General features: G+C 39.1%; 1 protein-coding gene across 1 annotated transcript; it reads left to right on the forward strand.

Moving 5' to 3' along the window:
• Positions 1–13,816: 13,816 nt before the first annotated feature.
• DYNC1LI1 (dynein cytoplasmic 1 light intermediate chain 1) lies at positions 13,817–57,739 on the forward strand. The gene is made up of 13 exons (XM_030328883.2): positions 13,817–14,049; positions 14,254–14,327; positions 35,888–36,004; positions 36,730–36,960; positions 39,299–39,468; positions 40,453–40,546; positions 42,931–43,066; positions 43,668–43,779; positions 45,747–45,806; positions 45,971–46,015; positions 46,688–46,808; positions 47,759–47,914; positions 50,539–57,739. The coding sequence occupies exons 1-13, from the start codon at positions 13,904–13,906 to the stop codon at positions 50,649–50,651; spliced, it is 1,575 nt and encodes a 524-aa protein (XP_030184743.1). The 5' UTR covers positions 13,817–13,903; the 3' UTR covers positions 50,652–57,739.
• The last annotated feature ends 3,209 nt before the right edge of the window (positions 57,740–60,948 follow it).

Below are 60,948 nucleotides of genomic sequence, written 5' to 3' on the forward strand. Positions count from 1 at the left end.
TGGATTAAATTCTCCTTGTGGAGGCTGGGCAGTCCTTCTCCAGGATTTCAGGTTCCACCTCCTCATGCTTGTTTGGATCTTGGCTCAGTGGTTGTAAGGCAGCTTCAGCCCTATCATCCCTGCATCATGTCTACATATAAAACACCACTTCTTTAGAAGTTCCCGCAAAAATATCAATGAGACCAAGCACGTGATTGTTTCATTTTTACTAAAAGCATGTTAAGACACAGAGAAAGTGGGGGGTGCCTGGCTGGCTCAGTCGGAAGAGCAGGTGACTCTTGATCTTGGGATTGTGAGTTCAAGCCCCACACTGGGTGTAGAGATTACTTAAATAAACTTAAAAAAAAAAAAAAAAGAGGGGCGCCTGGGTGGCTCAGTTGATTGAGCTTCCGACTTTGGCTCAGGTCATGATCTCGCAGTTCGTGAGTTCAAGCTCCACATCGTGTTCTGTACTGACAGCTCAGAGCCTGGAGCTTCAGATTCTGTTTCTCCCTCTCTTTCTGCCCTTCCCCCCACTCATGCTGTGTGTGTGTGTGTGTGTGTGTGTGTGTGTGTGTGTGTGCGTGTCTCTCTCTCAAAAATAAACATTAAAATTAAAAAAAAAAAGACACAGAGGAAGGGATCATATCACAGATTACACAGCCATCTGTCATCTCATGAGGCCCCAACCAGTTCCGCAGGTCACACTTTTTTGAAAAATACTTACACCCTCTATGGGGGCTTTTGGTGGGCAGTCCCCCAGGTCTGGCTGCTTCTCTCAAATGAAAAAGCCACCAACCCATCTGTTCCTCTAGCTTTCAGCAAGTGTTTCCCCTAGAATTCTGATAAATCCAAAAATCTCTATCTTGTTACAGTAGAAAATATTAAGAAAAACAGTGAGCTAAAATAACCTGATCTCCCACAAGAAAATCTATAAGGTATTGGAATGAATAAAAGAGTAAATGAATAAAAGAGTAAATGAATAAAATTGGTAGATATAGGCTCAATACTTAAAGACCAATAGCATGCCCCCGCATATATACATAACCTTATTATTACACGAATAATCATAAATAAATGAATCAGCATATATTTACAAAGATGCCATTTAGCCTATTTGCAAAAACTATAGGGCATCTAGTGATAATTGTAACAGAAGATGTTTAATAGAACAACCTAACTATTCCTCTGAGGGATAGTGAGTTAATTAATAAAGTATGGTTTATTCAGACAGAATTCTATATCACAATTAAAATGAATGATCCAATGGCGCACCTGGGTGGCGCAGTCGGTTAAGCATCAGACTTCAGCTCAGGTCATGATCTCGCGGTTTGTGAGTTTGAGCCCCATGTCGGGCTCTGTACTGACAGCTCAGAGCCTGGAGCCTGCTTTGGGTTCTGTGTCTCCCTTTTTCTTTGTTCCTCCACACTCGCACTCTGTCTCTCTCTCAAAAATAAACAAACATTAAAAAATTAAAAAATAAATAAAGTGAATGATTCAAAACCCACCTATACATCTACATGGCTCCATCTTGAGAATATAACACTGAGTGAAAAAAGCGATTTGCAAAAGTTACACATTGTATAATTCATGTAAAAATTTAAAACACACAGAACAATTGACTGTATGAATAGATATCTGTATGAGAATTAAGTTCACCTATTTTTAAGACAAAAACCGATAAAGAAAGGATCGGAAAAGTATGGGAGTAGCGTGGGCTTTCTTTAAAAAATTCTAAGAGGATTGTATACCTTATATTTATACCATATGTCAAATATATTCAATGAAAGAAAATTCTAAGAGGTGAAAACTTTCTGTGGTGCTATTACATTACTTTTATATCACGTATATATTGTATTACTAATACATACTGATATGTTGCTAGATATATTTTATTTTTTGATACTTATATACTTGAAATATTTTATAATTAGAAATTAAAATGGAAATTTCATATGGGTTCAAGAAAGATTTCAATGAGATAACACTGAAAAGATGTTCATCTTCTTTAATTACTTTTACTCTTATCATGCATATTTTTAAATGCCCAAACCAAAAAAGAAAGAAGGTTTGGCCCTTAGCAGAAGTTAGAGAGACTAACCAAATGTTGTAAAATAAGAGATTAAATTCCTTGACTGAAATTTTATCACCATAGCAGATTAGATGTGCAATAACTTGCCTGTATTTTGAGAGGTTTTTAGGTAATCATGAGACAGGGCAAGTCCCTAATACCCCAGCCCCTGAGTTTTCATATCTAGTGGCTGAACTGTGAAGTCCCTTCCAGTTTTAAAGTTTTTGAGATCTTTGTGAGAGCCTTGACCTCAGACCAGCTTATCAGGAGTGCCCTGCTCCTGGCTACAGTGAAAAGCAGCGTCTCTCTCTCTCTCTCTTTCTCTCTCTGTCAGCTACAAAGAATTAAGCAAGAAAGCCTCAGAATACAGAGGACAATGTGGAGCAGAAATCAATACCTACACTTGGCAAACCAATTAGGACCCAGTGGGAGACCTGAGAGGAGGGCTACTGACTGAGAAGGTCAGTCCAGCAGGTAAGACAATGATTGTTCTGCCCCCTTTGACAATAGCAATGGTTAGGGAACAAGTGTATTTACTTTGTTCTTAAGTGTGGGGCTATGTATATCTTACTGCTTGTTGTAAAAATTGTATGGCAATTTAAATATAAATTTAATAGCTGCATTTTTGTTTGAAATGATTATTATAGTGAAACTATGGTTGTTGGGTTTTTTTTTTTAAGAAAAGAACCATTATTTTTTAAAGATATATATTGAAATATTTGTGGATGAAATAATGCCATGTCTTGGATTCCTTTAAAATAATTCAGAGACAGAGGAAGAGGGTGAGAGTCAAACTAAGACTGGCCATGTGCTGATAACTACTGAAGCTTAGAGATGGGTATGTGGGGTCCATTAAACATCTCTATTGTGATACATGTTTTTAATTTTCCATACTAAAAAAAGTAAAAGTCGCACTAGTAAGATCCAATGCTTCATGAGCTAGCTTCTTTTCTGAGTTACCTACACTTGCAGAAATTCTACTCACTGTGACTTTATTTTTTTATTTTTAAAGATTTTATTTTTGAGCAATCTCTACACCCAACATGGGGCTCAAACTCACAACTCCAAGAAGAGTTGCATGCTGAACCAGCTAGGCGTCCCCACCTCCTGTGAGGTTAGGCCCACTACTTGCCTGGGGCATTTTCCCAATCGGTTCCCACAACATCTGGTATGAATTGACTTGCTTGGCATACAATGACAAACTTTTAAAACAATGAAGTTGATTTCATAATAACAGAATTCTAATAAGTTTTTAAAGAAAATTGGAATTTTCAGCTCTTTCGGGGAGGGAAATGGTCAGTCGCCCATACTGGAGGGACCAAGAAAGCATTTTTCATTTTTTATGAACTGAATTTAGATTTGTGAAGTACCTGCAATATTTTGTACTTAATGAAAATTTATTTAATTAGAAATGCATATTATTATTTCCATGTCAGAGACAAGGAAGCTTGACCTTGCCAAGGTCATACTGCTAACATGTATGCAGCCAGGATTCCAGTCCATAACTGGATAAATCCAAAGCCTGTGTTCTTTCCACTGCATACCCTTGGTTTGTGGTCCAGCAGTACAGATACCAACCTGGAAGCTTGTTAGAGATGCAGACTCACAGGCGCCACCCCAGGCTTACTAAACCAGAATCTGCATTTTAACAAGGCTACTGGGGAAGTGGGGAACACTTAAACCATTTGAACACTGAGGAACTCTGTTCTACAGAACACCTTATAAATATGTCTCAAATAAGAGTAAATATTCCTGCTAACACATATAGAGTCCTCACTATATGTCAGATTTTATTTACTTTTTTGACAATTCTATTAGACTTGAGCAAACTAAGGCTTCAGCGTTTAAACAACTTCAAGGACACACAGTAAGTGGTAGAGTTGAGATCAGAACTGAAATTGGTCTGTTTCTGGTGCCTGGACTATAACCCATTTCACGTTTGCCTCACTCTAAACACAGAATCCAAATATTTTATTTCATCTAAATGATGCGAATTAGGTGTCTATATCACTCAGTTTATCATTAACATTGTTTAATCTACTACTTAGGTTCGATGATATGGACAGAGTCTAAAATGTCAGACTCAGTATGATATTGCTGCTATTTAAAATTTTAAACCATGGGCACCTGGGTGACTCGGTTAACTCTCCGACTTTGGCTCAGGTCATGATCTCACAGCTACATGAGTTCAAGCCCCACATCAGGGGCTCTCAGCACAGAGCCTTCTTTGGATCCTCTCTCTGTCCCTCCCTCGTTCGCACTCTCACTCTCTCTCTCAGAAAAATAAACATTTTTTAAAAATTAGAATTTTATTTTTTTAATGTTTATTTTTGAGAGAGCATGAGCGGGGGAAGGGCAGAGAGAGAGGGAGACACAGAATCTAAAGCAGGCTCCATCCTGGCTGTGAGCTGTCAGTACAGAGCACCACACGGGGCTCAAATTCACAAGCTGTGAGGTTATGACCTGAGCCAAAGTCGGACGTTTAACTGACTGAGCCACCCAGGCACCCCTCAAAAAATTAAAATTTTAAACCATGAGATCATATGGTTAATACATTTCCTAGTCTAGAGCTAGTATATGAAAAATAATATATGTGTGTTTATGTGTGTTTATATATATAAACACACATTAACACTATAAAAATATGCGTATAAACAAAGACACATAAACACACACATATATAGATATGTATCTATTTACATATATCAAGGTGCAAATTCCAGTGGGTTATCTGGCTATTCCTCATTTACCAATGGATGAACTGAAATATAAGATGAGGTTCACCTAAATTTACTGAGGAAAGATCAGAAAGGACATTCTGCTTCTTGATTTCACTTTTACATTACTAGGCAACTCTATCTTTTCCAGTAGTAAAAAGTTAAGGATCACTAGACTCTCCTTAAACAACTCTTTGATCTTATAAAGTGTCAAGTAACTGATTCATTTTGCTTAAAAGAAACTTCCCACTGGGCAATTCTTTGATCTTCTGCCATCTGAGGAAAAAAGAAACATATATAATGCTTTTGTTGGTACAGACTATAATAGGTTATATACTTTAGGGCTTACTTTTAGTAAAAGCACCAAGAAACTATAATTAGTTCTAGACTAAAGCAGACTAAATTGTTACAAATATGATACCACCTGCAGTTACAAAAGGCAGCATATTTCTTTTTCTTTTTTAAATTTTAACGTTTATTTATTTTTGAGACAGAGAGAGACAGAGCATGAACAGGGGAGGGGCAGAGAGAGAGGGAGACACAGAATCTGAAACAGGCTCCAGGCTCCGAGCTGTCAGCACAGAGCCCGACGCGGGGCTCAAACTCACGGACCGTGAGATCATGACATGAGCCAAAGTCGGCTGCTTAACCGACCGAGCCACCCAGGCGCCCCAAGGCAGCATATTTCTAAAAATACCAGGGAGTTTCATATTTTTTCCATTTTGTCTCATGTAGAGCACCAAAGCAGAAAAACTTAATGATCTTTATTGTCTCATGTTTGCAGATCTCAATCTATGAAATCAGTTACTAGATATCTTCTCCTGTAGGAAGTAAGGAGGGTGGCAGAGTGTAACACTGGAAACCTAAGAAGTGACATTAAAGTCACTATCCGAAGTTGGCCGCTTAACCGACTGAGCCACCCAGGCGCCCGAAAATCACTATTTTTTTAAAAAAAGGTAACGGAATTGAACTTCAGAGTATTAGAGTATTTAATCACAAGGAAATGCAATCTTCCAAAAATATATATAATAAATATCCAACTAACTATAATCAGTGAACCTCTCTTCTTCTCAGTGGTAAAGAACAGATTAAAACCACAATGGCAACTAAGCATTCTAAAAATCCTATCTATTATGTATTTTAAAATGTATAAGCAGTGAATTACAACATTTAGATGAAGAGTAAACATTCTTTTAGCCTAGAAGATAAGTCTCTTTGCTTTCCCTGTGCATTGCACTGACTATCCATGAATGTGAATTGATTTACACATTGTTCCCTTTCATTCATCACCATTTTCCAGAAATGGATAGGGATATCATAGCAAGGGGCTGAGTTTGAAATGAAAAGCCAACTTTAACTATCACCTCACCCTGGAATTTAAAACATATTCAGGAGGTATTCTTTTTCAATGATAAATTTCTAAGCAAATGAAAAATTTTTTCTCTATAAAATTTAATCCTAAAGTATGCTTGTACACAAACATTTGCATACACAGTATTTATTGTTTAAAGGGATGTGGGTTTCACTTGAGACCTAGAAATAGAGGAGATTCCCTTTCTAGTGTTTTCTATGAAGGAAAAACAAAAATGCCAAGAGAGTCTATTTCTCCTGTCAGGTATTTATTTCCCCAACCATTTCTTTATGAAGTTCTGTGAGGGCTGACCTGATAAAATCGTAGGTAGGAGGGAGGTTAGGTCTGTAATTCAAGGGACTGGTGACCAAAAAATGAATTAGATACCCATCATTTCATTCATTCTATGCAGGTACATAGAATGAGATAAACATGACTCAAAGAAAAGCAAAAATAAGCAACACTGGGCATCTGTTTTCCTCTAATTGGATCCCTGGATCCCCTACTGGGAGAGAGTGTAAGCAAGGGCTCTGCCAGTTCTAATATTACCATTTTGTTAATAAATAAATAAATAAATAAATAAATAAATAAATAAATATGTACAGAGAGAGAGAGAGAGAGAGATGGATGGGGACTATTTAATCCCTGAAGCTCTTTCCAACACTATTTTATTATTTGAGTTGCTGACAGAGTCAAACTTCAAGAGTCCACTCATCTTGCTTCTTTCTTTTTCTTTTTTTCTTTTCGCTTTTTAGCTGGCATTTCTATCAACTGTGATTACCAAGATTTGGCACAGCGGGTGAAGCCAGTCTTATTTGAAAAATCTGTTGAAGGCAGTCTGTGGGAGCTGGTACAGTAGGAAGCAACTCAAGGGGTAACTGCCTTGTCCCAGTTCTCAAACACAGAGGAAGGCATCCCCAACAAAAAGAGGAAGTGGCCTTTATCACCTCACCTCAGCCCCAGAGAAGGCTCCTCTCCCAAACTCCTTTTCTGCAGAGCTCTAGTGCCTGCCAAATGACCCTTTTTCTTGAGATAAAGAAATACCCAACTGTAGCCTCTAAGAAGCTGATGGGTGAGTGGGAGATGATGGTCAACAGAGAAAGAAGAGAGACATGTAGCTCCCAGGAGACAGAAAGTTGGAGAAAGGAAGAGCTGTCTCTCTTCTGGGTAGTGTTCCATTTCCCACTTCCAGACCCCAAGGCTCAGCTGAATTAGAAACCAGACTAAAGAAGACATTTGTGGTACACCTTGGGGCATCCCAGTAGGACTAAGCACTTCCTCATATAATAGCAGGGTACTGTTAGTAATGAACTTAAGTTCAGAACCTCCAAGAAAAGGTAAATCTGTATTCACATAATCTGTTAAAGAGAATACATAATACATTTGAGAAAGCTTTATATCAAAAAATGATTAAAATATTGTAAAAGGGAGGTCCTGCTTTTAAGTATTGCAGTGCAGAATTTTTTGTGCCCTCTTCACACACACAAACACTACATCATCCTCCTCCTCCTGAAATTTTAGAACCCTGGTGACAAGGAGTAAATCTTCTCATTTATTCATACTTTCAACAAATAACAAGAAAACATTATACCCTCTAAGAAGGTAATAAGTGTTATGGGAAACAGAAAGGGAAGTAAGGTCAGAAGACTCAGAAATGGCAGGGTTCAAGTTGCAGTGTTAAACAGGGAGATCAGGGTAGACCTCATCAAGAAGCTGAGACCTGAGCAGAGACTTGCAGGAGTGGGAGTTAGCCAAGTGGCTGTCTGGGGGAAGATACTGACTTGGTTGCTCCTCACCTCCTTCAAGGCAGAGGAAACAGCTAAAGCAAAATGATAAACAATATGTTTAAGGACAGCAGGGGGACCGATGTGGCTAGATGAGAGAAATCAAGAGAGGGAGTGGAGCAGAAACGTTGAGAGAGGCAGTAGGGGCCAGGTCCTGTACAACCGCATGGGTCATTGTAAGGATGTTGGCTTTTATGAGGAGCTACTAATGGGGTTTTGAGTAGAGAAGTGACATGATCTGGCTTATATTTTTTAAACTTTTTTTTTAATGTTTATTTTTGAGAGAAAGAGAGACAGAGTGTGAGCAGGGGAGGGGCAGAGAGAGAGGGAAACACAGGATCCAAAGCAGCCTCCAGGCTTGGAGCTGTCAGCACAGAGCCCGATATGGAGCTTGAACCCACAAACTGTGAGATCATGACCTAAGCTGAAGTCAGATGCTTAACTGACTAGCCACACAGGTGGCCCTGATCTAGCTTAAATTTTTAAAGGATCCCTCTAGCTGCCATGTTGAAGAGCTTTTTATAGTAATTTAGGCAAAAGATGATAGCTCAGCCCAAGGTGGTATCAGTAGATGAGTGATAAGAAGTTTGATTGTGGGTATATTTGGAAGGTAGAGACTACAGGATTCCTTATGAATTCAATGTGGGGTGTGTGAGAAATAGAGAAGTCAAGAAAGATTGGGCAAAAAGGAATTGCTACCCCGTGGGAAGTCCTTGGGTTGAGGAACTTTTTCCAGGGTAGGTCAGAAATTCAGCTTGGGGGGCACCTGGATGGCTCAGTCAGTTAAGTGTCCAAGTCTTGATTTCAGCTTAGGGCATGATCTCATAGTTTGTGAGATAGAGTCCCAAGTCAGGCTCTGGGCAGAGCCCGCTTAGGATTCTCTCTCTCTGTCTCTCTCTCCCCCTTTCTCTTTGCCCCTCCCCCACTCTTGCTTTCCCTCTCTTTCTCTCTCTCAAAATAAACTTTAAAGAGGTGCCTTGGTGGCTCAGTCGGTTAAGCTCCCGACTTCAGCTCAGGTCATGATCTCACAGCTCATGGTTTAAGCCCTGAGATCAGAGCCTAGAGCTTGTTTCGAATTCTGTGTCTCCATCTTTCTCTGTCTCTCCCCAAATCATGCTCTGTCTCTCTCTCTCAAAAATAAACTTTAAAGAATTTTTTAAAAATCTTAAAAAAAAATTGCTCAGCTTGGAACATGCTGAGTTTGAAATATGCTATTAGATATCCAAGTGAAGATGTGGAATAAGCAGTTGGATGTATTAGTCTGGAGTTCCACATGGAGGCTCTGGGCTAGAGAGACAAATTTGGGAGTTTTTAATCATACATTTGAATATTAAAGTACATAAAGAATTAAAGTATCATACATTTGAGAATTATCATACATTTGAGACTGGATGAGGTCACCAAAATTAGAGAAGAGGAACAAAGACTGAGCCCTGCAGTCCTTCAACATTAAGTGGTGGAAATGAGGAAATGGTGAAGACTGAGAAGGAGCAGCTAGTGAGGCAGGGAAAGAACAAGGAGAACATGGTGACCTGGAAGCCATGTGAAGACAGATATCCACACGGAGTGACCAACTGTATAATGTGCTGCTGATGGGTTAAGAAAAACAAGGACAGAGATCTGGATTTAGCAAAAAGGAGGTATAAGAGCAGTTTTTGTGGAGTCAGAGGGGCAAAAGTCTAATTAAGGTGGGTTATAAGGGCAAAGGGGAGGAGGAATTGAAAACACCAAATAGAGACAACTATTTGAAAGAATTTTTCTGTTAAAGACAAAAAATAAACACAGCAGTAGCTGGTGAAGAAATAGGGTTAAAAGAGATTTCTTTCTTTCTTTTTTTTAAAGTTTATATATTTGAGAGAAAGAGAGGGAGAGGGAGATGGTGAGAGAGTGGGGGAGGGGCAGAGACGGACAGAGAGAATCTGCACTGTTAGCATGGAGCCTGACTCAGTCTCTAACTCACAAACCATGAGATCATGACGTGGGCCCACATCAAGAGTTGGACACTTAACTGACTGAGCCACCCAGGTGTACCTCTTTTCTTTCTTTTTCTTTTTTTTTCTTCTTTCTTTCTTTCCTTCCTTCCTTCCTTCCTTCCTTCCTTCCTTCCTTCCTTCCTTCCTTTTCTTTCTTTTAGAACGGAACAATGTTAATGAAATGATCCAGTGGAGATCAAAAATGATTATATAGAGAAAGAGGGGACAATTGTTGGATCAATGTCCTAGAGTTGAGAAGAGATGGAATCTAGTATGTAAGTGTTTTAGTGTAAGAATATGAATTTTCTTCCTATGATAATTGGCAGGAAAATTGATATGAAAGTGCAGATAGTGGATGGAGGTGCAAATGTGTTAGTGGAAATCTAGAGGCTTCCAAAGAACACATAACAAAAGGGGGGGGGAGCAAAGAACACATAACAAAAGATAAGGAATAAGAATAGCTTTGAATTGCCCAGTGGCAACATTAGAATCTAGCCCACTGGGTGGCTCAATTGGTTAAGGGTCCGACTTTGGGTCAGGTCATGTTCTCATGGCTTATGAGTTCCAGCCCCAAGTTGGGCTCTGTGTTGACAGCTCAGAGCCTGGAGCTTGCTTTGGATTCTGTATCTCCCTCTCTCTCTGCCCCTCCCTGACTCTCTCTGTCTCTCTCTCTCTCAAAAATAAACATTAAAAAAAATTATAATCTAGTTGACACGAGGTCAAGGCCTTTAAAAACCTAAGGGAGGGGCGCCTGGGTGGCTCAGTCGGTTAAGAGTCCGACTTCGGCTCAGGTCACGATCTCACGGTCCGTGAGTTCGAGCCCCGCGTCGGGCTCTGGGCTGATGGCTCAGAGCCTGGAGCCTGCTTCCGATTCTGTGTCTCCCTCTCTCTCTGCCCCTCCCCCGTTCATGCTCTGTCTCTCTCTGTCTCAAAAATAAATAAAAAACATTAAAAACCTAAGGGAATATAATTAGCAACATAAGAATTTTATACCCAGCCAAACTATCACAAAGTGAGTATAGACTAAATGCATTTTCAAACATAAAAGGTGCGCTGGATATCTTCCATTTGTCCCTCCAGATCCACTGTCCACCCTTCTCTACCCTTCTTTGTGCTCTGGGAGGTAGACTTGCACGGACTGCTACACTTGAATTCTCTCGTCCTACAGCTTCTGGTTAGATTTGCCCAACATGAGACATTGGCAAGATACCAGGGGGCAGAAAGAGAGAATTCAGCACTGTGTTCCTTTACTGAAGTCATAGATCTTATTGAGCAATCCTTTCCTATAGCTGCAGCTCTTTCTGGATTCTAGTCAACATTCCTTCCTCTTTCCCCTTTAGGCTTAAATCTTCCTGCTCTTGCTAGCCCCATTTTGATACTGTTCACACCTTTGTAAATAGTTCTTCTTTAAGCTTTCATTCAGCACTGCCTTAGTAATGCCATTTTTTCCCTGGCTAGACCTTGGCTGGATACACAGGTCTCCAAAAATGTACCCATACACCTTTTCTTACAAAACTAGTGAAGTTCTCTAATAAAATTAGAAGAGAACACAGGAATGCAGCAAAGGGAATCCCCAGAATAATGGCAGGAGAAGATCTCCAGATGACTGCTGTGTATTAGGCACATAGAATAACCAATTCAAATTGAAGCAGTCCAGAAAATTCTTAAAGATGTCTTTAAGATGAAATTGTTTGAATACTTAATGAGAAGTTTTACACAACTGGGACAAGAATTTGAAACTGAATTATAGTTAAGGGCATAGAAATTTAAGCAAATGAAAATCCAAATATTACATGTAACAAAAACTTGGGCAAGAAAGAAAAGTAATCATAGTACAGGAAGTAGCTCAGTTGTAAATACCATTCATGTAACAAAAATTCCAAGGGACTTCTTTCCTTTTATAGTCTTCCTTATATTACAAAGGTTCTCTATGTTTGTTATGTAGAGATTTCTATACAGGCTATTTACCATGACAGCGTCTAAAGTTGCCAGGACATTTATCCTAATGTAGTTTGACCTAACCTCTTGGGACAGTGGGAAGTCAAAATCTCAGTTTATCTACCGCCAACCTGTGGGGTAAATTACTTAATTTCACGGATTCTTTACAATGTATGAGGATTGCAAACCATAACACATAGTGTGCCTGGTACATAGTAGGCACTCATAAATGACCACCCTTGTCAACCATCTTAATGGGAAAATGCTGGATAGGGATATTATAAAACCACAAGAAATACAACTTTGACCTCAATATAAGTAGGTAACTGGGCATCTAGAAGTCATGGGGCATTAGACGCCTGACACTATTATACACTTGATACTTCCCAGGTTAAGTAAATATGATATGGAACTGACAATTCTGTATATGAACAAAATTGAGGGGGAAAAATGCTCTGACAAGAAAAGATGACTGAGGAAGTAAAGTACAGAGAATGAATCAATTCTCAGAGGGCTAAGAGAAGTATACAGCTCTTCTTTACAGCAGTGACTTTAACAACCAGTTCCCCCTAGAAGTCCCTGTCCTTCCCCCTGTCCCTTACCATAGAAAGCCTAGGATCCCAAGACTGGGTTCTAGTTCCTTTCCTAACCATACAAACTAACAAAAAATGAGCTGCCGGAGTTCACTAGGCCCATCAATTCTAGGGATTGGTCAGATATGAATGGTTTGAACAGTAAAGGAAAACATTAGTCATTAATAATAAACATGTATCAAGCACTCAAGATTTGTCAGTCACTGTTCTAGGCCATTTTACATGAATCATCCCGTTTGATCTTCATAAATTTTCTAGGTCCTTTTATCCCCATCTTACAGATAAGGAAACTGAGACTCAGAGAGGTTAAGGAAATGGCCTATGGTTACTGATAACCTGTCTCCAAAGCCTTCTAGGCTTCTAACTGTACTGTTAATGTAGAACAAATACAGTCTTTAGCTGTGGATTTTTTCACTAGCCTAAGAGCAACGATCAGATTACGTATCAGCAAGTGATCTTCAAATATGACAGCAATAATGTACAAAGAGCCGGACTATTTTAAGCAAAGGCTCTGACAAGGTGTACCAGGACAGAGCCTTAAAACCACCAACTCTTTCTGGAGGCGGGGCTCAGACATTCAAATAAATTTAGCCAGTAAAGTTATGATAGAGAGGGAGTTATTTTAGGGCTACTTTAGGTTCTTTTCCATCTGCGTATGCCCAGTGCCAACTGTGCCTGCCATAGTAAGTGCTGAATAAACGTCTGTTGACTGGATATATGGATGACTCACCTACTGGGTCTTGTCAAATCTCACACGGAGCATCTCCTACAAAAACTTCGACACTATTATTAAAGCAAGCCCTGTCAATACTTTTTCTGTCACGCAGCTGCTCAGGGGCTGGGAGAATCTGCTCCAGATGTGGGGTCAAGACGGAGGAACACGGCGCCACGTGAGATTGCAAAGTAGAGAGCCCAGAAATCTCGGACCGCACTAACTCTCCGGACACGGGCTGCACAAAGCCTCTTTTGCGGCGGGGCGGCCAGTTCCCATCTTGGCACCGGGGAAGTGTCGGTGTAGGCGGGTGACCGCCGTTCAGTCTGAAACGGGGGTTGGGGGGGGGGGCGGACAGCAATGACAGTGCAGGAATTCCACGCCGGCTGCGGGGTTTGTAGACCCGACTGAAGAGTGGGAGGGAGCACTGCTCACCTGACACACCCCAACCGGCTGTGCCGCAGCCCACAGCTGCGGGTGGGGGGCGGGAGACGCCTCACTACGCTGAGTTCAGAAGTGGGGCTGCAGCGCAACCGCCAGCCGGGTCGCCCGCGCACGCGCATTCCTTACGCGCGCCCGCCAGACAGCAGCGCATGCGCAGTGCGTCCTCCCTCGCTCCGTCAGTCCCTGCAGGGCCCGCGGCTCCACCCCCGCAGACCCCGCCCCGCTCCCGTGTGCCGAGCGCTCCATATCCGGGTTCCCGCCGCCGCCACCGCCGCCGCCGCCGCCGCCGCCGCCGCCTAGCTCATTCAGCTTTGCCGGGAGTGGTGTGATTCCCGACCAAGATGGCGGCTGTGGGGCGAGTCGGCTCCTTCGGTTCCTCTCCGCCGGGATTAGCCTCCACTTACGCAGGCGGCCCCTTGGCTAACGAGCTAACATCGGGCAACGGCGGCGCCGCAGCAGGCGACGACGAGGACGGGCAGAACCTTTGGTAACGACCCCACCCTTCCCCGGGTCCCCGCTGGCACTCCCGGCCCTGCGGATACCTCGGGATCCCGTGCCCGCCGAAGCTCGGCGCCGGGCCCAGGCCACTGCGTTCTCGGGCAGCCCCCACTCAAGCGCGCCGAGGCCGGGTCGTCCCTCCCGCCGTGGGGTCTCAGTCCCCGGCCTCAGCGTGCTCCTTGCTCCCCGCTAGGTCCTGCATCCTCAGCGAGGTCTCCACCCGCTCGCGCTCCAAGCTCCCCGCGGGGAAGAACGTATTGCTGCTGGGTAAGTGTCCCCCGCCTCGCTCCGCCCCGCCTGGTCCCCACCCCGGCCCGGGTCAGGGTCCGCCCGCCCGTTCGCTCGCTTTGTGCGAACTCCCGGGCCTGGCCCCGCCCAGCCGCCGGACCGGTCGCTGACAGCTGGGGGAGCAGGAGAACGGGGACCCCGGCCCCGGTACCTTTGGGGACCGCCCTCCCCTGAGCCCTTCCCCCTCCCCTTCAGGTGGAGGTGGCCCTGACAGTCTCCTGTGGGAAGGACAGAATGCGATATCCCATCTGAGGGATTGTAGAGGCTTGTGGTTTCCCTAGAAAAGAAGGACGGTTTTTCTTTCATAACAAAAATTAGTAGCAGGAGGCTCTTTTCAAGAGCTCCAGTGCAAATGGCATGCCATTAATAATTAATAGCTGACTCTTTGTATAATTGACAGGGAAGCTAGAAATTGAGACCTGGGAATCGTGATAAATGTTCTTATTTGATTAAGCTTTTCGGGTACAATGGACTCTTATTGCAGATGCCTTTTTAATTGTCACTTATAATTCTGATATTTGTAAAAGGCAATCGAACACCTTACTATTCCAGTTCCTTCGAGCCAAATGATCGTAATAAGGAGAAATGGTCTAATGTCTCAATTCTCCTGTATTTCCTCTGCTCTCTGGAAGTTATGTATTTTGTTTCTTTACTGATTCTGAGGGTGGGCATTAGAGGATATTGAGGGAGAATAAATCACCGATTCACATTTTTGCAGGCTTAGTTTCTGAGTCATTTACAGAAAACCTTTCTTTCATATTCTTTAAATGTGAGATATTGAGTCTTGGCTTATAAAATGATGGTTAAATTTTAAAACTTTGGTGTTGGTGTCTCAAGACTAGTTTTATGTACATCTAAAACAGGAAAGGAAACAAAGAAGTCAATTGCTACTTGATAGGTTCTGCTTTTAATAGAAATGTGTAGGTAGAAACAAATTATTTTTCATGAATACTGCCAATCTTGAATATGATTCTTGATGTTCTTTAAAGTTGCATGGAGCTAGTTGAAAAATTAGTTTTTACTTTGTTTTTAATGTGATTGAAAGTACCTACTGCAGATTAACCTGGATTCAGTCACAGCCTTATAATCTTAAACAAGTTACTTGATGTGTACAAACTTCAGTTTCTTCATCTTTAAAATGGATATTATAGAAATAATAATGCCTCCCTCTTAGGGTTATGGGGAAGACTGAATGAGATAATACTTGTAAAGTGGTAGCAACACAGTGACTTTTGTAATGGATTTCTGTCAACTGAATTAGAAAATATTTTATCAGACTTCTCTTTTTAAATATTCAATTAGTGTCCACTAAGTGATATTTAATAGGGCAGAGATAGATTAGGTTCCAAAAGCAAAAAAAAAAAAAAAAAAAAAAAAAAAAAAAATCCCAGAAAGTGTTTTAAGTTTACTAATTTAAACAAATTACTCTTAGTTACTAAACTGAAATGGATTTACTGTGACCTCATTGAAGTGGATTATTTTTAATTACCCTAAGTTAAATAAGACTTCTGTTCAAATACTGTCATTGTGAGGATAAGATTCCTGCATTTTGTTTTCATTTTGCAAGTTCCCCCTAATTATTCGTATGTGTTAGATACTATTAGATGGTTCTGTTTGTGGTGAAACAAAATTGACAGTTTTGTTCATTTTTGATGTTCCTAATTTGTGCTGAGGTTGCACCATGCTTTTCTTTTAACCCCCTTTTTAACCTGCCTTTGACACTGGATCAGTGTATGCGACTGTACTTAGAGGCCCCAGACACTTCTATCCTTCCATACTTAGAATAGATTAAATTTCCTTCCTTATGAGCTTAATAGTTTGTAAGGCTCTGTCTAGTATCAGGTTACAAAAGCTTGAAATTTAAATTTTTTCTTTGAGTACTATTGGAATTTTCATCAAAGTCCTTTTCAGCTCTGGAAGAGCAGATTTTTATACTGATTACATAAATAGGATTAACTTTTTAAAATACCTCTAAAGATTTCTTAAAGATATTTTACCATCACATGTTTGGCAGCATTCAGTCTGTGCTGGTGGAGGGAAGAAATGTATAAATAGGGATTGTGGTTTTCTTTGTTATGAGTTTGAGGGTGCTAGGCAGGAGGATGCTTGGCCCTCAAGTGTTTTTCATGAATTATGGCGATCTCTGGAATCCTGTATTTAAAAAAAAAACAAAAACTGAGACTGTAGCAAGGTTTTGCTATTCCAGAAACAACCTGAAATGGGAACAATGATCAAGGTTTATTTATCGCAATGCAAATTGCAGTTTACCTTAGCTTGCTACATGCTTTCCCCTCCCCCTGCCTATGGGAGAAAAGGATTGGGACCAGAAGTGTATACATGTCTATGAGCCATTCTCAAAGCATTTTCATATAAATAAATCTTAGTTTATCTCCTCAGTTGCCCCCTTCTTTCACCACCTCCAAATCTGAGAGGTAGATGTTAGCACCAATTTGTAGATGAGATAATGAATTTTAAAGACCTGTTAAGTGAGTTTTCCAAGGTCACACAGCTTTTAAGACCCTGTGTTCTGTGACTCTGGCATGGCTTCCCAAGTTGATAGAAGTCCTTGCAAGGGAGAGAGTGCCACATATTCTTCCTATTGCATAACTTTTGAAAAAGGCTATCTTTGAGTAAAAGCACTAGTAATTGTTATAAAGTAAAATCCATATATTTGTTGGATTCTAGGCTGAAGCTTCTTGAGGGACACCACTGGGCCATGACACTTGTGTTTAAGGGGTCATTTAATCTACTGAAGCCAGACCCTTAAGAAACACTGTGACATTAGTGTTTAACCATTTTCTTTCTTGAAAGATTTTGAGAATGAGCTTCAGTGAAGTTTTTAATAGTAAAGGCAGAACTTCTAGTGCATGTACTTTAAGTAGGATTTAACTTATAAATTGTCCTTTGAAAAACTATTTTTTCCTCTTTACCCTTTATATTTAATCAACTTTTACTACAGTGATTGCAATTATATTTTAATAGCTGCTTTTTAAAGGGCACTTACTCCATAGCTTGGTTACTTTCCTATGTTTTGTTAAGAAAACTCCCTAAGGAAAATAATAGTACCTAACATTATAGAGCACTTCTATGTACCAGCTATGTAAAGATTGTTTCCAGAATTTGATTATCCCCTTAAAGATCAAGAAGCAAAACAGAGCTGTTAAGTAAATTGCCCTAAGGTTACACAGCCAGAGCCAACATCAAGAATCTAAATTGTGTAGCCTAGTATTCTTTTTCTTTCTTTTTCTTTTTTTAATGTTTATTTATTTTTGAGGGGTGGGGCAGAGAGAGAGGGAGATACAAAATCTGAAGCAGGCTCCAGGCTCTGAGCTGTCAGCACAGAACCTGACATGGGGTTCGAACTCACAAGCCATGAGATCATGACCTGAGCTGAAGTCGGACACTCAACTGACTGAGCCACTCAGGTACCTCCCCCCCGCCCTTTCTTTTTAATGTTTTTATTTATTTTTGAGAGAGAGAAAAACAGTATGAGCGGGGGAGGGGCAAAGAGAGACTGAGCCGCAGAATCTGAAGCAGGCTCCAGGCTCTGAGCTGTCAGTGTGCACAATGCGGGGCTTGAACTCACAAGCTGTGAGATCATGACCTGAGCCAAAGTCAGATGCTTAACCGACTGAGCCACCCAGGCTCCTCCAGAGCCAGTATTCTTAGCCTATACATTGGACTGTCTCCCTAAAAGAAAGGAGAGCTTTCTTTGTAGGAAAAGTAGGATGTTAAACAGTTTATATAAAGGAATTTTATGTGATTCTCTGATGCATGTGTTTCACTGTAAAGAATCTCATTGATTTAGAGTAAATGAATTCATCATTTTACTAAGATACATTTGTAATCTTGGCCCCCCGGCCCAGTGCCTGGCTTATAAATAGAACATCAGGGGCGCCTGGGTGGCGCAGTCAGTTAAGCGTCCGACTTCAGCCAGGTCATGATCTCGCGGTCCGGGAGTTCGAGCCCCGCGTCGGGCTCTGGGCTGATGGCTCAGAGCCTGGAGCCTGTTTCCGATTCTGTGTCTCCCTCTCTCTCTGCCCCTCCCCCGTTCATGCTCTGTCTCTCTCTGTCCCAAAAATAAATAAACGTTGAAAAAAAAAATTAAAAAAAAAAAAATAGAACATCAGTGTAACTTCATGATTTGAGGCCAATATAAATTAATGAAAACTAGTTGGCCCTTGGGTAAATCAGGTAAGCCTCATCTGTTTCATCTATAAATTAATATATTTGGATTTAGTGACCTCTGAAATCTTGTCTGATACCACATTCTATAATTTTTTTTAATTCCAAAGTGTGGGTTATTAAATATTTTTAAGTTTATTTTTATTTATGTATCCTGAAAGAGAAAGAGAGAGAGAAAGTGAGCACAAATGGGGGAGGAGCGGAGAGAAGGAGATACAGAATCCCAAGCAGGCTCTGCCCCATCAGTGTAAAGCCCGATTCAGGGCTCAAACTCACAAACAGTGAAATGACGACCTGAGCCAAGATCAAGAACCAGGTGCTTAATGAATACGCCACCTAGGTGCCCCAGGTTATTAAATATTTTTAAAGAAATATTTTGAGGACTACTGCAGTTGAGCTTAAAGTATTGGGGCACTTGGCTGACTCAGTCTGTAGAGCATGTGACTCTTGATCTCCAGGTTGTAAGTTTGAGTCCCACGTTGGGTGTGGACATTGCTTAAAATCTTAAAAAAAAAAAAAATTATTTTTCCTTGTAAATGTGGCTGTTTGATTCCACCCAGGGAAGAAGCCTAGAGTCTATTTTTCCCTGAAGGCGCCATTCCAGGATTGTGTGCAGCCAACAAAGCCCCACAAAACGCTGAGCATCTTCAGGAAGTATGTTTGAAACAGTCATTCTTTTCAGGAATAAAATAGCTTCTATTATGCTTGAATTATTGGTAGGAAACCTCAAGATACATGGTGGAACCAGAGATCTGTTCAGAGAAGTAACTTCTGTGTGAGGACTAAACTTGAAAATAATGAGACTATTCAGTCTGAAACTCTTAACTTGTGAGGAGCTGGGATCAAAGATCATCAAAGTTCCAGGACTTCTAGAAAACACAGATTTTTATCAGTTGGAAGTATGTTAATGCTCTTTTTAGGAATGATTGCTTATGGGAATATGATGCAAAGAGTGGAATGTTACCACGTATTGGATACTGATATGGATGATATCGGATTAGTAATTTTTCTTTTTCTTTTTTAATTTTTTTTTAATGTTTATTTATTTCTGAGACAGAGAGAGACAGAGCATGAGTCGGGGAGGGGCAGAGAGAGAGGGGGACACAGAATCGGAAGCAGGCTCCAGGCTCTGAGCTGTCAGCATAGAGCCCGACACGGGGCTCGAACTCACAGACTGTGAGATCATGACCTGAGCCGAAGCCGGACGCTCAACCGACTGAGCCACCCAGGTGCCCCGGATTAGTAATTTTTCAAGAATTAACAAAATTATTTACTGCATGTTATGTGTTACCACTATTAAAAATATGCCAAATATAGAGTGTTTTGAGACTCCAGTGGCATATTGATATTTTACAGTAGTCAGAGTCAGCAACCTATTATGTAAAGGGCCAGATACTAAATAATTTAGGCTTTGTGAGCTATATGGTCTCTGTTGTAACTATTCAGTTCTGCCCTTATAGCCCCAAAACAGCCATAAGTAATTCATAAATAGATGAATGGGTATGGCAGTGGTTAACAAAACTTTTTCAAAAACAGGCAGCAGACCAGATTTTGCCTGTGTGCTGAGGTTTGTAGACTCCTGCTTTAGGGTATTATGGACATCAGTTTTGTCAGTAAGCACAGATGCCAGTTAATAGAGGTTTCTGGCTGATGGAATATGATGTTTGGTGCATGATAGGGGCTCAGTAAATAAATGTTGAATGAATGATGAACAGCTTTTATTTAAGTATCATTGTTATTCCAGCTAGATGCATAGTCTGAACATAGGTGTAAGAGGTGTTAAGAGGAGTTCATGTATCTCCTCCAGCGCTGAGAGAGAGCTTGAGCACAGGTGAATAAGGGGTACAGCTTGAGTTAGGAAAAAGAAAGGACCAGTAAGTGAGTGACCATGGTCTGATCTTTTGAGGCTTTATTTTACTTAAAAAATCAGGGGTAAAAACAGATTATGTCTTCTTTCATTTTTTTGTCAAACATTATTAGAATGTGCTATGTATAAAATGCTTTGCTGAATCATTTGTGGAAAATACATAAACAGGACTCCATCCCTGCCCTCCAGGAGCTTATAAACTTCTGTGGGTAAAGACTCAAAGTGACATAAAATATGTCAGTATGAAATAATTACTAAATAGGTTGCTTAAGATTTTGCAGGAAAGCTGATACCTGAATAAAATTTTGCTAAGAAACGGGGGGGGGGGGGTGGGGAGAAGAACACTGGGGGCTACAGACTAAGGAAGCATGTTACAGTAGCCAAAACCTAGTGGAATAGGCCAAGACAGCTCAAGTTGATGGAACCTCACCTAGAGGCACCAGGTAGAGCAGCCCCTTCTACCATTTGAAGCTGTGGGATTGTGGATAAATTACAACCTTCTGATCTGTTAACTGAGGTTTTTTTTATACTTGGATTAAAAGAACTAAAAGAGGGGTGCCTGGGTGGCCCAGTCAGTTAAGTGTCTGGCTTTTTTTTTTTTTTTTTTTAATGTTTATTCATTTTTGAGAGAGAGAGAGAGAGCGCGTGCCAGGAGAGGGGGGTGAGAGAGGGAGAGAGAGAATCCCAAGCAGGCTCTGCACTGTCAATGAGGAACCCGGTGTGGAGCTTGAACTCAGGAACCGTGAGATCATGACCTGAGCCAATATCAAGAGTCAGACGCTTAACCAACTGAGCCACCCAGGAGCCTGTGTCTGATTCTTGATTTCCACTCAGGTGATCTCAGGTTTATGGGATCAAGCCCCACATTGGGCTCTTCGCTGAGTGTGGAGCCTGCTTGAGATTCTCTCTTTCTGTCCCTCCTGTGCACTCACTCTCTCCCAAATAAACATTTAAAAATAAATAAAAAGAACTAAAAGAAATTATGTCTTAAAGCATTTTCTTCTCAAAATTGGAAGTCACTATTTTATTTATTTGAGAGAGCACTAGCAGGGAGAGGAACTGAGAGAGGGGGAGAGAGAGAGACAGAGACAGAGAATCTTTGGTCTCAATCTCATGACCCTGGGATCATGACCTGCACCGAAATCAAGAGTTGGATGCTCAACTGACCAAGCCACCCAGGCACCCCTGGAAGTCACTATTTTAAATATAAAGTAATACATGTTTCTTGTCCCAGTGAGAGAAAAAAATTATGAAGGTAAGAAAATAACACATGATCCTACCACCTGAATACCATGTTCATTTTTTCTATATGTGTGTGTATTTGTGGGGTTTTTTGTTTTTTTAAGTACGCTCCCCGCCCAGCATAGAACCCATCGCAGGGCTTGAACTCACGACCCTGAGATCAGAACCTGACCTGAGACCAAGAGTCAGACACTTAACCAACTGAGCCACCCAGGCGCCCCTTTATATTTGTTTTTTAAACAAATAGGCTCATATCTTACATACTGTTTTAAAAAATCAGATTTTTTAATTTATGTATTTTATGACAGTAGACATAGGTTTCTCCCTTTTAGTGACTGAATAATATATTTAGCTATGCCATAATTATAATTTATGAGAGATTATTATTGTTACATCTAATTTTCTGCTTGCCCAATATTGTCTTTGGGATAAATTCCTGTAAGTGGAATGGCTAGGTCAAAAGTATTTATCTTTTGAGTCTTTCTTTATATTGCCAAACAGTCTTTTTTTATTTTTATTTTTTTTTAACCAGTCTTTTAGGAAAGTTGTACCATTTGACATTCTTACCATCAGTATAAGAGAGTTCTTATTTGTCTAGCACCATTGCTAACACTAAGGATTATTCATTTTAATCTTATTTGGTAGATAGGTTAAAAATTGGCATCTTAATTTAACAGCAGTTTAACTGTAGAATATATAGCATATTTGTTGATTAAAAACTATTACTTCAGTGTGACTTTGACCTGGAGCATAGGAACTGTTAATAACCATTGGTATTAGCATTTATTGGCTGTTGTAAATGTTTATTGAATTAAGCTCAGTGGTTTTCAGTTCATGTCTAGTCAGTGTGAAAGTGAGAGAAATAATAAAGGATAAAGTCTATCTAAAAAAATTTTTTTTGATGTTTATTTGTGAGAGAGAGAGCACACACGAGCGAGCAGGGGCAGGGGAGGGGCAGACAGAGAGGGAGACAGAACTCCAAGTAGGCTCCAGGCTTTACACTGTCAGCACAAAGCCCAATGTAGGGCTCAAACTCACAAACTGTGAGATCATGAGAACCTGAGCTGAAATCAAGAGTCGGATGCTTAACCGACTGAGCTACCCAGGCACCCCAAATTCTATTTTTTAATATGAATTACTGAATGCTGATATTCAAAAGTAGGACTTTGGCCAACAGATGGGATGGGAACATTGTGTGTTAGGCCTGTTACTTGGGTGTTTTGCTTTATTATGTATCATGCTTAGTTTTTTACTTTGTAAGCCCCAGGTTACACAGCTGAGCTAGGATTCGACTTTGGGCTTGTCTAACTTTCCACTACGCATGTACTCCTTGATATTATGTTAGAGGGATGTAGTCTTGAACAGCCATGCATAAATGTTTACTTACAACCACTGGTTCAGATGCTACAGCTGATTAACAGCATCTCCTCCCTTGCCTCAGCTGGCAAGGGTCATCCAGGTAACCTCTGAAGGCCATGCAGAAGGTATGAGTCCAAGAGTAGTTCCGTGAAGACCCCTTACGGCTCTTGTCACCAGAGCTTTCAGACAAAATAAGATGATTTATTTTACATCATGCAAGGCCAAATAAAAAAAAAGGTGAACTTCACAATGTTGATATCTCACCTGGACAAAGAAGGAACACGGCAGGCTAGATTTCCTTCTGTTCTGATTATCATGATGCTGTAGACCATGGTGGATCCAATATAGGTGTGGAGATGTGCAGCAAAGCTCTATGTAGAAAGCAGGTATCAGGCACATAAACTTGCGCAAAGCAAGAAGAGCAGGCACAGTGTGTCAGCCTTCCGTGCCAGCAGGAGAGGAGCCTGGGAGGAAAGGGAGGCAGAGTAGCGCTTATTTTGCCTTTTGGCATTCCTGCTTATCTTGAGTGGAGAAGACTAGACGCTGCTCCAGGAACAATGGCAATGTCTGTAGTGTTTAGGAGCATTGCTGGATTCTAATTCTGCCCCTTCTTTAACAAACTGCTTGATCTTTCAAATTACACTATTTACCTTTTAGGATTACCATGTGGATTATATGAGACGATGTTTGTAAAAACACTTCAAACAGTGGCATACACTGGAAGTGTTCAAGATGGCTATTATTTTTTTTTTTTCAACGTTTTTTATTTATTTTTGGGACAGAGAGAGACAGAGCATGAACGGGGGAGGGGCAGAGAGAGAGGGAGACACAGCATCGGAAACAGGCTCCAGGCTCCGAGCCATCAGCCCAGAGCCTGACGCGGGGCTCGAACTCCCGGACCGCGAGATCATGACCTGGCTGAAGTCGGACGCTTAACCGACTGCGCCACCCAGGCGCCCCAAGATGGCTATTATTAATGTGTTGTGAGTACGTAAGTGTTTAGCTCTGATAGCTCATTTTCGTGTGATTCATGTTTTTATGGTATCTTTTAATACACTGTTGATGTCCTATAAAAGGATTTATTTCTGGTGTATCACTAACCAAGAAGTAATGAAGGATAATAGTTACAGAACTTTAAATCCATCACCATAAATTTTGTCTGGTTTTACCCTCGTCTATTTAGAAGATGGGAGCAAATGGAAATACCTGACTTGTCCAGATTTACACAACTAGTTATGGTATTGTTACAGTTAGAAATCACATCTTCTGACTCATCCCATTTCTAAGTCTGTTAATTAAATTGTCATTATAAAATTTATGGATGTTACATCTGGTGTTGAATTAGAGATCTGTTGGGGAGATAGAACAGTATTACAAGCACACCTTTACCCCTATATGTTTTGGTGGAGTTTATGGAGATTTTCTTTTATAATCAATTTGGTTTTCTAATTTGAGCTGAAAAGAAGTAAGAATTGATGGCCATTATTGCTTTATGCTAAAACTGAAGTTCTTTTGGGGCACCTGGCTGGCTCAATTGAAAGAGCATGCTACTCTTGATCTTGGGATTATAGGTTTGAGCCCCACATTGTGTGTAGAGATTACTTAAAAATAAAATTTTAAGGGGTGCCTGGGTGGCTCAGTCTTTTAAGCATCTGACTCTTGATTTTTGGCTCAGGTCATGATCTCACAGTTTGTGAGATCAAGCCCCGCGTGGGGCGTCGGGCTCTGCACAGGCAAGGAGCCTGTTTGGGATTCTCTCCCTCTCTCTGCTCCACGCCCACTTGCATGCGCTCTTTCTCAAAGTAAATAAACTTAAAAATAAAATCTTAAAAAAATTAAAAAGTAAAACTGGGTTCTTTTAGTGCTTGGATCTTACAAACCCAAGTGCTCACAGAGTGACTTTTTTGAACAGTTCTCAGATAATGTGCAATACAGGCTTATTTGCTGTGGGGAATTTCACTGTAATCAAATCAACAGATCTTTCTTCCTTTGGTTCATCCACTAGGACAGGGTTTGGCCCATAGGCTATTTCTGTATAGCCACAAACCAAGAATAGTTTATATTTTTAAAGAGATGGAGGGGGGAAAAAACAAAGATGAATATGTGATAGAGACCTTATGTGAACTGCAAAGCCTAAAATATTTGCTATCTAGGGTCGCCTAGGTGGCTCAGTCGGTTGTGTCCGACTTCGGCTCAGGTCATGATCGAGTTTGAGCCCCGCGTCAGGCTCTGTGCTGACCGCTCAGAGCCTGGAGCCTGCTTCGGATTCTGTGTCTCCCTCTCTCTCTGCCCCTTCCCTGCTCACGCTCTGTCTCTGAAAAATGAATAAACCTTAAAAAAAAATTAAAATATTTGCTATCTAGTTCTTTACATAAAAAGTTTCCCAGCACCTGGATGAGGACATGAAAATAGCTCTATTAGAATATAGTTAGATCTAATTAAATAGTTCTGTTTGCTTTAAAAAACATCTTTCAAATATGTCCTCTTTAAGAAAATCTAATATAAACTGCAAACTTAGATGAAATATTTAGAGAATAACTTTAACATCATCACTAAAGGGCTCTTTATAGAAGGACTTTCATCTTAGTCTATTTAAACAGGAACTCTCAGTACTTGTGTAAGTGTATGTTTACAGATCATTAACTATTTGGCTGGCACACTTAAAGCTAGTATGTCTGTTTCACTGCCAGCTGAAGGCCGAGGAACTGAAGATAAAGCTTTCTTAACAGTTTATTCATGACAGGTAGATGAATTCTTTGAACATTTTTTGAAGTCACACAGGCCCCATTGCCCTACTTGCCACCTTAAAGATATATTAATTGCATAGAATGAAGGACATATGTAGTTATTTTTCTTTTATTTTACTGCTCAAACCATTAGACTCTGTTTTTTCAAAAATAACTTGGAATTTAGTGACTTTTGTTTCCTCAATGGTTTGGTCATTAGAGAGAATTTTTATTTTATTTGTTTAGTTTTCTCCATGCTCTCCATGGCTTAGAATTTTAAGCTTTCAGTCTAAGTGATTCTCAGAAGTGTTTATGTGATTTGAGTAGTTTGTGTCATTGGTTTATGTACTGTAATGCCCTTTTAGTGTCAAAAAAGTCACCTGAAAATTCCTATATTTCTGGGGAGTTTTTTTTTTTTTTGTCTTTGCTCTTTTTATTTATGTATTTAGCATTGAATACTTTTTTTTTTTTAAGTTTATTTATTTTGAGAGAGACAGAGACAGAGAGTGGGGCAGGGGCAGAGAGGGAGAGAGAGATCTCAAGAAGGTTCTGCACTGTCAGCTCAGACCTGAGGCTCAAACTCAGGAACTGTGAGATCATGACCTGAGCTGAAACCAAGAGTCGGATGCTTAATCAACTGAGCCACCCAGGCGCCCCTGAATGCTTGTTTTTTTTAAATTCACTTTTTGATGCCCTCCATCCATAGCCCCACCCCCACCCCCGCCCTGTCCCACAACCACCAATCTGTTCTCTGTATCTATGAGCTTGAGGAGTTTGGGGTTTTTTTTTTAGATTCCACGTATAAGAGAGATTATACTACATTTGTCTTTCTTTATCTGAATTATTTCACTTAGCATAATGCCCTCAAGGTCCATCTATGTTGTCACAAATGGCAGAATTTCATTCTTTCTTGTGGCTGAATAATATTGTGTGTGTGTATCTCACATCTTCTTTTATCCATTCATCCATCAATGGATACTTAGGTTGTTCTCTTATCTTGGCTGTTATAAATAATGCTGCAGTGAACATAAGGGTACATGTATCTTTTCAAGTTAGTGTTTTCATTTTCTTTGGATAAATTTCCAAGAGTGGAGTTGCTGGATCATATGGTCAAAATACCAAAATTTTTAATTTTTTGAGGAACCTCATACTATTTTCCACAATGACTGTACCAATTTATACTCCCACCAACAGGGCACAGGGGTTCCCTTTTCTCCACATCCTTGCCAACATTTGTTTTTTCTTATCTTTTTGATACTAGCCATTCTAACAGGTGTGAAGTGATATCCCATTGTGGTTTTGGTTTGCATTTTTTTTGATGACTAGTGATATTGAGCATCTTTACATGTGCCTTTTGGGTCTTCTTTGGAGAAATGTCTGTTCGTGTTTTCTGCCCATTTTGTTAACTATATTGTTTGGTTTTTTGCTAATTGAATTGTATGAATTCTTTATACATTTTGCATGTTAACCCCTTATGAGATATAGGCGTTGGAAATATTTTCTCCCATTCATTTGGTTGCCTTTTTATTTTGTTGATGGTTTCCTTTGTTGTGTAAAAACCTTTTAGTTTGATGTAGTCCCACTTGTTTATTTTTGCTTTTGTTGCTTTTGCTTTTAGAGTCAGATTTAAAAAAAAATAATAATAGGGGCGCCTGGGTGGCGCAGTCGGTTAAGCGTCCGACTTCAGCCAGGTCACGATTTCGCGGCCTGTGAGTTCGAGCCCCGCATCAGTCTCTGGGCTGATGGCTCAGAGCCTGGAGCCTGTTTCCGATTCTGTGTCTCCCTCTCTCTGCCCCTCCCCCGTTCATGCTCTGTCTCTCTCTGTCCCAAAAATAAATAAACGTTGAAAAAAAAAATTAAAAAAAAAAAAATAATTGCTGCGGCACCTGGGTGGCTTGTTAAGTGTCGGTTAAGTGTCTGACTTCAGCTTAGGTCACAATCTCACGGTTTGTGAGTTCGAGCCCCACATCGGGCTCTGTGCTGACAGCTCAGAGCCTGGAGCCTGCTTCTAATTCTGTCTCTGTCTCTCTGCCCCTCCCCTACTCACTCTCTGCCTCTCTCTCATATATAAAACATAAGAAAAAAATTAAAAAAAAATAATTGCCAAGACCAATATCAAGGAGCTTACTGCCTGTGTTAACTTCTAGGAGCTTTATGGTTTCGGGTCTTATGTTCAGGTCTAACCCATTTTGAGTTAATGTCTGTATTTGGTATAAGATAGTGGTCCAGTTTCATTCTTCTGCATACGGCTGTCCAGTTTTTCCCAACATCATTTATTTTTTTTTTAATTTTTTTTTCAACGTTTATTTATTTTCGGGACAGAGAGAGACAGAGCATGAACGGGGGAGGGGCAGAGAGAGAGGGAGACACAGAATCGGAAGCAGGCTCCAGGCTCTGAGCCATCAGCCCAGAGCCCGACGCGGGGCTCGAACTCACGGATCGTGAGATCCTGACCTGGCTGAAGTCGGTCGCTTAACCGACTGCGCCACCCAGGCGCCCCGCCCAACATCATTTATTGAGGAGACTACCTTTTACCTATGGTATATTCTTGGCTCCGTTGTCATATATTTTTTTTTTTTTTAATTTTTTTTTTTTCAACGTTTATTTATTTTTGGGACAGAGAGAGACAGAGCATGAACGGGGGAGGGGCAGAGAGAGAGGGAGACACAGAATCGGAAGCAGGCTCCAGGCTCTGAGCCATCAGCCCAGAGCCCGACGCGGGGCTCGAACTCCCGGACCGCGAGATCGTGACCTGGCTGAAGTCGGACGCTTAACCGACTGCGCCACCCAGGCGCCCCTCCGTTGTCATATATTAATTGACTATATACACTTGGGTTTATTTCTGGTTTCTCTATTCTGTTCCATTGATATATCTGTTTTTACGCCACTACCTTAACTGTTTTAATGACTGTAGCTTGTAATAGAGTTCAAAGTCAGGGAGCATGATGCCTTCAGCTTTGTTCTTCTTTCTCAAGATTCCTTTGGCTTATCCAGGGTCTTTTGTGGTTCCAGACAAATTTTAGGATTGTTTGTTCTATTTTTGTGAAAAATGCCACTGAAATTTTGATAGGGATTGCATTGAATCTGTAGATTGATTTAGGTTTAAAGCCACATAGTCCCCATTGCCCTAATTGCCACTTTAAAGGTATATTAATTGCTTGGAGTTAAGTATGTAAATAGTTATTTTTCTTTTCTTTCACTCTTCAAACTATTAGGTTACTGTTTTGTTTTCCAAAAATAACTTGGAATTCAGTGACTTTTGTTTCTTGAATGGTTTGGCCAGTAAAGATGGTTTTTAGATGTCTGTCAATGCCAAATAGAGGTATCCTGAATTTTAATATTTTTTAATCCTTCTAATTGCATAATAGAATAAAGAGAAAGGGTTCATGATGGACTTTTTAGTAGTGGCAAACATCGTTCATCTTGGCTGGAGCAAGGCAGCTGAATACTGCCAGCTGCAATGACTAGAAGACTTTTCTAAGTTTAGTGAAGGAGATATGTATTATAAGCTTACACAATTAATTGATGTGTTATTGTTGAGAGGTAACCACTTGAGTTTTATAGATACGAGTGAATAAATTATTGTAATAGACTGTGGGTAAAGGCCCAGGACAAGCTATTATAGATGGGGTATAGTTATGAAAATAGAGACTATAGCCATGATTAAGAGATAATGAATATTGGTAAAGGATCTTCTGACTATATGGTGGGTGCTGCACAGTGAATGTGTACCTCTCAAATGAATAAGTTGAAATTGTACCCCACAGGGCGATGGCATTAGGAGGTATGGTCTTTTATAGATGATTAGGTTATGAGGGCAGAGGCCTCATGAATGGGGCCCTCATAAAAGAGACACCAGAATGCTCTCTTACCTCTTCTGACATGTGAGGACACAGAAGACAGCTGTTTACAAACTGGGAAACAAGCCCTCACTAGACACTAGATCTGCTAGTGCCTTGATCTTGAACTTCCTACCCTCCAGAACCGTAAGAAATAAATTGTGTTGTTTAAAAGGTACCTAGCCTATGGTATTTTTGTTATAACAGCCCAAAGAGACTAAGACAACATGGTTTCTGTTTTTGTTGAACAAGCAGGGACAGTGCCTGTTAAGAATGGGATAATTTCGGGGTGCCTGGGTAGCTCAGTCAGTTAAGCAAGCGTTGGACTCTTGATTTCAGCTCAGTTCATGAGATCAAGCCCTGTGTCAGCGCAGAGCCTGCTTGGGATTCTCTCTTTCTCTCTCTGTCCCTACCCTCCTCATGCCCTTGCTCTCTGTCTCTCAAAATTTATTTTTAAAAACTTAAAAAAAAATAGAATAGGATAATTAAGTATCTTAAATGCAAGGACTTTATATCCTGCTTACTGTTAAGAGAACTTGCTCAAAGAATATTTGTTGAATGAAGGGGACAGACTTGGCAGACTGACATTCCCCTGAAGGAAACCCATAAATGAGCTGACACATTACATTGAAGTGTCTTTAAGTGTGCAGTGTGTTTTTGCGACTATGAGGAAGAGTGCTTAACCAGACTCGTGGAGGCAAAGAAAGCTTCCTAGAGGAAACTAAATGGAGACCGGAAGGATAAGCTGGGGTTCTCCCAGATGTGAGGGAAAGGGAAGAATATTCCAGAAAGAAGTGACAGCACGTGTGAAGACTCAGAGTTGGGAGACTGCACCCTGTCTGGCTCTGCAAGACCTGGAGCCTAGCATGTGGGTTGTGGGAAATGGAGATATGGGTTGTGGGATATGGGATATAGCGAGGAGCAGAAGAATTAAGTGGCTTTTGTAAGGAATATTGGGCTTTATTGCAAGGGCAGCAGGAAGGGGCGCCAGGGTGGCTCAGTTGGTTAAGTGTCTGACCGGCTCAGGTCACGATTTCGCAGTCCGTGAGTTCGAGCCCAGCATCGGGCTCTGTGCTGACAGCTCAGAGCCTGCAGTCTGCTTTGGATTCTCCCCCTCTCTCTGCACCTCCCCCCACTGTCGTGCGCGCTCTCTCTCTTAAAAATAAACATTAAGGGGCGCCTGGGTGGCGCAGTCGGTTAAGCGTCCGACTTCAGCCAGGTCACGATCTCGCGGTCCGTGAGTTCGAGCCCCGCGTCAGGCTCTGGGCTGATGGCTCGGAGCCTGGAGCCTGTTTCCGATTCTGTGTCTCCCTCTCCCTCTGCCCCTCCCCCGTTCATGCTCTGTCTCTCTCTGTCCCAAAAATAAATAAACGTTGAAAAAAAAAATTTTAAAAAATAAAAATAAAAAAAATAAACATTAAAAAAAATTTTTTTGGAAGGGCAGCAGGAGGACCCTGAGGGTTTTTTCTGACATCCTCTGGAAATTCCAAGCGTGTTGGAGGAATTTTGAAGTGAATAGTCATATACCCAAACCTAGATTCTACCGTTAACATTTAACTGTATTTGCTTTATCACATAAATGTTTCACTGCTCCACCCTTTTTTATGCATTACAAAGTAAGTTCCTGATATTAGTTTACTTCACTCTAAATATTTGAGCTTTCGTATGTTATTAACTAGAATACCCTGAAGGGTCCTAAGAGGCAGAAGTGGCATGAGGAAATTGTTTCAGGAAGATCACTCAAGCCACAGGATGGGGAATGGATTGGAGTGTGCTAAGAATTTAGTGAATGTTCACTTTTGAGTAGCATGTTTATATAGTGAGAAGACAACCAGGCAGAGGCCAGGGGTTAAATGCTTAAAGATCTAAAAAGGGAGAAAAAGAAAAAAACGCTAACAAATAATGTGATTAGAAGATGTGTATAACAGTAGCACAAGACTACATCTTTGTAATATCAACAGCATTTTCACAGAACTAGAACATCGGTCCTAAAATTTATATGGAACCACAAAAGACCTCAAATAGCCAAAGTGGTCATGAAAAAGAAAACCAAAACTGGAGGTGCCACAGTTCCAGACTTCAACTTATATTACAAGGCTGTAGTAATCAAAACAATATGATACTGGCACCAAAATAGACACATAGATCAATGGAATAGAATAGAAAACCCAGAGATAAGCCCACAATTATCTGGTCAATCTTCAAGAAAGGAGGAAAAAATATACAAGGGGAAAATGACAGTCTCTTCAACAACTGGTATTGGGAAAACCGGACAGCTATCTGCAAACTGGACCACCTTCTTACACCATATGCAAAAATAAACTCAAAGTGGATTAGAGCCCTAAATGTGAGACCTGAAACCATAAAATTCCTAGAAGAGAGCACAGGCAGTAATTTCTTTAACAGCGTCTGTAGCAGCATTTTTCTAGATATGTCTCCTGAGACAAGGAAAGTAAAAGCAAAAATAAATGTCAAAATAAAAAGCTTCTACACAGTGAAGGAAATCATCAAAACTAAAAGGCAGTCTATCAAATGGGAGAAGAGCTTTGCAAATGAAATATCTGGTATTAGGGGACATCCAAGTATTGATGACCAGTTAGCAGTTCAGGAAGGGCTAAGGCTGGAAAGAAATCCATGGGTCACCAGATTATAGGGAGTATTGAAGTTGTCTTCAGAGCTTCTCCTGGAATTACGTTCAGAGGGAGAAGAGTAGAAGGCTGAGGAAGGAACCCTGGATTGTACAAATGTTGGGTAGGGATGGAAGAGCAGCCTGCAAGGAAGACTCAGGACCAGCCACCTCAGAGGTTGAGTGGTAGAGTAGGAGAGGGCGATGTTCCTGAAGCAGTGACGAGAGAGGGCCTTCTCTGACTTCTGTGTCTTCCTCCTCCTCTCTCTGCCAGCTCCCAACCAAGTCTGCCTTGAGTACAGCTGTCCCCACCGCTATTAACCTTAGTTCAGGCCTACCTCATTTCTTGCTAGGACTCCAGTAATACCGAGTTACCTAGTCTCCTAAACTTACCAGTCTTCCATACTGTCGCCATAGAGGTCTTTCTAAAATACTTAACTACTGCCAGTGGCTCCCTGTTATCTTCAGGATAAAGTGTGACCTTCTCAGCCTGGCATAAGATGCCCTTCATGATCTGGCATTCTGTACTTGTTCTCACTTTCTGGCTTCTGTTCCCCTCACATCCTAACATTCTTCAAATTATCTGTCCTTTGTAGAAGGACAAACACTTCTTTGCCTCCAGGCCTCTGTATATGCTTTCCTTACTTCCTGGGATGATTAGCTGTCCATGGCTCATTAATACTACAAGACTTGGCTATAGTGTTACCTGCCACCTCTACAAAGTCCTTTCTGACTTCCAGGCAAGACGAGGGTATTCCCTTAGGGCTGGCCTCCTGGTTGTTGTGTATCTCCAGTATAGACCTAATGACAGTATCTTGAAATCATCTATTTGTTTTCCCTCTCCAGTTTGTCAGCCTCCTAGAGGACAGTGACTTTGACATAAGGATCTTTGTACTCCTGGTGCTTAATGTAGTAAATGTCTAATGGAGTGGTTCCTCAGAGTGTGGTCCCCACACTAGCAGCATCAGCAGCATCAGCAGCACTGGTTGCTCGTTAGAAATGCAGATTGTTGGACCCCACCCCAAACTTACTGAATCAGAAACCCAGGAGGGGAAGCCCAGCAATATGTGTTTAATAAGCCCCCCGGTGAGTCTGGTACATTTTTGAGAACGATTAGTCCAGTGAAATGAATTGATAAAATTCAAATTAGCAATCAATATAACAAATTTTCTGCAGAAATTAAATGCCAGTGTTGGGTTTAATAGTAGAAGTATTTATATATTCTCTTTTTTACTGGTTAACTTTATTATTTCCATTTAAGCATGATGGATCATCATGGGTATAATCATTGGCATTATCATAGATATTACTATTTTCAATCCAGTCTGTTATTTTGACGGACCATTTTAATAGTACTGCAAAAATAGTGCTGAAAAAGAAGTACTCATTTAATGACAAGTTCTTCATTGCCTTTTTAAGGTGACATGTTTTGCTATGAAGTGTTGGAAAATAGTTCATAAAAAGAACCAGTCTTGCCAGTTCAGTTGAATATAGTATTATCTACTCTAGGATACTTTAAGTTTGACAGGTCTGTGTGTCTTGTCTCTGTTTTGTCTGCATTACTTGGCCTCAGCTTGTCACCAGTAGGATTATAAACACCTATGCAGAAGTGACTACTGCAGTCTGTGGCAACACTTAGATATAAAGATGGTCATTCAGAAGGTCCAAGACTTATATAGTTGTTTTAAGTTTAACATGAAAACAGTTTTTAAATTTTCAAAGAACTCATGAACGTTCTCCAGGAATAAGTCCTTAGATCTAAGAAACTCACATTTATGAGTACTATTAACATGATACTGCTAATAACGAGACAAGTTCACGGGGCACCTGGGTGGCTCTGTCAGTTAAGCGTCCGACTTTGGCTCGGGTCATGATTTTGCGGTCCATGAGTTTGAGCCCCGCGTCGGGCTCTGTGCTGACAGCTGAGCCTAGAGCCTGCTTTGGATTCTGTGTCTCCTTCTCTCTCCCTGCCCCTCTCCAGCTCACACTCTGTTTCTCTCTCCATCTCTCAAAAGTAAATAAACGTTAAAAAAATTAAAAAAAAAAATAACTAAGTCCATGAGATGGTAATATGTAGTATTTAAATAGATTTATGATATTAAAAAATCTTCACCAAAACATCAAATAGTAGCCAGCCTAGTTTTAAAGTCTTTAAACTTTTGTCAAGTTTAAGTCACATAATTTCTTGCTACTAATATTTCTATTAAGTCCTTTATTTTTTTATTTTTTTAAATGTTAATTTATTTTGAGAGAGAGTGAGAGAGGGCATGCAAGCGGGGGAGGGGCAAAGAGAGAATCCCAAGCAGGCTCTGTGCTGTCAGTGCAGAACCCAACATGGGGCTCAATCCCACGAACCATGAGATCATCATGTACCTGAGCCGAAATCGAGTCAGATGCTTAACCCACTGAGCCACCCAGGCACCCTTTAAGTTGTTTGTTTTAATTCCACTATCATTAACATAACAATGTTCTATTAGTTTCGGGTGTACCATATACTGATTCAGCAGTTTTATACATTACTCAGTGCTTGTTATGATGCATGTACTCTTATTTCCATCACCTATTTCACCCATCCCCCACCTCCTCCCTTCTGGTAACCATCAGAACCATTTGTTCTCTGTGGTTAAGAGTCTGTTTCTTGGTTTGTCTCTCTGTTTTTTTTCTTTGCTCGTTTGTTTTCTTTCTTAAATTCCACATGTGAATGAAATCATACAGTATTTGTCTATGACTTTTTTCACTTAGCATTATACTCCAGCCTCCATCCATGTTGTTGCAAATGGCAAGATTTCATTCCTTTTTATGGCTGAATTATATACATACACACCACATCTTTATCCATTCATCTATCGATGGTCACTTGAGCCACCCCCATAATTTGGCTATTGTAAATAATGCTGCAATAAACCTAAGGGTGCATGTATCCCTTTGAATTAGTGTTTTTGTATTTTGGGGTAAATACCCCATAGTGTGATCACTGGACGGTAGGGTAGTTCCATCTTAAGCTTTTGAGGAACCTCCATACTGTTTTCTACAATGGCTGTACCAGTTTGCATTCCCACCCACAGTGCATGAGGGTTACTTTTTCTCTACATCCTTACCAATACTTGCTGTTTCTTGTGTTTTTGCTATTAATATTTTTTCAGTCTACATTTTATTTTTGTCTGTTCTACATTCCCTGTACCCTTATTCTTATTCAGTTTACTACCTCTTACCCCTCCCTTATTAATATTTCTTACAACTTCATGGTTTTGGTGAGGCTATAGCCACAATTCCCCGCCTGGTCAATTTTGATGCATCTTCCATCCTCCATGAGTGGGCCATGGGTGGGCACATGACCCAAACTGGGCCAGTTAAGAGTCTTTACCTGAGATTCTTCAGACTGAAAGCCAATAGAGAGAGTCTTTTGTTCCTTTTAGATTAAACTGGGATGACATAAAAGTTGAACTTCGTGAAAAATACCCACAGAGGAAACCATTTGTAATAGGATAGAACTAGACTTAAAAGGAAGGGCAGAGACACCAGGACAAAGAATCTGGGAGGGGAAGTCAGCATCTTCAACTTTATAGTTACCTAGATATCTTTCATCAAATTACCCTTTTGGTTGAAGCTAGTGCCACTTGGGTTTTTCACTTGACACTAAAAAGCATCCTTAAATAATCCGTATTATAATTAAAAAGGATTGTCCTTTTTTACAGGTGAAGATGGAGCTGGAAAAACAAGCTTAATAAGAAAAATTCAGGGAATAGAAGAGTATAAGAAAGGAAGAGGATTGGAATATTTGTACTTCAATGTTCACGATGAAGACCGAGATGGTGAGTGTCATTTGTATGTAAACCAAGTTTCCTGAGGCCTTTCTGAGGTTGCACTGCCTGCTCATTTTAGTCTTTGACTTTTCTTAGTGTGTCCTCTTTTACTAGGAGTCCTGCTGTGTCATGACACTTATGTGTGGACATAACTTTTATTGGCTTGGGATTGGAATTCTTTTAGTGGTATTTTTTTAACATCTTAAGATATTCTGGTGTTCAGACTGTAGCTTCCTTGCCATCCTTCAAGAATCTCAATTTTTCAGTTCATTTTCCTCAAATAGTGAAATAATAGTATCCTATGGTTGTTTTGCCAATCCCTTTTCACCTTCTCATTTTTGACACAAAAAATGTCATCTGCCTCCCAGCTTTTTTCAATCTGATCAGCTGTTCTTTTCTTGTATACATCACATGCCTTCTCATTTTTGTGTATGATATCTTGTACATGCATGGCTCTCTATGCTGATGGTAAGAATAGAAACATGTTATTCAGCCTGTGATTTGAGACTGAGAAACAAGAAGTAGAGGCTGCTGGTGTTTTGTGTTGGCAGTTAGATTATTTTCCTGAAAATTTGTTAGGCCTTTATTAAATTGATAGATGTGATCTAAGGAGTTGAACCTTGTCAAAGGAGCCATCCTTTGTGGAAATGCCCTAGAATACCAAGTAGTATTGTTAGTTGGATAATGACATAACTTAATCCAGTTGCCTTGGTAACTTTTTTTGTCTCTTATAGATCAAACAAGATGTAATGTATGGATCTTAGATGGAGACCTGTATCACAAGGGCCTCCTGAAATTTTCACTGGATGCCATTTCTCTGAAGGACACTCTAGTTATGCTGGTTGTTGATATGTCAAAGCCTTGGACTGCTTTGGATTCTTTACAGAAATGGGCAAGTGTTATTAGAGAACATATTGACAAGTTGAAAATTCCTCCTGAAGAAATGAAAGAAATGGAACAAAAGTGTGAGTAGTCTAGAAATACGAATATAGATTTCAAACACCTGATATCCTAGCTATTGTGATTGTTAGCAATTTTTGACTTTGAGTAAGATTCAATGAAGGAAACATAATGTGACTACTGTTTTTGAAATTTAATTTGATGTGCTAGGTTTTAATGTAGTTTTAAATTGGAAACCTGTACTATATATAATGGCAGACTCCTTAGTAGAGGTGCCTTTTCTCCTTTGCCAAAGGGCCATAAATGTTCATTTGGGAAGTAGATTTTCAGGATTAAAAAGATTTGAATCTTTCATCAGCTGTTTATTTTCAGCAGTTTCATTTCTTGGTAAATAAAGCACTCTTATCAACGTTGTCAACATGAAATGTGCCCCAAAAATGTTAACAACGTAAATATAAAAATGTTAAACTGGTTTTATGATTTACAAAGTATATATTTTGTACATACCCATGTAAATTGGAAGTTTTCAGATAAATTATGATAACAAGGGTTATCTCTAACAAATTGTAAGTTGGTTGTCACAGTTCTTAATTTCATTGAGAGTTCTTCATTTGCCAATGCCTTTGCTTAAGAAAATATGCAGATGGAATCTGCTTTTCTTTGTTATTGTTGACTGATAATAATTTTTAGAAGAAGATTAACAGCTTACTGGAATTTATATGCAAGGAAATAGTAGAGACTTAGGAGAATCTGTGTCCTAAATTCCTGAAAAAGATGTCTAACTGCTTTTAATCTGTACCTCTCTTTCCCTGTTTGGCCATTGCCTATAGGTCTTTTTTTTCCCCGCTAAGTTTATACTATGGTAGTGGTTCTCAGTTTGTGGTCCCAGGACCAGCAGCATCAGTATCAGTACAGCTGGGAGTTTGTCAGAAATACACATTCTTGGGCCCCACCCCGGACTACTGAATCAGTTACTCTGGTATATGCTAAAAAAAATCTAACACTGTTAGATTTCACCCTTTGATTTGACGGGTAATAGCTACCAGGTCTGCTAAGGTTGTATGCATGCCCCTGTGTTCTTGAAGGAACTGTACTCAACTATTCAAGGTTCCCTCTTCCTTGACCCCATGTAAGTTTAAGACCATTTTCTTCTTTATGATTCTGTATAGAATTCCCTCATATACATGGGGTGCTTGGGGGCTCAGTCAGTTGAGCATCAGACTCTTGATTTGGGCTCAGATCATGATCCCACGGTCATGGGATCGAGCCTCGCGTTGGGTTCTGCACAAGCATGGAGCCTGCTTGAGATTTTCTCTCTCTCCCTCTGCCCCTCTCCCCTGCTTGTGCACACTCTCTCTCTCTCTCTCTCTAAAAAATAAAAATTAAGAAAAATTTAAAAAGAATTCCCTCATATACAGTTTTAATCCTATGCTGTGAATCATTTGTTTCCAGATTTGTTATTTTGCTTTTAAACATGGAAAGCAGCCTTACATAGAAATCCTGTATCACTGATTATTTCCTTGAGAATTCCTTAAAGAGTAATCACTGAGTCAAAGTATACATTGGTAAGGTTCTTAATACATTTACATTGAATTTTTGTTAAGTGAAGGTTGTGAGAGTCTTGCAAATGAGTTCTAAAAATTTATCAGCGCTGGTAATATCATTAATTTTTACCAGGGTTACAGAATGAATATGGCCCAAGATTGTACCTAGGTGAAAAGGAGAAGACCTGAGTAAAGAGCTTTAGAGAAAGGAAAGTAATATTAGAAAGTCATCTAGGGGCGCCTGGGTGGCTCAGTCAGTTAAGCATCTGACTTCGGCTCAGGTCATGATCACATGGTCCGTGGGTTCAAGCCCCGCGTCGGGCTCTGTGCTGACAGCTCAGAGCCTGGACCCTGCTTTGGATTCTGTCTCCCTCTCTGCCCCTCCCCTGCTTGCTTGCACTCTGTCTTTGTCTCTCAATAATAAACATTAAAAAAAATTTTTTTAATAAAAAAATAAAATAAAGTCATCTAGGTCTTTTAAATTGTGGAGCACCCCACACACACATGCACACCCATTTTTTTATCCTTTCAGTGACCTTTGTGAATTAGAGAATATAGAGAGGCAAAGCTAGAGTGTGACTTGCCCAAAGTAATTTGCCCAGACAGAACCAGCTTACATTGAACCCTACTCTTTGGAGCCTACTCAGTTGTTGTACTCTGCCTCCTCATAATTAATGTGAGTCTGGTGTTTCTGTTCTGTCTTTGAAACAGATTTCTCAAACCCTTCTTGTTTCTTCTCTTACATAACACTAAATACAAACTCTCATAAAATACGTATTTAGATTATGGCAGAAAAAGCTACCTGCTGAAATAAAGCAATTTCTAAACCATGTATTAAATTATTTACTTTGATTTTCAGTGATTAGAGACTTCCAAGAATATGTAGAGCCGGGAGAAGATTTTCCAGCCTCTCCTCAGAGAAGAAATACCGGGTCACAGGAAGATAAAGACGACAGTGTGGTTTTACCTCTGGGTGCGGACACACTTACACATAACTTGGGCATCCCAGTACTAGTAGTTTGCACAAAGGTTAGCTTCCTTCCTAGAGATTCTACTACTGGTATTAACCGTGGATGAACAACCATTTTGTTTTCCAGCCTTCTTTTGGAGTTGGCACATTAGCTTTCCTAGATAATTTTTCTTAACAAATAGAAATAATAGTTTAAAATATGGAATGATAATCACATGTTGATTTTGTGATCTTAATCATAGTGCCTTTGAAAGAAAATGTTACTTCACATACTCTGCTTGTGATTGAATTTCATATTCTTAATTTCAATTAGACTTCGTTGTACAGTAAGTTGAGTAGAAATAATACAGGTAAGATGATAACTTCACTATTAATTTTTATAAAATATTTTTCCACATTAAATTGTGATACACTGATATCCTAATATCAGAAGATTATGTACTTAAAATCAACTTCAATGTCTACCACCACTCATTATGTAAAGTTGATATGCAGTAATCAAGAGTTTTTAATTATTTACTAAAGAGGTTGTGATAGGATTGCTGTTATCAAAATTCTGTTAACTAGTTCTGTCACTTTATACACTTCATAATAAATCAAAGAGGGGAATAGGGAAATGTACAGACTCCCTGGATATAAAGAGTGTTTTATAGAACAAGAATAGATTTTCGATCTTAAAAACTTCGTTTAGGTCATAAGTAGTTGAGTCAGCAAGTATGAGCATCCATTTGTTTGTCCTGTGAGTCTTCATTCTCTATGTACTAAAACTTTCTCTTTGGTATTTTTGCCACATTCAATATAACATGGACATTAATACTTTTTAAAGAAATAAAATGATTCCTTAGTCTTATCTCCACCTGAAAGAATCTTAGACAGGAGTAATTGATGTTCTGATATTTTGATGGTCACCATATCAGTGTGATAGTTTTGTGATATTCCCCCACCCAAAACTGAACTATCTAAATCATTATATTTAACTTTGATTATTTAAAGTTAATGCTGTTATTATTGGGGTTTTTTTCTTTTAATTATTTTCTCCACAGTGTGATGCCATTAGTGTATTGGAGAAAGAACATGACTACAGAGATGAACATTTTGATTTTATTCAGTCACATATCCGGAAGTTTTGTTTACAGTGTATCCTTTTACTACATTGATTGGTGCAGTGTACCTTTCCTGTTTGTTTGCTTATTTCAGTTAAGGGAATTAAATTGATGGACTTCAGAAATTCCATAAGCTTTTTTCCTCCTGCTCTGGTTAGGAATTTCATTTTAGCTCCCAAATCATTTATATCTGGGTATTTTGAGCTATAAAAGTAAGTGTTGAAATCTATTAACTTTGGTTTGCTGTGTTTTAAAGTACTGTGCTTAAGAAAAATAACTATTAGTCTTTTGTGGAAAATTCTAATGAACTGGCATTGAAAACATTCTGATTACAAAGCAGGATTCATTTATCGGGAGTGGCGGTGGGGCAAGATCAATATTCAGGTTTGTGTTCTCATTTTTAATATGTTCAATGTGTTACCATCTCCACACATAGTCTAAAGCAGTGGTTTCTAAATCTAGCTGTGCCAGCTAAGGCTTGCTTAATTGGGACATTTCAGGGTGAGGCTGAACAATCTGTACTTTTAAAAAGCTTTCTGGGAGATTTTGATAATCACAAGGTTAGGAAACCTGTAAGGAATCTTGTCTAGGTTGCAAGGATTAGAGGAGCCACTGAATAACAGACACCAGCAAAAGAAGGATAAAATGAGGGTTGTACATGAATGCTTTTAGGAGAATTTGCTGTTGAAACCGTGGTCACAGCTTGCGTGCACTGAGGAGAGCTCTAAGGTCACTTGACACTGGCACTTTCCCCTCAGTCCTTTGTCTCTCCACGGCCCTTTCTTTTCTCCTGTCACATAATGGTTGACTTGGGTTGAATTAAAGGGCATTTGTTTACATAAAGAGTCTTTTAAAAACTTTGTTATTGAAGATTAGCAAATTTAAGAAGTCGTAGTCTCTTTAAACATTTATTTAATGCTGTTCTTGAAAATATACATGCAGGTATGTAATCAGGAAGGAGACTGTCCACTAAAATAATCACAGACCTTTAGTAGAGCCCATTGATTTAAAAAAAAAAAAAGAGGCACTGGGTGGCTCAGTCAGTTGAGCATCGGACTTTGGCTCAGGTCATGATCTCATAGTTTCTGGGTTCAAGCCCTACATTGGGCTCTGTGCTGACAGCTTAGAGCCTGGAGCCTGCTTCGGATGCTGTGTGTGTGTGTGTGTGTGTGTGTCTCTCTCTCTCTCTCTCTCTCTCTCTCTCTCTCTCTGCCCCTCCCCTGCTCATGCTCTGTCTCTCAAAAACAAACATTAAAAAAACAAATAAATAATAAAAATTTAAAAATTCAAACTGAGAAATCACTTCAAGATAGTGAGGTGCATGTGTATGCACGCGCGAAGGCAACAGTTCAAAATCATCTTAATTTTTTTAAATGTTAATTGCAATGCAAATTTTTGCATTCATAAATCGGTTCTCATGAGAGATCATTAATGAAAAGTTCACACAGTTAAGCTCTTACTTAAGGTTAGGATGTTTGTTTCTACCAAGTTTTATGACAAGTCATTTTTAGCAGTACTATTAGATTCATAACCTTCGGTTCATGCACTAGAAAATACGAGTCTTCCAGTTCAGAAGTAGAAGTTCAACTATTCCCAGCATCTCCTCTTGGTTTAAGTTATCATCTCTCTTGGGACACAGTGGCCGGTGTTAGAGCATGGTCCTTAGCTGTGGCCATAGGATTTCTGATAGCCACTCTAACCATATCATCTGTCAGTAGTCACATTACCCCCTTTTCCACAGGCCTTTCTTGATCTTTGGATCTACTGTATCATTTGGATAAAAGGTCGAAGTTAGGGTCTGCTTTGATTAATACATCCTCGTGAGGTTGTATTACCTCAAATTTTGGTCATGAAATCTGTTTTCCTTGAGTCATTCCTGAAAGTTTCTTGGTGGTACCTATTGGTTCGTCTTTTCTCCTTAGTAGGTCTCCTGAACTTTGTCCCTAAAGTCCTAATTCCCGGGACTAGTGAAAACCATAAGACACACTAGCACAAACCATCTTTTTGAAAAATGCAAGCCAAACAGTCGTTGATACGTACTATCCATCCTTCATGAAGTTTAGGAAGGTTAAAAACAAAACCAATACCTCTTCTCTTGCTTTAAATGCAGAGATAGTAGTAATGTCAATATTAATCAATTTACCTTTACTTTCTTGGCTTAAGGAGATTTTTGCCCCCCTAAATCAAGTCGATTGTGTAAAGATTGTTTTATTTGCATTTTAGTCTGTATGTATTTTATACTTTAGAAATTTTTTTTTTTTTATACTTTTGAAATTCTTGACTACCATATAATGTATCTCTGGGAGTTATTTTTGAAACTAATATGCATATAAATGCAAATGTTCAGCTGAGAACACAGAATTTTATGGCACCTGTTCATGGAGTTTGTCCAAAAATTTCTTTAATAGAATTATTCAGATGGTGCAGCACTTATTTACACTTCAGTAAAAGAAAACAAAAATATAGATTTAGTATATAAATATATCGTTCAGAAACTGTATGGATTTCCGTATAAGATTCCTGCTGTTGTTGTGGAAAAAGATGCAGTATTTATGTAAGTATACTTTTAAATATATTATTTTATCGTGTATTATTGCTGCAATTTGATGGTGAATCCTCGTTTTCAGTTTTGAGGTGAAACCAGTAGACCTTTCCATGATGAGTAGATGAGAATTTGTTCCTAGATTGTTTTATTTATAACCCATCTTGATCTATTTATCTTTGCCTTTGAGAATTACTGCTGGCCTGAGTCTTTTCCGAAGGCCTTGCTATTATGTATAGCTAAACTGTTGAGTGCATATGTCAATATACTTACTTACTCTTTGATTGGTTTTGATAAATAAAGGAGCCAGTGTATAATCTAGACATGCTTTTAAAAAGTTCTGTGAATACATTGAGAGAGAATAGTAATTAAGCAGACCCCCCTCCCCGCAAAAAAAACAGCAACAAAACTGCGTTTTTAAAATCAGGAAGATGGAGAACCTTTTTAGGTAAAAAGTAGTAAACTATAGCTTGAGCATGACAATAAAAAGCTGATTAATTTTTCGTAATTGGTCAGATTTGTTCCCTTTAATATGATCATGGATTTAATGAATGACTATATATGTATATATATATGTGCATGCTTGAGATTTGTCATGTGCATTTCTTTCCAGCCCAGCAGGGTGGGATAACGATAAGAAAATAGGAATATTACATGAAAATTTTCAAACATTGAAAGCGGAAGATAATTTTGAAGACATTATAACCAAACCACCTGTCCGAAAGGTAACAGTTTTAGTATAAAGTCTCAATATTTAGCCTTTTAAACCAAAGGGGGGAGTCCATAATTTTAAGATTATAGATAGAAAGGTAAGGGGGTCCTTTCCTATCAAGAGGGTTTCTAAGTATAATGTGGGTGTTTCTAATGTTCAGTTCAAAATAAAGATCTGTGTTATCAAAACATAAATCAGCTATTCAGTTACAGAATTCTTACTGAGCCTTTGGCATATTAAAAATACTAGTGCAGATTCCACATTCTAATGGAAATCATGGATTGGTGTGAGTAGTGAGTATATGGATCTTGAAAAGTTTGAATAGGTTGATGCTGTGAGCCTCCAACCTAGAACGCAGCCAGGAGTCGAGCAGACATTGGTAGGATAACTTTATTAGCCTCTATGTGTTGAGGCAGTTATGGGATCTTCTCTGTAGCCATTAGTTACCTGTGCTAGCCCACAGCTGTCCAGGAGTTTCTGGCTTAGTCTTAACTGTTACATGTCATTTGTATGACTATTAAATCTGCTTCCAGAAAGTACTTTCTTTCACATATTTTGATTTCATGTGAAGCAATATGTGATGTTCTATACTTAGATATTACAGGTGTTTCTGGAAAGTTGTATAAAAACAAGTGTTTACTTACAGTATTTCTCAGTGACTTACTTGGACATGCTTCAGGAAAAATAATTTTGATTTAATATATAATGAGATTCTTTCTTAGAAGTCCAAGTATTGATATTGAGTATCTGTCTTCTCTTTGTGGGTAATTAGAAATAAGAAAAGTAATGATAAATGAAAAATCAATTGGCATGGTATTTGGTTTGAATGTCTATTAAAAGAAATGCCCACATCAAGGTGGGGGAAAAAAGCAACGGTTTTTCCCATTCTCTCTTTGACCAACAGAACTGTGCTGTAAGTTGTTTTTATTCACCCCACGAATATTTACTGAGCCACTGTTGAGGTACAAGGTGCCAAATGGCATGCGATAGTAAATCCATGCACCTGTCAGTTCTCAAGTGCTGATAAGTCCTGTGGCAGTAAAGCCAAGTAAGGGGAGAGGGAGTGAGAGCAGTGGGGTGGGGAAGCGAGCTGTTGTGGGAAGGTTAGGGAATGTCTCTGATAAGAGGGGAGAATGCTGTGTACAAAGGAAGCAGAAAGTGCACGTGCCTCAAGGCAGGAGTGGGTGAGGAGGGCAGAGAGGCTGGAAAAGAGTGAAGAGGAGGGCCAGAGTGGTAGGAGGTGGGAAGCAGTGTTAGGATCTTGTAGGGTCTTCTCATTTGGCTGGAGTCAGGACTTTGGATTTCATTCTGAGTGGGATGCGATCGGAGGTGGGGGTTGAGCAGAGGAGTGATGTAATCTGCTTAACCTTTTGAAAGGATCACTCTGACTGCTGGGTGGAAAATAGACCATGGTATGCATTGTATAGAAATAGTAGAAGGCAGGAGATACTTGCTGCTGCTTTTTGCGTAATTATTCAGCAGGTAGAAAAGTCATTATGTTTTTGTTTCAGAGAAACCAGGGGCAAGTTGCTTTTCACTCAACTGGGATATTAGTGACCCTCTTAAAACACCAAACTGTTGGTTAGCATTTTATAAGCATGATTAACATACCTATGACTCTAAGGTTGTGCTGTCCTGATACAGTAGCTACTAGTCACGTATGGCCTTTAAATACATATTAAGTGAAACTAAATAAAATTAGAATTTCAGTACCTCCGTCACAGCCACATATGAAGTGTTCAGTAGCTACAGGTAACTGGTGGCTACATTGGACAGCACAGAGATAGGAACATTCTTACTGTTGCAGGTAGTTACTGGCCAGCTGCACTGTAGGGGCTGGGGCAGGGCAGCTCACTCATGTAAATGTAGGTAACGTTTATACTGAATTTTTTTTTTAAATTAGTCTAATCTAGAGATTATGTGATTAATGATTTTAGCATAATATGTTAGACTTGCTCATTTATGCATTGCTCATTTCAGTTTGTACATGAGAAGGAAATTGTGGCAGAAGATGACCAAGTGTTTCTTATGAAGCTACAGGTAGGTATGAAATTACATCAGAAGCAGATTTAGTATGGTTAATGGGTAAACTGTTCATTATGTGTGTGTGTGTGTGTGTGTGTGTGTGTGTGTATTTTTTTTTTTTTTTTAAATACAGCAATACATGCTGAATGCCTAACCTAGAACTCTTTTGTGTCTTTTAGTCCCTTTTAGCAAAGCAACCACCAACTGCAGCTGGAAGGCCTGTGGTCAGTATTACAGATTTGGACAAAATTACTAAAGTGCAGTACATTCTTGGTTTGGCTTTTTTTTTTTTCTTAATCGTATACATGTCTCATATGGATGTGCTTTGATATAAACTTGAGTTAAGAATTCTCCTAGAATTTGTGAAATTCTAAAGGATAAACTGCACTCCTTTTTAGAATATATAAATCATAAAGAAGTATTTTGCGGTGTTTGTCATGCACCAGTTAACTGAGTGTGGAACCATTTCTATGTGTGATTTTATAAATTGTCACCACCGCCCTGTGAGGCAGGTACTGCCAGCCCCATCTTGCAGGTGGGGAAATGGAGGCTTTGGAGGATGTTACAGCTTATCTGAGATTTTACAGCTGGTAGCATGCAAGTCCAGACTGGAATCCAGATCTGACTCCCAAGCTTATACTCATAACCACACCCCGTTATTGAATACATTCTTTTTGCATGGAAGGGGAATTTGTATTCTAAAATGTGATAGGTCTCTGGTATTTTCTGATCCTGAGGACACAATTACTAAACATTTTTGGCAGTGGCTTGCCGTGTAAAAGTACAGTAGTGCAGATGGGGGACAGTTAAAAAGTAATTTCATTTTATATTAACAACTTTGGTGAAGTTGGAAGTTTCAGGTTTTTAGAATTACAGCTTTCCTAATTTTTACATAGGATGCCTCACCAAGAGTCCCAGGAGGCTCCCCTCGAACACCAAATCGATCTGTGTCGTCCAATGTTGCCAGCGTGTCGCCCATCCCTGCTGGGTCAAAAAAAATTGATCCGAACATGAAAGGTACATTTCTCTCTTTTCTTGGAGAAAACAGCACAGTGTATTTTACACTAAGAAAAAATCTACCTAGATTCCTACCTTTTCCGTAACTGTTTTCATTTTTGTGCAGTAGCTTCTAATCTTTGTTGTATAATCTCATAGTCATTCAGACTGCAAACCGTTTATTTTATAGTGTAGCCTTAATATATCCAATCTATGAGGTAAGCTTTATGAAAGTTTTGTGTTACATTTAATCCTTCTCCTATGATAGGTCATCAAAGAAATCCTTTTGTTAGTTAATAGGTTATTTGCAATCGACATAAAGAAAAAGCTATATACATGAAAGTTATTTCAATAGAAATAATTGCCATAAGTGGGATTAGCAGGTCAGAGTCTGTACATTTTTGTGCCTTTGGTAATGTTTTTCAAATGGCTTATTTACATATCATCAACATTGAGTGTTGCAGTTTTGCCACAACCTAATCAGCATTCTTTAAATACTAGCAAGTTTTTTCCCTAGTGTTTCTTTTCTATTTGTATTTCTCTCCTGTGAATTATTTCTTGTTATCCTGTACTCACTTATCTCTTGGAACTTCTGCTGGTTTTCATACAGGATTAAGTAGCTTTTTGTAACACTTGAGGCAAATATTTCTCAACAGTTACACTTTGGAAGAACCGGTTTCAAAAGGGAGGTATAGTAGCATCTAACATCTGTTTTAAATGTTTTTGGTTGTTTTCTTTTTTAAATAATGTTCTAATTTTTCATCATTATCTTCTACTCTTAAAATTTACTCATATTTTATTTTTATGGAAATGGATTAGAGATAAGTTATCCAGGCTCAAAAGAACAAACTAGACTTGAATTTGGAACACATTTAAGTATTCATTGCTTTCTGTGTGTGATTACTATAATAAAAATTTATAGAAGAATCTAATGTTTTGAGTGAAAGTGTTTTGGTTTGTGTTTTTTATAGCTGGAGCTACAAGTGAAGGTGTCCTGGCAAATTTCTTCAATAGTTTGCTGAGTAAAAAGACTGGTTCTCCGGGAGGCCCTGGTGTTGGCAGTGGTAGCCCTGGAGGTGGGGCTGGAGGTGGAAGCAGTGGTTTACCACCATCCGCCAAAAAATCAGGTATACTTACCTAGACCTTTTATTTTTCTTTAATAGCTTTATTGAGATATAACTATATACCATGAGATTAACTCCTTTGAAGTGTACAATTCAATAGTTATATTTACAGAGTTGTGCAAACCATCATCATAATCTAATTTTAAAATTTTTTTTTTTTTTTTTTTCCAACGCTTATTTATTTTTGGGACAGAGAGAGACAGAGCATGAACAGGGGAGGGGCAGAGAGAGAGGGAGACACAGAATCGGAAACAGGCTCCAGGCTCTGAGCCATCAGCCCAGAGCCCGACGCGGGGCTCGAACTCACGGACCGCGAGATCGTGACCTGGCTGAAGTCGGACGCTTAACCGACTGCGCCACCCAGGCGCCCCTCTAATTTTAAAATATTTTAATCTCCCGAAAAAGAAACCTCCTGCCTTTTTGCAGTAAATTCTTTTTTCTCTCAACATCCCCAGTCCTAGGCAACCACTGATCTGCTTTCTGTATTTGTGGGTTTGCCTATCTGGAGATTTCATATAAATGGAATCATACAGTACGTGCCTTGTTTAATATTTTCAATAACGTGTTCCAAGTCCATCCATATTGTAGCAGGTATCATTATTGCGTTTCTTTTTATTACTGAATAAAATTCCATTGTATGGATATGCCACATTTTATGTGTCCACTCGTCAGTTGATGGACATTAGATTGTTTCCATTTTTGGCCATTATAAATTTTTTTTTTAACGTTTATTTATTTTTGAGACAGAGACAGAACATGAACGGGGGAGGGTCAGAGAGAGAGGGAGATACAGAATCTGAAACAGGCTCCAGGCTCCGAGCTGTCAGCACAGAGCCCGACGCGGGGCTCGAACTCACAGACCACAAGATCGTGACCTGAACTGAAGTCGGACGCTTAACCGACTGAGCCATCCAGGCCCCCCAATTTTTGGCCATTATAAATAGTACTACTGTGAACATGGGTTTTTGGCACATGTTTGACAAATGACATATGTTTTCATCTCTCTTGGGAATATATCCGGAAGTAGAATTATTGGGTCATATGGTAATTCTACATTTAAGTTATTGAAGAACAGCCAAAGTGTTTTTGCAAAACGCTGCACCATTTTATATTTCCAGCAGTGGGAAATGAGGGTCCTAATTTCTCCACATCCTCTACAACATTTGTTACTGTCCATCTTTTTGATTAGAGCCATCCTAGTGGCTGTGAAGTCCTATCTCATTGTAGTTTTGATTTGCGTATCCTTAATGGAGAATGATGTTGAGAATCTTTTCATGTGTTTATTGACCATTTGTAGTTCTTCTTTGGAGAAATGTCTATGCAAATCCTTTGCCCATTTTTAACTTGGGTTATTTGTTTTTTTATATTTGAGTTTTAAGTGCTGTTTTTATATTGTGTTTACTAGACCCTTACCAGGTATAGGGTTTGCAAAATTTTTCTCCCATCGTGTTGGTTGTTCTTTCACTTCTCAGTGGTGTGGTGTCCTCTGAAGCACAAAAGTTTTTAATTTTGATGAAGTCCAGTTTATTTTTCTTTTGTTGCTTGTGTAACTGCTCTTTAAACACTTTTTAGGGGCACCTGGGTGGCTTAGTCAGTTAAGCAACCAACCCTTGATTTCAGCTCAGGTCATGATCTGGTGGTTTGTGAGATGGAGCCCCCACATCCAGCTCCTGGCTTACGGCACAGGGCCTGCTTGGGATTCTCTCTGTCCCTTGCTCTCTGCCTCTCCCCTGCATGTGTGCTCTTTCTCTCTCTCTCTCAAAAGAAACATTAAAAAAAAAAAACAGACTTTTTAACCCATTCGCCTTTTTAATCCCATCTTGCCATCCTTTCCACAAATACCATTGTACAGCTACCATTTTTTGGAACCTTTTACAGGTTTCTGGGTATAAACTGAATTTCTTCTTGGCTTTTCCCACTGCCAATGTAAAAAGATTAAGCTTTCTCAAGACTGCTGATTTAGTTACCACTCATTCATCTTCTTTCTACATTCCAAAATTTTGTTGCTGTTTTCTGTTTTACTGTTCTTATTGCCCTGTGCCTTTTTAAAAGACGTTTTTATGAAATTAAATGATAGGTACTAGTTTTATTTGCATTTGGTAACAGACCCTATAATTTAAAATGAGGGGATTTAGGGGTGTCTAGGTGACTCCGTCAGTTAAGCATCTTTTTTTTTTTTTTTTTTTTAGTTTATTTTGAGAGAGAGCCAGACAGACACAGAGAGAGATCATGAGCAGGGGAGAGGCAGAGAGAGAGAGAGAGAGAGAGAGAGAGAGAGAGAGAGAGAGAGAATATCTCAAGCAGGCCCTACACATCAGCACATAGCCTGACATGAGGCTGAAACCCACATACCTGCTTGGGATCCTCTCTTTGCCTCTCTCTCTCTCTCTCTCTCTCTCTCTCTCTCAAAATAAGTAAATAAACTTAAAAAAAATTTTTTTAAATAAATAATAAATAAAATGATTTTTTTTTTTTTGAGGGGATTTATTTTTAAATTAAGGATGTTTATATAACTTAGCATGCTGGGTAAAGTTAATGAAGCCATTGGCAGTTTTTAAATGAAGAAATATTGGTGTAAAAGATACTTTGACTTCTATCTAAATCTTGTTTCTTGTCCTTCAACGTAGGCCAGAAGCCTGTCCTATCAGATGTTCATGCGGAACTAGACAGAATTGCACGCAAACCAGTTACAGTTTCCCCTACAACACCTACATCTCCTACGGAAGGAGAAGCTTCTTGAAGATACCAAATAAAGCCATTTATTCAGTTTTCTGGGATAATGTAAACTTGCCTCTGCCTTCTCCTTCAAAAGTGGAATTAGGGAACTGGAGTGCTTTTTCAGATGGACTAAATTTCTTTTTTTTTTTTTTTTTTTTAATTTTTATTTGTGGTTGCCCGTTTTTTATAAAAGGAAGCTATACAGAAGAAAAATTATTCTACATTATGTAGGATTGCTGTTTGCATTGCCACTTTGCATAAGGAAATAATTTTGGATTTTGAAAAACTCAAAATTTATAGATCTGAAATACAGCCACGTGATCATACTCTAAAGGCTATTTAAAACATGGGAGGGTTTAGGAAAAGGCAGAAAATAATATGCTTTGGGCATTTGACTGACTTGGAAGTCCAAACTTATTTTAGTTAAGACTATTAAAATCATTTGAAAAATTATGTGTTAGTTTTGCTGGAAAAGAGAAAATGATCAATTGTCAGATTTTCCACACCAACGTAAATATACCACCACACATGGAATATGCTGAGAAAATATCAGATAGCATTTTATACACTAGTCATTGTTTCGATCCATGATCCTGTAAGTTGTCATCAAAATGGAATTTTAAAATATTGGCCAAGATTCATTCTTTAACTGAGAAGAAAGAAAGCACACTGCCTAAATGCATAAAAGAAAAATGCAGAGGTTATTAAAATGTAAAGAGGTAACAGTCTTTGGATTTGTCTATCTATATCTGTATTGATATATAGATATAGATATATATATGGCTCTGCCTTAATATACCCCTTTTTTGTTTGTGACTTTCAACTGTAATCAGTTAATAAAGTATTTATTCTCTGCATTCAGGTTCAAATAACTTGTTGCATTCTCTTATATATAATTTGTATTTATCAGACCATGAATAAGATTCATTAGTATTTTAAGGTATTTGACTTTATAGGGTTATTAAGCATTCTGATCTTTGTAAGAGACAAGTGAATACGTAAGATTCCTTAAGTTTCCTTAAGTTGGGAGTTTACCTTGATCAACACGTCTTCCCCACAAGCATGTCTTGAACTACAGAATCTTATGTCAGCATTTCTGGTAGATAAAAATATAGCCTTTTATCATTATTTATTGGGCAGAAGCTGTTTAAAAGCTTGGCGAATGCACTAACACATAGTTCCTCTCTTACAGGTGAGAACACCTGTTGTTAGTAGTTCCACCTGAATTTTCAATACTGTTTTTAAATGCTTGTTGTAGAACCTTCATAAGAACAATTTGACTTCTTACTGAAGTTCACCTAAAGAACATACGTACATTTAACTTACTGAATCGTTACAGATAACTGGGAAAAAATGGCTACTGCCGTTATACTGGCCTTCATTATTACTTTAAAATATATATTCCAAAGATTTTTTTTCAGCAAAAATGTTTAAGGACAATATCCCTACTATCTAACATAATCCTTTCATTAGGAGTTTAAAACCTTTACTTTTAAATAGTATTTGGCTCCTAATAGTTGAAAATAAGTGTTAAAATAACATGAGAGGGTAATGATTTGTTTCAAGGTGGGAAAAACTTAGGTTGTTCATGGGCACGGAAAAACTAATTTGTAAAAACATTTTGTTTGAGGAAATGGAAGATGAAAAATGCCTCTGATAGAATCTTTAGTCTGGAAAGGGTTCTGCAGTCATGGTGTTATAAAGACCAGTTTTTCTGAACTAGTACTTTAAGTAAAACTAATGACAGAAAGAAAATTGCTGCCTGTGCATCATGTCTGCTGTGTTTGCATGTCTAGACCAACTCATTTTTCTCTGTGTGACATTGGAGGTGTACTAGAATATCCTTGGAATTGAGTCATTAGCTGAAATAACTGTCAGTGTTCATTTTATATGGTATTCAGTTTTAACTAATCTAAAACCTTGTGTTTACCCTGTTTAAACCTTAAACCAATTTTTGACCCTATTTTTTGCAAGGAAATTTGTTTTTAAACTACTTGATTGTTTTTGTTTTGTTTTTAAGCAGTTTTTATTGAGGTATACAGTACAGAAAAGTGTACAAATTCATGTTATATGGTTTGAAATACCTCTTAATCAGCGCCACGATCAAGAAAGATGTTACTGGCATCCTGTGTTCTTCTGTGTGCCCCTCATTAGTACCCCTGCCTGCCAAGTGACCACTATCCCAACTTGCACAGGCATAGATAAGTTTTATTTATTTATAATCTTTATGTAAATGGAATCTTACAGTTTATATTCTTTTTGTGAAAGGTTTCTTTCAGTATTAGTTCTGTGACACATCAAATACATGTAGCAATAATTATCCATTCTCATTGCGCCATAATACTCCACCATGCAAATACACTACAATTTATCCATTATGCTATTGATGGAGGTATATCAGTTTCCTATTGCTGCTGTAACAAGTTACCAAATTTCAGTTGCTTCAAACACTACAGTTTTATTATTTTACCATTCTGGGGGTCAGAAGTCCAAAATCAGCCTAACTTGGGCTAAAGTTAAGGGGTCGGCAGGGCTGGTTTCTTTTGGAGGCTCCAAGGAGCATCTCTTCCTTCTTTTCTAGCTTCTAGAGGCTGCTTGCATTCCTTGGGTTCCTGGTCCCTTCTCCATCTTCAAGACATGGCATCTTCAACCCGGTGCTTCCGTCACATCACTTCTCGCCCTGAACCTGCTACCTCTCTCGTGCCAGCATCCGTGTGATTAACTTGGGCCCACCTGAGCAATCCAATGTAAGCTCCCTCAACACCTCACTCACTCTCCTTACTAGCCTGGTTTCTGAAGAGAAACTGGATATAATTCTTATCTTTGCTTCTCCATAGATTTTTTTTTCCTTTGGCTTCTTTCAAGATTTTTTGTCATGCAGTTTGATACACCTAGGCATAGTTTTTTTGGGATTTATCCTTAGTGTTCTATGAACTCTCTGGATCTGTGGTTTAGTGTCTTGACATTAATTCGGGGGAAATTCTCAGTCGTTACTGCTTCAAAGATTTATTTTGTTCCTTTCTTCTGTATTATGTATATGTTACATCTTTGTAGTCTTAACAGTTTTAGAATATTCTATTCCATCCCTTCCCCCCGCCCCCCACCTCTGGCCTTTTGTTGCATTGCTTTTTCGTTTCGGAAGTTTCTTTTAACATATACTGTCACTCAGAGATTCTTTCTCAGTCATGTCCTGTCAACTAATTAGCCCACAGAAAGCATTCTTCATTTCTGTTAGTTTGTTTGTTTGTGTTGTTTGTTTGTTTGAATCTCTATCATTTCTTTTTGGGTCTTTTTTAGAATTTCCATCTTTCTGCTTATATTACCCATCTATTCTTACATGTTGCCTACTTTTTTTGTTAGGGCCCTTAGTATATTAATCATAGTTGTTTTTCTCTTTTATTTTTTTTTATTTTTTGTAATGTTTATTTTTGACAGAGAGAGAGACAGAGCATGAGCAGGGGAGGGACAGAGAGAGAGGGAGACACAGAATCCAAAGCAGGCTCCAGGCTCTGAGCTGTCTGCACAGAGCCCTACATGGGGCTCGAACTCACAGACTGTGAGATCATGACCTGAGCCTAAGTCGGATGCTCAACTGACTGAGCCACCCAGGCACCCCAGTCATAGTCATTTTTCAATTTGTGGCCTGATAATTCATCATCTCTGCCATATCTGAATCTGATTCTGACGCTTGCTCTGTCTCTTCAAACTACTTTTTGCCTTTTACTATGCCTTATAATTTTCTGTTGATAGCTGGACATGATGTACTGGGTAAAAAGAAGTCCAGTGAATAGACCTTTAGTAATGTGGTGGTAAGATGTTGGGGAGAGGGAAAGCATTCTGTAGTCCTATGATTAGGTCTCAGTGACCCTGTGCCCCTGGGCTGTGGACTTCACAAGTGCTTCTCAGTCCCCATCTTCACCCGCAAACCCCTACCCCTTAGGTGGGACTGGATGGCTGGATGGGGAACACCAGGGAATTTTTCTCTGATTTTTTCCCTTTGAGATCCTGATAGAACTCCTGGAGGTAAAAGTCACAAAAGTGGGGGATTCCCCTAGACCAGGGATTTTTAGCTCACAGAATTGTCTACTCTGAGCCACCAGCAGCTTGTCAACTATAGTTCAGGCTTTCCTACCCCAGTACTGTCTCCCTCAGAGGTGTCTGCTTGGGAGTTTCTAGTTAAACAAGTTGTTCTGTGTCCACTTGCCAGTTTCCAATTTGGGGGACAAGGATTGGCCCTGGGACCTCACTTCTCTGACAAATCTAAAAAGAGTTGTTGAATTTTCAGTTCAGCATTTTGCTTGTTAGGGTGGAAAGATGACTTTCAAACTCCTTACTTGTTGGCTTGGAAACTGGAAGTCTGGTTTCACCCTCTCAAAATCCTAATCACATCTGCAAAGTCCCTTTGCCTAATAAGGTAACATTCACAGGTCCCAGGGATTAGGATATGGACGTCTTTGTAGGACCATATTTAGGCCTACCTATAGGATGTTTGGGTGACTTTTAATTTTTCAATTGCTATTGTGAATTGTGCTGTTACGAACACTCTCAAATGTGCTTTGTGGAAAATAAGTTCTCATTTCTACTGAGTATATGTGTAGATGTGGATTGCTGGGTCCATGGGCTATGTGTATATTCAGCTTTAGTAGATAATGCCAGTTTTTCCAAAATGGTTATACGAATTTCCATTCCTGGGGTGCCTGGCAGGCTCGCTCAGTCAGTAGAGTTTAAGCCCCACGGTGGGTGTAGAGATTACATAAAAATAAAATCTTAAAAAAAAAAAAAAGTCCATTCCTGGGAGAAAATATTTGCAAAATATATATCTAAAGAGTCTAGTATTCACATTACATAAAGAATTCTTACAACTTAATGGTAAGACCGGTAACCTAATGTGAAAATGGCCAAAGGATTTGAATAGACATTTCTCCGAAAAAGATACACAAATGACAAGCACAAGAAAAGATGCTTATTCTTATTAGCAGGTGAGGAAATGCAGATCAGAACCACAGTGAGGTACCACTTCACAGCCAAAACAAAAAATGAGTGTTGGCGAAGATGTGGAGAAATTAGAACATCCATACATCACTGGTGGGAATGTAAAATGTAAAACCGGCAGCCACTTTGGGAAACAATGTGGTGGCTCCTCCTAAGATTAAACATAGTTACCTTATGACCCAGCAATGCCCCTCCTAGATACATACCCCACAGACTGAGAACATTTGCCATCACAGAAACTTGTATGCAAATGGTTACAGCAGCATTACTCATAATGGCCACATGGCGCAGACAACCCAAACATCTACCAACAAATGGATAGACAAAATGTGGCATAGCCTACAATGGGATATTTTTCAGCTATAAAAAGGAATGAAGTATTGATACATGATACAACATGGGTAAACCTTGAAAACATACTGTTAAGGGAAAGAAGGTAGTCACAAAATGTCACGATATAGGATTCCATTTGCATGCAATGTCCAGAATAGGCAAATGCATTGAGACAGAAATAGTGGTCTGTTGTTAATTTTAGACATTCTGGCAAGTATACAGTAGGACCTCATGGTGGTTTTAATTGTATTTCCTTGATACCTAATGCATGTTTTATGTTTATTGGCCATATAGATACCCTCTTTTGTAAAGTACCTCTTTAAGAATCTTAAGAGTCTTGTCCTTTTTCTTTTTCTTTTTTTGGGGGGGAGGGAGTAGGGGGAAAGATGAGGGGGAAACTATCTGACTTTTTCTTACTCACTTATTCTTTACATTCAGGATGCTTGTTCTTGTCAGATACATATTGTAAATATCTTCTCTCATTTTGTGGTTTGCCTTTTCTCTCTCTGGTATCTTTTGATGAGTAGGAGTTATTGATTTTAATATTCCATTTGTCAGCTTTTCTTTATGGCTGTCGCTTTTATCATCTGTTTGAAAGAAATCCTTGCCTACCCTCAAGGTGATGATATTCTATAATTTTTTTTTTCTAAAAGATTTATTGTTTTACTTTTGTACAATCCTAGGATTGATTTCTCTGCATGGTATGAAGTAGGGGACAAGATTCTTTTTTTTTTTTTTTTTTTTTTAACTGTGGGTGTTCAATTAATTCAGTACCGTTGTTGGGAGACTCATCCTTCTTCACTTTGCTGTAGTCCCCCCTTGGTCATAATTTAACTGTCCATCTATGTATACTTCTGTTTCTGGGCATTCTGTTCTCTTCTATTTGCCAGTTTGCCTAGACTGTACTGATACTACAGTCTCAGTTTCTGTCCTTTATCTGGTAACCTAAGGCCTCCGGTATTGTTTCTCTTTAAGATTGTTTTTGCTATTCCATTTACTGGTCCATTGTCCCCCCACCCCCACCCCCACCCTACATTTTGATTGAGATTGCATTGAATTTACAGATCAATTTGGGGATAACTGTCCTCTTTAAAACATCTTCCAAACTGTACACAGAAATATCCTTCCACTTATAAAGGTTTCCTTCAATTTCTCCTAGCAATATTTATATTTTTCAATGTATCCTCTTGCACCTCCTGTTGGTACATTATTTTTTTCCACTGAATTTTTTCGATGCTATCGTAAATGGCATCCTTTTAAAGTTTCATTTTATTTGTTGCTGGTGTATAGAACTGCATCTTTGTCATATTATCCAGAAACCTTATTCAAATTCCTTTATTAATGTAATGGTTATGTGTAATTTATTATGTATTTTTCTACATAGAATTATGTCATCTGCAAATTATGAGTCTTATCTCCTCCTTTTTAATGTTGTCTTGCTTTATGACGCCTGTACCCCAGTACAGAATACTGTTGAACCAGTGAGAGGAAGCATCTTTATCTTGTTCCCCACCTCAGAATGAAAGCTTTTAATATTCCACTATTAAGTCTGTTTACTGCATGCTTTTTGTAGATACTCTATCAAAGAAAGAAAGTTCTCTTCTTTCCTAGTTACTTTATATCATGAGTTTTATCATGAATGAGTGTTGAATTTTATAAAATGCTTTTTTCTTTATTGAGATAATCATTTTCTTTTTTTTTTTCTGTTAATGGTATCATTTACATTACCTTTTAAAGATATTAAGCCAACTTTGTATTCCTGAAATAAATCTAACTTGATCCTGATGTATTAGTTTTGTTATATTGCTGGATTTGGTTTGCTAACATTTTATTAGGATTTTGCATTCTGCACCTGAGAAAGATTGGCCTGTAATTTTCATTTCCCATCATGTTTTTGTCAGTGTTTGATATCAAGATTATGTTGACCTCATAAATCAAGTTGGGAAGTATTTTCTTTTTGTATTCTTTGTAAAGACTTTGTGAAAGATTGGTGTGATACTTGTCAATTTTGTTCCTCAAAACTATCAGACATCAATTTACAAGGCCCTTTGTGGAACTTAACAATAGCACAAATGGTAATATCCATTACAATTTTCTTATTTGGGCTTCATTTTTTAGAAAAACTACTTTTTCAGGTTGCAAAATACTGGGATATGGAAGTTCCTCCTTCCTGTAACACCTTTTCAATGTCCTTACCAAATAGTTCTCTATGCTGAAATAGGATTACAGTCAGTGACATCCGGGAACTCTTGCTGAAAATGTAGGACTTAACCCTGTGATCATAATTATTTCAGGGACTTTTAGGAAAACATGTAATCCATACATACAATAAAAAATACATGAAGTAATATGAAGAAATACATGGAATTCAAGAATATTTTTCAAGATATTTCTCAAAAAAAAAAAAAAAAAAAAAAAAGAGGTTAGAGTGGGAGAGAGCCAAAGCATAAGAGACTCTTAAAAACTGAGAACAAACTGCGGGTTGATGGGGGGTGGGAGGGGTGGGAGGGTGGGTGATGGGTATTGAGGAGAGGGCACCTTTTGGGATGAGCACTGGGTGTTGTATGGAAACCAATTTGACAATAAATTTCATATATTGAAAAAAAAGATATTTCTCATATAACTAGAGAATAGATGGAAATAATCACACTTTGAGACACAAAAGTTGTTACTCTCCATTTTCTGAAACTGGCTTATAGAGAGGGAGAGGAGGAAATATGCACACACGTATATACACACATATACATTTGGGGCAGAGTAGTACCTTGATCCCACTTTGTCACCAAAATCTTTTTAGAATTAGTCTACTAATTCTGTCTTCTCTTGCGTTAAGATCTTTTTCTTGGGGTGCCTGGGTGGCTCAGTCAGTTAAGCATCCGACTTTGGCTCATGGGTTTAAGCCCCGCATTGGGGTCTGCTGACAGCTTGGAGCCTGGAGCCTGCTTCAGATTCTATCTCCCTCTCTCTCTGCCCTTCCCCTGCCCATGCTCTGTCTCTGTCCCTCTGTCTCTCAAAAATGAATAAACACTAAAATATTTTTAAAAATAATAAAATTTTTTTCTAAAATTCTAATACAATTCTCAAATTTTTGGTCACAAGACTCCTTTACACTTGTACTTATTTAAGGAGACCCCAAAGAATTATTAATTATTAATATGACCCGATATGGGTCATTAAAAATAATATGAGGCATATTTATCTATATTTACCCTAAGATAAAAGCTGAAAATTTTTAAAATATTTATAAATGATAATAGTAAATCTGTTACATGTTAAATAACTTTTTTAAGGAAAATAGCTTTGACAAAAATGCACCGAAAAGAGTGTCATTGTTTTACATTTTTACAAATCTCTTTAATGTCTAGCTTAACAGAAGACAGCTGGATTCTAATACCTGCTGTATTATATCTGATGTGATGTTTTTTGGTTGAATTCTATGAAGAAAATACAGCCTCACAGATACATAAATGGAAAAGATAGTATTTTAATAGCTCTTCCAGATAATTGTGGATTTTCTTTTTGTTTCTAAAAGTCAACAAGTCTTAGTTTTTTTTAAGGTTAATTGCAGTGTGGAATGAATTGATCTCTCTTGCACTTTGAATGGATTTTCCCCCTATGTGATTTTATAACATTATTCAGTACTCTGTTAGAAATTACTGGTTCACGGAGTTACAGAGCTCTTGCAAGTATTGACATATCTTACAAAATATCAAGCAATACTGCGCCCATTAGAAAAGTTTAAATGATGGGAAACTGTCAGGCTCAGTGACAGATACAAGTTTTCCAGAATTGTCATTTTTTTCTGGAAAGTTCAAATGTTATTATCAAGGCAACGAATACTATCAGTTGTATTCCTTGCACTGACAGGCTGACTTCATTCATTTTTTTTTTAAATATATATTTTTTAACATTTATTTATTTTTGAGACAGAGAGAGACAGAGCATGAACGGGGGAGGGGCAGAGAGAGAGGGAGACACAGAATCTGAAGCAGGCTCCAGGCTCTGAGCGGTCAGCACAGAGCCTGACGCGGGGCTCAAACTCACGGACCGCGAGATCATGACCTGAGCCGAAGTCGGACGCTCAACCGACTGAGCCACCCAGGCGCCCCCTTTTTTTTTTTTAATATATTTTTTTTAACATTTATTTTGACTTCATTCATTTTTGAGAAAATGCCTGCCAAATAACTGAAGTCTGAAAAACCAGTTGGCCTATAAGTAGTTCTTTCAAGTGTATAAATATGGTGAAATAAAGTGGCCTGTTGAGCGTATAACTATTGAGTAGCACAAATGCTTTTCCTTGAGACACCATTATACTTCAGTATACAGCAGATGTAAGGTTTGTACCCTTCCCATTCCCTCACACAGAATTTGAATAGGACTGGTACTAAATGGTTACAATTCAATAAGATAACAATTTTCACATCTTCATCAAGGGAATTCTTAAGTGAAATTGGCGCTTCCCACCCCCCACCCTCCCCACCTGGAGTGGTGAAGAATACAATGACCACAAATTCAGTATGGTGCTACTGCCTTGCTTCGTAGTTTTATTCCACCAGCAGGGCAGACAAGTGTTCACAGGATGAAAAAGGCAAATGACCTTCCTGTAGTCTTATGAGAATAGTTTTGACCTCGCAGAACCCTTGCAAAGGTCTCAAGACCTCTAGCAGTCCTCTGATCACCCTGAGAACTGCTGTTGGAATCCGATAGCCAAATCACTCCTTTGAGTCTGCCCCGTGTTGACTTAGAATGTAAAACAAGGCTTTGATTCAGAAATTTTGGCTGATGTTCCGTAGAATGTGACTCCTCCAAGCATTTTCTGTTAAAATACTTGTTGTCTGTAATACTGCAACTTTGCCATAGTTAGCTTGAGTTAGTCTTTGTATCGTTCTGTGTTTGGTTTGCGTGCACATCACTCTCCGAGTTTCACTCAGACTTAAGTACTGTCTAGATGGCAGGTATTGACCACATCTTTTGCTGCTCTCCCACTGCTTGAT

This window comes from Lynx canadensis, chromosome C2, assembly GCF_007474595.2.
Source record: "Lynx canadensis isolate LIC74 chromosome C2, mLynCan4.pri.v2, whole genome shotgun sequence".
Classification (NCBI taxonomy): Eukaryota; Metazoa; Chordata; class Mammalia; order Carnivora; family Felidae; genus Lynx; species Lynx canadensis.

Coding starts and splice junctions, on each gene's coding strand:
- DYNC1LI1 (XM_030328883.2), top strand. CDS start 13,904: ATGGCGGCTGTGGGGCGAGTCGGCTCCTTCGGTTCCTCTCCGCCGGGA. Junction 36,961..39,298: donor GAAAGAAATGGAACAAAAGT/GTGAGTAGTCTA, acceptor TTTGATTTTCAG/TGATTAGAGACTTCCAAGAA. Junction 45,807..45,970: donor TGTTTCTTATGAAGCTACAG/GTAGGTATGAAA, acceptor TGTGTCTTTTAG/TCCCTTTTAGCAAAGCAACC.